The 72089-nt window shown below is 34.2% G+C and overlaps 2 long non-coding RNA genes across 2 annotated transcripts; one reads left to right on the forward strand and one right to left on the reverse strand.

Moving 5' to 3' along the window:
* Positions 1-17050: 17050 nt before the first annotated feature.
* Positions 17051-36055, forward strand: LOC138339530 (uncharacterized). Its single transcript, XR_011212342.1, has 2 exons — positions 17051-17372; positions 35826-36055. It is a non-coding gene; the product is annotated as an uncharacterized lncRNA (long non-coding RNA).
* Positions 28990-30555, reverse strand: LOC138339531 (uncharacterized). Its single transcript, XR_011212343.1, has 2 exons — positions 30059-30555; positions 28990-29479 (listed from the first exon to the last, which is right to left on the reverse strand). It is a non-coding gene; the product is annotated as an uncharacterized lncRNA (long non-coding RNA).
* Positions 36056-72089: the final 36034 nt, after the last annotated feature.

Consider the following 72089-nt stretch of genomic DNA (forward strand, 5'->3'; position numbering starts at 1 on the left):
ATAAAAATAGACAAATACTACCATTCCATGCTTAAAGACATAATCATAATCATACACTTTAGAACACCTTCCTAGAACATCCTATGAAGCTACTTGTGCAATGTCTAGATGGGTTCATTACTTCCACCTATCCTATGTAACCTCCCTTAAGTAATCCTAGTTAGGGTCCTAGTCATTTACTTCTATTTTCCATAGTACATTAGGGAAACTATAGCCTTAACCGACACTAAGACCATGGGTGCTAAGCATGGAATTTGGTGTTATAGAGCCTTAAATAAATGGAAGGTGTTCTTACCTAGCCAAGTTAGAACATTAACACTTGCTAGAATTTTAGTTGATATCACATAACTAGATCCTATGTGGCAAGAATTGTTTATGGAACTTGGGGGAATCATGGAAAAATCACTCTAACACCCTTTTTGGATCATGACTCTATCCACCCCCGTGAGGACTATGGTGACCTACCTTTCTACAATAGGAAGGGACACCCCTCTTTTTCAAGTTCATTCGGTGCAAAGCTAAGTTCCCTTTATTAAAAGTCTCTAATTACATTACTTCATAAAATTAGGCTTTAGGTTATTGACTCTCCATATGCTTAGCTTATAGGTCATAGTTGAGAGTTCATCAACCTAAGTCATGAAGAAAACCCTTTCACATGGACATATAATATATCATTAGCACTATCTATTTTAGGATACACTTCGCACACCTTTCAAGTATCATCTATTAATTAGAACATATATTCATGTGTATATATACTTATATGTGATAAAACCTTTCACATAACACATTAAGGTCTCACATGTTCATACATCAATGCATAAGTCTATAGGTATAACTACATTATCAATCCTTTCATATAAGCCCAATAAGACACTATACACATTCATATTTCACCATATCATATCAGTCATATTCATAAAATGCCGATACTTTCATTTCATGTACATAGAAACCAATAATAGAAACTATCCTATCAAGGAACACATATGCAATGCATAGGCAAGGTCCCATACCCTTGCCCATAGTAGTAAACCTATAAAGTCATCCTAGTTAAGCAAGCACATATCATTCTTTCATAGACACCATCTTAACATGCATAGTAGTAGACACTAGCGAATATGAGAACTACCTTTCATTTAGACACTATGACCTATACTACTTGTAAACATGCATAATGTGCGAGTGTGTGTAGATTGGTCAATATGATCTCGTAATGGCTATCCATAACATCTTTAGGAAGACACCCTCTTAATACCATAATGCAAACAAAGCATAAACCACCCTACACCATTTATTAAAGGAGGCAAGACAATCTTCACATTATATTCAAGACTCCTAACCTTAGCTATTCAGACATTCACATAGGGATACATGGGTAGGGGTTATCAATCCTTAATACTTCATTAATGGAAGCACATACACATGATATTAACATAAAATTCACATGATCATGACAGTAGTAACATAACCTAGATTCATAACTAAAGTAGAAGACTAGGTACAAGTTCACATGCTCATGACAATAGTAACAAAACCATTCATTAATCTATTCATCAATTTTCCTTCAAGGCCATGGTCAACACATATATAATGATAATAAATTAAACAGCGCCACCATAAGTGGACCATACACTCAATTCCATACAAGTCTTCATCAACATTACTAAAAAGAAGTAGAGAAGTAGAACAGTAGAGCAATTCTTGTCAATCCTTTAGCCTTTGGTCATCATTGACCATTACTAATAATTTATCAATATTTAAGGTATATGACAATAGCTAAAACATAATAATCATATTTCAAGTCACGCATAAGCTACTACAAGGCCATGCTACAAACTAGTATAACACATCATTAACATGCTAGAATGTAGAAGGACATAGACCATTAACGAATTTCACTTAAATGGATTATATGTCATATTTCTTCAATAACATAAATCTAGGGAAGTATCTAATCATACACTTATCATAACGAAATGACGTGTAAATCCCTACAAGATCATGATACAAACATAGGCACTAAAATATCTAATAAAGAGAGAGTAGAGAAAATTGTAACACCCTGTAGTCAAAACAGACCAAAAAATAAGCTTTACAGAAAAAAATCTACAGGTGCAACCAACGGTGGCATCGATGGACCGTAGCCTGACCCGTAGTTTGTGCTACACAACCGTCGATGGGATCACAAACTCCTAAAAATTTCAGCCTAGAAAACTAGGTCAAGTCTTGGATGACAGACGGATATACGGTCCTTAGGTTAGACGACGGTCCGTAGTTTGTGAACGTTGATCAAAACACCCATTCACCCACTCTAAGACAAGAGCCATGAATTACCAGGATGGTCCGCTAGTGGACCTATCTGACCGTAGGTCGAAAATTTACTGACAGTTAATGGGAAATGTAGTTGGGTCAACTTCAAATGATAATAACTCTTAGCAGAAAATGAATTAGGTGTCCCATGACCTACCTATAGATAGATAATTTAATTATCTTTCCATATCCACCAACCTTGCTAAAATCAGACATCCGGGTGAAATATTATGCTCCTTTTAACAATGGCGTGTTGAGCATGCCCTAACGACGGGGAGTAGGGCAGAAGACGGACCATCAGTCCTGGCCGTCGTTTGATCTGATAGCAACCTTCCAGGTCTTTTGGACCTTTACCACTTTGTCTAAACCCTAAGTTACATCATTTTAACCCTAAATCATCACATTTTAGTAAGTTTAAGCCTATAAACATAATTAAAACATATCTAAGTAAAATCATTAAATTAAAACTTAGAAAATTAAAACCAAGAGAGAAGAAAAAAGCTCAAGAAAACTAGTTCAAGAACACCACAAGCTCCAGCAGTTCCAACGTTGAAACATAAGTATATTTCTGTTATTTCATCAACAGGCATGTGGGATTTCACTAGTGGCTTCCTTTCACCCATTGGGTCGCTATTCTTGATTCTCATATCATGCTTAGACCTAGGGTTTCTAGAGCATTGATAGATATTCATGAATTCATTAAATATATGTTCCAAATAAGATTATCAAGTTATTACTCAGATTATCACATGAATTTCAGAACCCTAGTTTTGCATTTCTTTAGTTCTTGAATTACACATGTTAGGTCAGATATTTCAAACACTTCTGATATACATGCCTTAGTTATAACTGCATAATTACCAAATTAATTGTTGCATTCTCAGTTTGCATGTTCAGTTTCAAGCCATCAAGTATTTACATAAATTCAGACATAATCAGTAAATTTACAGAATTCATTGTGAGTAGCATAATACCGAGTTGGAGTAGGGTTGAGCTTACCCAATTCGTCCTAGAACTACTAGCCAAGTAGGTTGTAAGTACCCTCTGTGGGCAATCAGTTTATTGATCACGCCAGCATGCCTTTATACCTTTTGCAGGGTATATTGGGTCCTCTCGATGGGTCATATACATCGGACTCCACATTTAGCTCATGTGGTTTTATTATCGGTTATTAGTAGATCCCACAGTTCAGTTAGCGTCTCTGCATTGACCATTTATCAGTATATTCAGTATTCAGTTTGAGCATGCTATAATGGTCATTGCATTCACTTAGCTTATAATTCAGTTTATAATGTCAGATTATTATACTTGCTTTTATGTTTATTCAGTTATGTTTGATTTCAGCTTTACTTTATCCTACATGCTCAGTACCTTTCAAGTACTGACGCATATGTGCGCTACATCTTCTCGTGATGTAGGCTTAGGTTCTCAGCATCCAGATCACACATAGATCGATATCCGATTTCCAGTTAAGAAAATTCAGTAGTGAGTCCTCCTTTCCAAAAGAAAACTATCAGGAGTGTCATTTCAATCTTTAGTCATTTAGTTTCAGTTTTTGGTAGATTTAGTTAGGGCTTGTCCAAGTATTTCTATTCCAGATTAGAGGCTTATTTCAGACAGAGTTAGATTCAGCTTACTATTGAGTAAATATATCCTTTGTATTAAACTCATTGTTTTCAAATATCTTAGTTATAGAATATGAGTATTCCCCATCTTTTTCAGATTTAATTTTGATTTAGCTTCGCATCAGTTTATTATCTTTAGTATGCTCATGATCATGTTAGCAGGGTTAATTAGGGATCACTTGTGGTTTTAGGTTCCGTGTGCGTGTCTCAGAGGTAGTTCAGGGCGTGACAAAACTTTGTATCAGAGCATTAGGTTAAAGTTTCCTAGGATGTCTGAAAATTCGCACTAAGTAGAGTCCTTTCCATGGGTGTGAAGTACACCACATCTAATTAGAGGGAGGCTATGAAGTGTTTTAGGAAAAACTTCACTTTCTAGTTACTCTTATTGTGCTAAGGTATGATCATATTCCTCTCTAGCTTGACGCTCTACGTTTCATATCAATCCTTCTCTTAGAACTTAGGCATGGACTTCTAATAAAAGCAATGCTAAAGTAGTTCATCTAGTATTAAATAAGGAAGTTATGATATAGAGTTTCAGAACTCCAATTCAGCTTTTGGCTCAGAGTATGACCAACTAGAACAATCAGCATGTTCTAGTTCCTAATAATAGAAATGACTGATTATTGGCAGCTAGAGTTTGTGATTTTGTTAGGATGATTCTGCTAAAGCTTTTAGGGTCGCAGTTGGTAAGGACCCACAAAAGTTCATTGATGAGGTCAAGAAAATATTTGGTGTGATGTAAGTAACTGCTAGTGACACGGGAGATTGGCATCCGACCAACTCAATGATGTTACTCACATATGGTTCACTCAATGTAAAAACAATAGACACGACTTTGTCTTTTGTAACTCAGTATAGTAGTCAAATTCAATATCAGTCCAGCAACTCTCTCAAAACATTTCTCTGTCTCTACTCCAGTCAATGAACCAGTTATAGCTAGACGGGTATATATAAATTTTCTTGTCACAATCTCTAAGAAAATCACCTCAGAAGATCTAGTAGAGTTAGAAATTGTAGACTTCGATTTCATTTGAGGCGTGAATTGGTTACATTCCTGTTATGCCTCAGTTGATTATACAACTAGGATTGTTCGTTTTATGTTCCCAGACGAACCAATCTTAGAATGGAAGGGTAGTAGATTAGAGCCTATTGGTTGATTTATTCTTACCTTAAGTCCAAAAAGATGACCTCTAAGGGTTATATCTATCATTTAGTTCGGGTTGAGGATTCTAGACTTGAAACCCCAACTCTTGAGTCAGTGTCAGTAGCCTGCGAATTTTGAGAAGTGTTTCTAGAAGATCTGCTTGGAGTCCCTCCTGAAACGGAAATTGAATTTGGAATTGATCTCTTTCCAGATACCCAGCTCCAGCAAAGCTTAAGGAATTGAAAGAGTAGTTGTAAGACCTTTTAGATAAGGGCTTCATCTGCCCTTGTATTTCACCATGGGTTGCACTAGTGTTGTTCGTATAGAAGAAAGATGGTTCTCTTAGAATGTGCAGTGACTATAGACAGTTGAACAAGTTCACAATAAAGAATAAGTGTACCATCCCCAGGACTGATGACTTGTTTGACCAACTTCAGGTTGCTAGCCATTTCTCAAAGATAGACCTCAGATCGGGTTACCATCAGCTCAGAGTCAAAGATAGTGACATTCCAAAAACAACCTTCAAATCTCAGTATGGTCATTATGAATTTGTAGTTATGTCATTTGGACTAACTAATGCTCCTGCAGCTTTCATGGAATTGATGAACATTGTTTTCAAACAATACTTGGACTTGTTCGTTATCATCTTTATTGATGATATCCTCATTTACTCAAGGAGTGAGGAAGAACATGCAAGTCATTTGAGAGTCGTTCTGCAGACTCTCAAGGATAGCCACTCATTCCCTAAGTTTATTAAATGTGAGTTCTAGTTGCAATCTATTCCTTTTCTTTGTCATATTGTATCTAGCGAAGGGATTCGAGTGGATTCACAGTAGATGGAAGCAGTGAAATTGTGGCCCAGACCTACCTCTGCTACAGTTATCATAAGCTTCCTAGGTGTAGCTGGTTATTACAGAAAGATTGTGGAAGGATTTTCAATCATAGCCTTACCATTGACTACGTTGACTCAGAAGATGGTAAATTCCAATAGTCTGATGATTGTTATAAAAGCTTTGTAGAATTGAAAACTAGATTGACTATAACTCCTGTCTTGACTCTACCAGAGCGTTTAGATGGTTATGTGATCTACTGTGATGCATCAAGAGTTTGCCTAGGTTTTGTATTAATGCAGTAAGGTAAGATTATAGCTTATGCCTCTAGACAACTTTAGGTTTTTAATAAGAACTGTCAAACTCATGACCTCAAGCTTGTAGCAGTGGCGTGTGCACTCAAGATCTGGAGACACTACTTTTATGGTGTTCACGTAGATGTATTCACTTACCATAAGAGCCTTCAGTATGTGTTCACCTAGAAGGAGTTGAATCTTTGCCAGAGGATATGGCTTGAGTTCCTTAAGTATTATGATATGAGTGTTCATTACCCTCAATGTAAAACGAATATAGTAGCAGATGTTCTTAGTAGATTATCTATGGTAGTGTAGCCCATGTTGAGGAACAAAGGAAGGAGCTAGTGAAGGATGTTTACAAGCTTTGTCGCTTGGGAGTTCACCTAATGAGCATATAAGACAGTGGTGTAACAATTTAGAATCGGGAAGAATCGTCTTTGGTAGTGGAGGTTAAAGAAAAGTAAGACAGTGACTCAATCTTTCTTAAAAGTAAGGGTGCAATTCATAATAAGAGAGTGGAGGTTTTCTCCCAATGGGAAGATGGTGTACTTCGCTACCAGGGTAGATTGTGTGTTCCTGATGTGGGCGAGTTGAGACAACACATTCTTGATAAAGCCCATAACTCTAGGTATTCTATTAATCCAGGTGCAACTAAGATGTACCGCGATCTGCGAGAAGTCTATTAGTGAAATGGCATGAAGAGAAATATAGAAGGTTTTGTGATAAGTGTCCCAATTGACAGCAAGTCAACCTAGAACATCAAAAACTAGAGGTTATGACTCAAGAGATTGATATTCCTACTTGGAAGTGGGATGTGATCAGTATGGACTTCATCATAGGATTACCGGGTACTCGTAGACAGCATGACTCCATTTGAGTGATAGTGTATCAGATGAATAAGTCTTCTCGTTTCTTGGAGGTCAAGACTACATATTCGGTAGAAGACTACGCAAGGCGTTACATTAATGGTATTTTGAGGTTGCATGGGGTTACTTTGTCTATCATCTGAGATAGAGGTCCTTATTTTACTTGTCATTTCTGGAATTCATTTCAGAAAGGTCTTGGTACCCATGTTAACCTTAGTACAACAATTCATCCACAGACAGATGGGCAGGCAGAGCGTACCATTCAGACCTTAGAGGATATGTTAAGATCTTCTGTGATCGATTTCAAGGGTATTTAGGATGATCACCTTCCTCTTATCGAGTTTGCTACAATAATAACTACCATTCCAGCATTCAGATGGCCACTTATGAGGCTTTATATGGGTGTAGATGTCGATCTCCTGTTGGTTTGTTTGAAGTAGGTGATGAAGCTTTGATAGGGGCAGATTAAGTCCTTTATGTTGTGGAGAAAGTGCAACTCATTAGAGATAGACTTAAGACAGCCCAAAGTTGTCAGAAATCCTATGCAGATGTAAGGAGAAGGGAACTAGAGTTCCAAGTTGATGGTTGAGTTTTCTGAAGGTCTCACCTATGAAAGGGGTGATGAGATTTGGAAAGAAAGGGAAGCTCCGTTCTAGATATGTAAGCCCTTACAAGATCTTGAAAAGGTTTGGCAAGGTGGCATATAAGTTAGAGTTGCCAGCAGAATTAGCAGCAGCGCATCCGGTCTTCCACATCTCAATCTTGAAGAAGTGTGTGGGTGATCCAGCCTTTGTAGTGCCATTAGAGAGTTTGGCAGTGAAAGATAGTCTTTATTATGAGGATGTACAAGTCGAGATTCTTGACCATCAGGTCAGCAGGATGAGAAACAAAGAAGTCGCTTCAGTCAAGTTTTTGTGGAGGAGTCAGTCCGTAGAGGGATCTACTTTAGAAGAAGAAGCAGCCATAAAAGCCAAGTATCCTCACCTTTTTCCTTTCGATTTCACTATAGCTTGAGGTAATAGTTCCTCTTCAGTTTTCCAGTGATTCATGCGTAAATTCAGTTTTAGAATCATTTTCCCAAAGTTTGTACTTGCATTTTCAGCGTAATTGCATATACTCGGAACTCAATTTAGTCAAAAACTCAGTTCTAAGTGTTTAGTAGTAGGTTTGCAGCTCTCTCCCTCTACTTGAGCTAGTTTAGTAGTCATTCGAGGACGGATGTTCTCAGGGGGAGATAATGTAACATACCATAGAAAAATAGACCAAAAAAATAAGATTTAATGAAAAAAAATCTTGCAGGTGCAACCAATGGTGGCATCGATGGATTGTATCCTGACCCACAGTCTGTCCGGCGCAACCGTCGATGGGATCAGAAACTATCCCAAAAATTTCAGCCCAGAAAAATTAGTTGTCTTGGACGATGAATTGATTTACTGTCTGTAGGTAAGACGACGTTCTGTAGTCCGTGACCGTCGATCGAAACCCCCATTCACTCTCTCTATGGCAAGATCTACGGATGACCAACACGGTACGTAGGTGGACATGCGGTCCGTAGGTGCAAAATTTTTGCAGAGAGTTAAAGGGAAATGGAGTTGGGTCAACTTAAACGGATCATAACTCTTAGCACAAACTGAATTAGGCGTCCCATGACCTACTCAGATATAGATAATTGAATTATATTTCTATATCCACGAATCTAGCTAAAATAAGACATTCGAGTAAAAAGTTATGCCCATTTTAGTAAAGGCCTACCGAATAGGCCCTAACGATGGACCCAACGTCGGGGCGTCGGGCAGACTACAGACCATTAGCCTGGCCGTCATTTGGTCCGACAGCAACCTTCCCAGGGGTCTTTTGGACCTTTCCCACTTTGTTTACACTCTAAGTTACATCGTTTTGACAATAAATCATCATATTTTAGTAAGTTTAAGCCTAGAAACATAATTAAAACATATCTAAGTCAAATCATTAAATCAAAACATAGAAAAGTAAAAGCAAGAGAGGAGAAAAAATTTCAAGAACTCTAGTTCAAGATCGCCACAAGCTCTAGCAGTTCCAGCCCCAAAACTTAAATATCTTTTCGTGAATTTCATCACTAGATATGTCAGATTTCACTAGTGGGTTCCTTTCACCCGTTGGGTCCCTAGTTTTCGGTCAGATTTTTGATTCTCATATAATGCTTAGACCTAGGGTTACTAGAACTTTGATAAAACTTCATGAATTTATTAAATATATGGTTCAAATAAGATTATCATGTTATTACTCAGATTATCACATGAATTTTGGGACCCTCGTTTTGTGTTTCTTTAGTTCTTGAATTACATATGCTAGGTCACATATTTCAGACACTTCAGATATATATTCCTCAGTTATAAATGAATAATTACAAGATTAATTGTTGCATTCTCAGTTTTCATGTTCAGTTTCGAGCTATCTAGTGTTTAAATAAATTCACACATAATCAGTAAATTTACAAAATTCATTGGGAATAGCATAATACCGGGTTGGACTAGGGTTAAGAGTACCCAATTAGTCCCAGAACTACTAGCCAAGTAGATTGTAAGTCCCCTCTATGGCCAAATCAGTTTAGTGATCATGCCTTTATACCTCTTGGATCCTCTCGATGGGGCATAAACATCGGAATCCATATTTAGCTCATGTGGTTTTATTATCGGTTATTAGTAGCTCCCATAGTACAGTCTGCCTCTCTGCATTGACCATTTATCAGTATATTCAGTATTTAGTTTCAACATGTTATAAATTGGTCATTGCATTCAGTTAGCTCAGAATTAAGTTTATCATGTCAGATTATTATACTATTTTTTATGCTTGTTTAGTTATGTTTTATTTTAGATTTACTCTATCCTACATGCTTACTACCTTTCAAGTACTGATGCATACGTGCACTACAACTTCTCGTTATGTAGGTTCAAGTTCTCAGCATCCAGATCACACATAGATCGATTATTGATCTCCAATTAAGCAAATTTAGTGGTGAGTCCTCATTCTTAGAGGACAACAATCATGAGTGTCATTTAAGTCTTTAGTCATTTAGTTTTAGTTTTTGCTAGATTTAATTGGTGCTTTTCCAAGTATTTTTAGTCAAGTTTAGAGGCTTATTTCAGACATAGTTATATTCAACTTAGTATTAAGTTAATATTTCCTTTGTATTAAACGCATTGTTTTCAAATATCACAGTTATAGAATATGAGTATTCCCCATTTTTAAGATTTAATAATGATTTAGATTTCGCATCAGTTTATTATCTTTAGTATGATTATGATCATGCCAGCAGGATTAGCTTGGGATCACTTGTGGTTCTAGGTTTTGAGTCCGTGTCAACAATACAAGTTCGCTAAGGCCTTGATCTTCAATCATATTTTAAAAATAATGTACATGTTATATATTAGCATAAGAGATCATTAATCAAAAGGAATCAAGTTTCGTCTAACCTAAAATCGAGATCACATCACATATATATAGTATTATCAATTGATAGAGTGGAAGAAACTAGATTAACTCATTCCAATCCTTCTTTACTTTGATCATACGAGATTCCTATCCATAATTAAATCATGATATTAACCCAAAATAGTAAACTTAATTGAATTCAACATTCAACCATTGAAGAGACAATGTAACACTGAAATCCTAGAATTCCAAACTAGGCTAGTTCAATTCCTTATGCAATGATCCACATGGATCCTTCATCATAAATTAATCATTAAATCATATAAATAACAGTATATATAGACAATTCAACGTAAGACAATCACAATCCAACCATTAACAAGTCATGATCACAATGCCCATGAAAGGGCTAAATCGATTTTTTAAAGGGGCATGGGTGCATAATTCAATTGGATTAAAAATCACGTTAAACCCAATATATTAACATCAATTCATAATGATTAAGCAAACCCGTGTCTAGATTGAAGAAGATGAGATTTGATCATGAAACTTCCTTCAAACACATTGAGATTAACTCTTCAAGTGAAATGTTACTTCGAGATGAAGGATCACCATACCTTTATATTCATGACAACCTTTAAAACTTGATGAATAAAAACCATAGGAATCCACGATCCAAGCTGCTCTTCAGGTTCATTAACAATGGAGGTTTCTAGGGAGAAGTGGCTTTGGAGGGAAAGTCTATTTTGTGTGTGTGGGATTGGGAATGGGTTGATCACATTTTTTATCACTTATATACACCAAAAAATTACTACATTAAAACTACTAGGGTCAGGTTAGTACGTGGATTAAATTTTCAATTCACCCCTTTAATGAGGTTGTCATATGGCAGAAGTTGCAGGCCACTATCAACAGACAGCATCGACTGGACGATGGGTCTTCATGCTGCTCCGTCGTTGGTGACTGCAGCGTCCTCTTGGTGGATTCATCTCCTGTGGATAAGTTTAAACCCAAGCCCTAATCGACAGGGCGTCGATGGAATGAGAACGTGTCACTTGGAGCTTGTCAATTGACACTGCCAAGGCAGTGTTTCGACGTCCCTTGGGTCCTTCTTATGGACCCTTTTGTGGGGCCCTTGAAAATTCGCACATGGACATTTCCAACGTAAATATTCACATCAAAAATTCAATGATCTTCCATGCAAGTTTCACGAAAAATACAAACATAAAACACGCCCAAACATGCTAGGCACCATCAAGACATACTTGAACGTCTTAAGGGCTAACTTTTGAACGTCTTAGATGTTCTTGGATGTTTGACCTCCAACTTCATTAAAATACATATACTACCTATAAAAATCATTAGAACTCATTATAAAACTTCACAAGCTCATGACATACAATATATAAGCACATATAGACACATGAGGAACATAGGTGACTAGTCGTGGAACATCGTGTTCGTCCTTTAATGTTTGACTTCCAATTCACCTCAATCTTACACACTGCCTCTAAAACATATTATAAGTCATTTTAGGATATTAGACCCTTATGACGAACATTTTAGCCACTATACAGCGTAACTCATTTTTGGGATCTTATATGTAGCTACGTGATAACACATTTAGAAACCACCTATGAGTGTGAAGTGTAAGCCGCTTCAAGGAGAATATGGTACAACAAAATCTCCAAGCATTTACTAACCTAGATGTGTGTATGGTTGAAACAAAGAAAACAATGAGTGCTAAAAATATTTCAAGGGTTGATTGTGTCACTTATTTTGTCTAGGTATACTCCAAAGCATGACGGTTAAAAGGTATCAAATATACAGATTGACTTAGTATATTCAATATATGTTCACGACATAATGTTTAAAGGGAAACCTACTTATCCAGATGCAATTAACCCTTTCTTAAAAGACAGCCATGTTTTTCATGCATGTGTTTTTATAATAGTCATTCCCCGTGCATATGGGGGATTGTTGGTTTTTTTAGCAAAGTATGAATGGAAAATGAGAAAAGAAAATGAACATGTGAGGAAATCTATTTTTGAGGGAAAATGAAAAGTCATTGCAAAGTGCAAATGAAAAGCAATTTATTCCATATTGTTAGAAGAAAGGAAGTTGTTGTCCTTATATTTGGGAAAACTTTCTTTACTTCTTACAAGGTTAAGAAGAAGATGTCCCCTCGCACCGTCGTCATTCGCTCGCTCCGCCTCGGCCTTAACTTCAGTTTGGGCTTTAGATTTTTATTGGGTAATGATGTGATTGATTGATACTATTTTTAAACAATATTTATTTAATCAATCTTATAATTGATTTCGTTTCCCTTATAAATTGATTTCGAATGTTAGTTAAATAACATAATTAATTTGGCGCAAGAGAATTTATTTGAAATTTGCGTGTAAAGATAATAATGGCCTGAAAGGACTTGTTTCTTTAAAAGAGTCATTACTTTTCCAAAAGTACATAACGATCTGGAAAAAATGGGTTTGAACAAATTTGATTGAACGAACGCGTTCTTTGCTGAAAATGGCTATAAATAAGAGGTTTTTTCTATTTTTTTAAACACCGAATTTTTTTTCATCTCTGCATATATTTTTCTATCAAAAAAAATTATCGATAAATTGAGTTAGTGTGTGCTCTTGTTTGTGTTCTTGCGTTCACTGAAGTTATTGAAGTTTGAGGTACCACTACTTCTCAAAAAGTTAATCCCTTTTATCTTGAAAGAAATTAATCTACAACCTCGTGTATGGTGAGGGGATTAAATTTCATAAGGAAACACAGTGGTTTCTTTGGACTTAGATTATATTTTTCTATTTCATCTTTCTTTTGTTTGTGTTTTATTGACTAACCTGAATATATGAGATAACATTCGAGACCACAGTAATCATGCATAGTAGCAAAATTTGATGATTAGAATCAATGTGGTCATTTATCCCACTATGAACTATCCAAGGGGCTTCCTGTTGGTAAAAGAGATCAACAAAGTTGGTTCAGGACTACAGATGGTAGTGCAAATGAGAAGGACAAACTTTAAATGATTGCCCTAGATGATGAAAAAGATGGAAACAAAGGTTGATATCTTGTTGTTATTTATTTTTGCGTGAATGCCATGGTTGATTACTGGTATCATTATTACTATGACACCCATTGTTGTTATTGGCATTTTTCTGGGAGGAGTTGTATATGCTCGTTGTACTATGGCAGTTATAATTGTAGGTGGTTGTTGTTTCCTAGTTCATGCTTGAGAAAAAAGCTCATGGTCGAGAAAATTTTCATATGATTTTTTTGTATGAGATTATGGAAACTCTTGCATGAATAGCAATAGAAAGTTCACGAAATTCAAATCCAACTCCACTATGAATTTTAACAATCAGTTCTATATTAGATACAAGTGCCCCAATAGTTGCAAGTTCATCACAAAGAGATCTAACTTTATGAAGATAATTAGAAATTGTACAAGTGTATTTGGGTACACGGGGAAACTAAAGATTCTTGTTTGAGGCTTTTTTGCATAAGGATTGTGCACAACGTCCCAAGCAGCTTTGGCGTGGTCAACATCAGCTACAGTGGAAGTAACAATTGGTTCAACAGAGGCAAAGATAGAAGTTTGGATAAACTGATCTCGACGAAACCAAACAAAATATACAGGATTTCTAATATCTTGATCGTTTTTGGATTGCGTGTGAGGAGGGGTAGGAATGGATCTATCGAGATTGTCATGGATATTATGGGCACGCCTATGCATCGATACTTGAGCTTTCCCCAAAGAGAAATTGTGGCCGCAAGCTATTTTATTGGCAATTGCGTGAAATAATTTAATGGGACAATCTTGGCTTTTTTCTCAGAATAAGAATTAACTACTGAAACATTAGCGGCCAGTGCAATTGATTAGAGCATAAAGAATAGGGAAGGTACTCATGAGATTGAATAATAGTGAAAGTACTCATGAGAGTTATAGATGCTCAAATACCATAAAGAATAAGACGATATTATAGAATGAATCGATTTTATTATTGATTTATGTTATGTCATATAGAAAGGGCTATTCCTCGATGATACAAAGTCCTAATATTCGAAGTCTGTGTATGATAAAAATAAGAGATAATGTAGGTTAACTGAAGTGATTGAGATGGACTCTAATTGTAAAAATTTGTAAAACAACTAAGACAAGAACATGCTAAAACGTAGGAAGAATATTTAGTCGTTATTACAATATTCTCTGGTCTGTCAAGCCTCTCCTATCTAGATTTAAGGATAGACAACATATGTATCTTTACATAGTAAGTCAAAGAAATATTTAAACAAGACTATAAAAGTATCCTAAAGATAACCAAGAATTAATTCAAAAACCATTAATATTCAACAATCAAGGCGTAGCCATAGCCTCAAAGATGTTGAACCCCTAATTTCTAGGGAAAAAGAAGATGAAAAGAACCATAAAAAATATTGACAAATTTATACTTGATGCGCTATGATTCATCCCCGAAATAATTATTTATATGGACTATTTACAGATTTAGAAAGCCCTAAATAAATTAATTGAGTCCAACATAAACTAGGAAACCGAAACCAAGTGGAATTTGACTGCCACGTGAACAGTGGTCATCCCAGTTCTAAATTCTCTTTACCGCATTCAGAATCAGTCCCGTAGCAATTATGGAATGTAAACTTTTTTTAGTTTCAAATCTTTGTACGTTTAAATAATTATATATTAATATTCAATTTAATTCATTAAGATACCTACTTTATATCCTTCTTAAATATTCTCTCTTTAATTCGCTTTAAATCCAAATTTCTTTAATATTACACCAATTTACTCCTGCAAATAAAATACATTATTAAGCACAATTAGTAAAATCCATACTGCAAAAGGACAAGTATAAATAACAAATGTGTGGAAAATAATGATTCCAAATATGCTTTTTGGCCTATCATCAATGTCTCCATATCAACAACATAAATATCGTGTCTACAAAATCAAAGCCCTCAACCAACAACATATTCGCAAAAAAACCTATTCGATGTTTTCAAGAATTTGTCGAAATTTATGCTCTTTAAGCAGATTAGATAAACAAAGTATATGAAAGGATTAAAGTAGCTTGATGTGTGAATTCTTTCCCTTCCAAGAATCCTGACACTCAATCCAAATAGTATAACATCAATAAAATTTGTGACAATCATTCATGGAGGAAAGGACATACGACAAACTTTCATAATCTCAACTATTATATTGTGCCCGAAAATTGAATGAACCTGAGAATTGAATTGTGTCTAAGATTTCATTGTGCCTGATGTTTGCGTGTGCCTGAGATTGCATTGTGACTTAGAATCGCAGTGCGTCTGATATTGCACGTGCCTAGATTTCATTTTGTCCGAGAATTACATTGTGCTCGAGAATTTCATGTGCCAGAGATTGCATTGTTCATGAAATTTCATTGTTTCCGAGATTGTATTGTTCCAGGAATTTTTTTTCCTGAGATTGAATTGTTCCAGCGAATTGTATGTGCTCGAGATTGCACTGTGCCAGGAATTGCATTCGCTTGAGACTACATTATTCCCAGTATTCCACTAGGCTTGAGGATTATAGTGAGCTCAAAACATTTGGGAAACACATGGTGCTCAAAGAAATACATCCTTACAAAGTTCAATTCAATTCAAATACATCATAACCCAAGACGTCATCTTCATGGACTTAAATCAACTACCATGATCAATACGATAAATTGCATCATGCTTATATTTCGATGTTTATATGATATATATTTCCTCTCATCACATTATTTTGTAATACTACAAACTACAGATTTGCAGAGAATGATATTGTAGGATAAATCACTCTCCCTCTCACCTACGATTATCAGGCTTACATATTTATTGTAAGAAAGACCCTCTTTAATCTTATCTACTTGTATTTACCCTTTTTCATTTGATCCTTTTCTTAATCTGGACATATGTCTATCATACTCTCTCACTGCTCTAATCTTATTTGTTCAAGCATTATCGTTCCAACTCAAACATCACAACGTTGTTTAACTTTTAGGAGCTTCATTTGTTCCTAAATCTAGAACTACACACGACACGATTCTCATAATAATAGAGATATGTAGGAAACTTAATGTTAATGCCTCGGCCGAAACCCTTTCCAACCCTATAACTTTTCCATCGATCCACTGATATCTCTTACCGGTTGGGAAAAATCGGCTACTAAGTCAACGTTGGTTGCCCGACAATTTATCCCTTAATCTCAAGATACCAAGGTGTAGTTGTTGATACCAAATTTTGACCAGCCTATATGTGGTATTTTATTAATGGAATAGCACTTCCATATTCTTCTAAATCTTAGATTATTCAGTTTTAATTTATTTAATTTGTGATCAATCCTATGAATTTTCTTTTCAATTGTAGCCACATTTCCATTTCAGCTCTAGCAAACATTATTTCAATAATATCCATTCCAAATAAAACTAGTAATCAAATAGATTAATCTTGACCGTTCATCACTTATGTCAGTTCTAATATCCTATCCTAGCTATTTATTTATAGATCCAACGATCAAGATAACCATTCTTTCTTATTTTAACCTAAAATAAGCATACCCTAATTTTATTCTCATTATTCCTCTGTAGCAAGAGAAGAGTCGCAACTCTCTCCTTCCTTCTCTTTGCCACTTACGGGAGGTCACACCCCCTAGGCCAGTAGCCGCCGGCCTCAACCATCGTCCTTCCCCTCTCTCTCTCTCTCTCTCTCATCTCCTCTTCCTTATTCCGGAAAAGCCAGCTAAGGTAGCAGCTGTGTCCAGCCCATTTGTCAGCAGCAGCGAGCTCCGACAGAGTTTTTTAAAGTTTCAAGCTGGTCAAAAGAAGGAACTTTAACAGATCCATCAGGTTTGTCCCTTTTCCTTAAATTATTATTAATCTCCAAATGTGCTTAATTTTTTGTTCTCGATCTTCTCATGATTTCTATGAAAAAAATTTATGCATGTTCAATTTATATGAAAAATTACTAGTTTCTATAAAGTTATTAGAATTAAAAATATGGGTTATTTTTATGATCTTAAGCATGCTTTCTGTTTGATTTTTTAATTTCTTTAAATTTATCAAGAATGTAAAGATATCTCTACGTTATCGTCTGTTAGCATATCTTTGATTTTAGCATCATTGGATTTTCTAATTCTCGGTTTGGCTAAGTTAATTGATATTTGACCGATTTTCCCAATTCTTTTCCTAATTATTTAGTTTGAGAAGTATTCCCTCAATTGATTCATCTTACTGCAAAAATTTCATTGCCTTTGTATGCTTTTTGATCTTATGGTAATAGAATAGAGGTCAAAATCTTGTTACAAATTGAGCTATGAATATATTTTGTGGTTCTTGTTAAATGTAAAATTCAATTAATTATTTTTCCTTTTTTGTTAATTGACACCAGTTTTCTTATTTATATATGAGCTGATACTTACATACTATTTATGTAAAGGTTGTATTTGATTAAGGCAAAATGAAGAATTTTTCTAATTTTATGCTCCTTTGTTAAAGAGGAAAAAATATCCAAATCCTTCCTTTTTCGTTCTATATTTGAAATCTTTGATATCTATCTTCCTATTTATCACTTTATTTTCTAAGAATTAATCGTAAAATTGTATGTACTGACCTTTACTTGGTCAATAAGTATTTGATCCCTTAAATAATCGTATGTTATCTTTGCTACCATTAATTATTACATCCTTGCCTTAATTAATTGAACAAAAATTCTTACTTACATGAATTTTATATAATATTGATACTAAATGGCTTCCTCCTGCCTTATATAAATTTAAAGACTCTTACATGCTCTAAACTAAGTAAATTTCTTCTAATTAAAAAAGTGTCAACTCATTTAGCTTGCTTCTTAATAAGGAAAAAAAAGTATCAGAGGCTTAATTCATTTTTTTTCCTTGTGGTTGTGCCCCGTGCTTATTATTAAACCACTCCTTATTCTCTTTATTTCCACGACTCAACACTCACACATTCTAGCAATAAGCAAAAACACTCTCTAGTATCTAAATAAAATATTTCAGGGATAGTCTAGGGGAAACGAGATGTACGTGCTAATTGTTTTGTTTTATGTTATTTGTTACATTTGATTATTATAAAAATCTGTTTGTATCACTTAGCAATAAAATTGGGTAAATGTATTATAATAATTGACCTAATGACTCTTATATATGTAACAAGGTTAGATAAAATGCATATAAGATTTTATTTTTCCAAACTTTATTGAGTGTTTAATTATCTGTTTCATGTGATCGAAATCATTCATATAGGAACAATCAATTTTCTATGTTATTTAGCGTAGAAACCATGCATATAGGTTAAATAATTTTTATCTTACTTTTCACCTAGAAAATCATGTCCGTAGGATCTAATGAATAAGATTCAACATGTTGATCAATCAAGTCTTGAAATAATTGTAGCATGTGAATAACTAGTGTTATTAATGATATATTTTCACTTAGAAATCATGCTATAGGATTTTCATTAATAAGATTGATAATAGAATTGTGCTATGCCAATAAATCAAGTCTTGAATATAGGTTGGATAATTTTTTTCTTATTCTTCACCTAGAAAATTGTGTGTGTAAGTTGAATAATAGTTATCTTATTCTTTGCCTAGAAAACCATGTATGTAGGATTTAAAGAATAAAATGAACATGTTGATCAATCAAGTCTTCAGTAAATTGTAGAATGTTTATAACCAGTCTTAATAATCACATATTTTTACTAATAAATCATGTCTATTGGAGTTTCATTCATAATATTGATAATATAGTTGTAGCATGTTAATCAATTGGTGCTCTTAATATTTTTTTAATTTTTATCTATCTTAAAATTGATCTGCCTCTGTTAAATATTCTCATTTATTTATTTCTGCATGTTTCATTCTAATTTTCCACTAAATGCAATTAATTATTGAATGATAATCAGAACCTTTTTAAAATTAAGGTTTACTGTCTAATTAAATCCTCCCTGATATATTTTAGTTTTTGCATTATAAATATAAAAGGGATTCTGGCTTGTCGTAGTATACCGTCATGGGCATTTGTTTATTCATTTTTTCCAATTTTAATAAATAAGTTTGTGAAGTAAATTAAGTTTTCCCAATTGATCCATCACAAAAACATGTAGATATAAAGTTATCAAAAAGAGTCCTTACTATACATAGTTAAAAGCTTGAAAATTGAGCAAGTAAACAAATCTTCGAAGTAAATGTGTGCCTCGATTTTATTCTCTCTGTAGTGTTAGGATTGAATTCACGCACACACACTTGATGAATGAAGAACACAAGGACTTTCAAGAAAAAGAGATGAGAGATATAGAGAGATAAAGAGAAAACCTAATATTTCGTGGTAACACCCCGTGAGTAAACTTCTACGGCGGTGGGGTATATTTATATTAATAAATCAGAGTATTTTTGGTTAAAGTTAATAAATGGAGAATAAATAGTAAAGCCTAAAAGGTTATACCGCGTAAACAATTATATATATTAATCAGGCTGCACAACCTAACAATTCTTCCACTTGGAGACTAATTCAGTCATCCAAAAAATACATTTTCAAAAAAGAAATCTCTTCATCATCAACATCTTTACCACACCTCAACACTTGTAGCAACAACTACAGAAGACCAACCGAGGTTTTGCATAACCCCAGTTTCCCAACATCAACATATATCGTCAACATGTCTGTCGGGCTCTTTGCACCCTCTATCTTCTCCAAGCACATATAACCATCCTCCACTGCCATGTGAGTGAAATGGTATCGCCTTCTGATGTGCTTTGTCTTCGACTGATAGACTGGATTTTTTACCAATTGTATGGCACTCTGGCTATCTGAGTAGAGAATCTTCTCGCTCTGCTTCTTGCCCAATTCCTCAAGATATTTTGTCAGCCATATCATGTCTTTCCCAGCTTCAGCTTTTGCCACATACTCAGCTTCAGTAGATGAGAGAGAAACACACTTTTGAAGCCTGGACATTCGACTCACTGCATTTCCACCTATTGTGTAAATGTATACGGATGTACACTTGCTCGAGTCAACATCCCCACTGAGATCAGCATTCACAAAACCTGGTAGAGTCACCTTGCCTTTGCCAAAACAAAGTGAAGTACTGGATGTACCTCTCAGATATCGTAGAAGCCACTTCATAGCTTCCCAATGCTCTTTCCTAGGGTTCGGCATGTACCTGCTAATAACTCTCACTGTATGTGCTATATCAGGTGTAGTGTAGACCATAACATACATCAAACTACCAACTTCTAAAGCATATGGAAGAAGTGACATGTGATCACGCTCCTTGGCAGTCTTGGGTGACTGCTCCTTTGACAATGTAAAGTGATTTTCCGATAGAGTAGTCATGTGTTTAGGAGCATTAACCCTAAATCTGCTCATCACCTTCTTAATGAACAACTCCTGATATAGATTTAATGTGCCAACAGATCTATCCGGAGAATCATCCCCAAAATCTGCTTCGCTGGGCCCAAATCTTTCATCTCAAATGTTGCAGACAACCTTGTCTTCAGATTGTTAATCTCCCTTATACTATATCCCGCAATCAATATATCATCCACATACAAGAGTAGAAAGACATATGAATTAGTGTATTTCTTAAAGTTACAACAAGGATCCTTTTCAGCTTTGAAGAATCCACTCTTGGTCATGAAGGAGTCAAATTTCTTGTACCACTGCCTTGGTGCTTGCTTTAGTTTATACAAGCTCCTGGTGAGCTTGCACATCATATGTTCCTTGCCTTGAACCACAAATCCTTCCGGTTTCTGCGTATAGATCTCTTTGTCTAGATAACCATGTAAAAACACTGTTTTTACATCCATTTGCTCTAGATGCAAATTCTCCGATGCAACAATACTCAACAAAATTTGAATAGAGGTTAACTTCACAACAGGAGAAAATATTTCAGCATAATCAATACCTTTCCTTTGTGAATATCCTTTAACCACTAAACGAGCCTTGAAACTTCTTTTGCCATCTGGTTCTGCCTTGATTATGAACACCCACTTGTTCAGCAAAGCTCTCTTTCTTGCAAGTAACTCAGTCAACACCCATGTGCCGTTCTTCTCAAGTTACCTCATCTCATCACCCATGGCTTGCTCCCACTTGATCGAATCCTCCACCTATAGGGCCTCATCAAAAGACTCTGGTTTCCCCTCATCAGTCAGCAATAGATAGTGTAATGAAGGTGAATATCTATCTGGTTCCCTGATGGTTCTAAATGATCTCCTTCACACCTGCTCAGGTGTAACTTTCTCCACTTCAGATTCTTTAGTAGTAGTTGGTTCAGTATCTGCTTTGACATATCTGGGGGTTACTCTTCTCCAACTCAACCTCAACTCTCACTTGCTTGGTAATCTCTAGAAACTTCTGCTCTCTGTCCTTGTACAGGACAGACTCATCAAATATCACATCACAATGTCTCAGGATCTTTCTGTTCTTGTCATCCCAAAACCTGTAACCAAACAAATCAGAACCATAGCCTATGAAGTAACACTTCACAGCCTTGGCATCAAGCTTGTCTCTCTTTTCTAGATCAACATGAACATAAGCAGTGCAACTAGAAGTCCTTAAGTGTGAGTACTTGAGTTCTTTTCTTGTCCACACCTCCTCTAGAATCTTGAACCCTAAAAAAACCGATGGTCCCCTGTTGATCAAGTATGCAGGTGTGCTCACAACACCGCCCAAAATGTTTTGGGCAGCCCATAGTGTATCCTCATACTCCTTGCACGCTCATTCAATGTTCTGTTCATCCACTCAGCAATTCCATTCTGCCTTGCCTTACAAGGAACTGTTCTCATCAATTTGATTCCCTCAGCTGCACAAGATGCCTTGAACTCTGATTTGTCATCCTCTCCTCCATTGTAAGACCTTAGGCATTTGACTTTCAAACCGGTTTGATTCTCAACTTCAGCTTTCCACTTCTTGAAAGTTGCAAACACATCTGACTTATGCTTCAAGAAGTAAACTCATACCTTCCTGCTGAAATCATCAATGAAGGTATTATAGAATCTGGATCCTCCAAGTGATGATACTGGAGATGGTCCCCAAACATTTGTATGGACCATTTCAGACTGCACTTTCTTTGGCTCTCTAAGAGTCTTTGTGAAGATTACTCTTTTCTGTTTGCCCATAGCACAGCTCTCGCAAAGACCCATATCAACAGACTTCAGACCCTCTAATGCTCCTTTTGCAACCAGCATCTTCATTTCTTTAGCACTCATGTGTCCAACTCTTTTGTGCCACAGACATGAACCGGAAGCATCTTCAACAACAGCGGCCATATTAATACACCATGCAGTGGTGTACAAGGTTCAAGATTTGGTGCCACAAGCTACTACCATAGCACCTTTCACAATCTTCCACGAACCTTTCCCAAACTCTGTTGCATATCCCGTTCTATCCAACTGACCAACAGAGATTATATATTTCTTGAGCCCAGGAATATATATGACATCCTCCAATGTCCAATGGTTTCCTGAGGTGGTCTTTATGCAAACATCCCCCTTTCCTTCAATCTCCAAGGCTTTATTGTCAACAAGATACACCTTTTCAAAATTTCCAAATTTGAAATTTTGGAACAACTCCTTGCTTGGAGACGAATGGAAAGATGTACCAGAATCCAAAATCCATGATTCAACCGGGTTGTTTACACTAAGGATTAGAGCATCCCCAATGGCCTCTGCTGAATTTATAAAATGATTGTCATCTCCAAATTTCTGATTTTGTTTCTTCTTTGGTTTTGTACAGTTCTTCTGAAAGTGCCCTTTTTCTCCACAGTTCCAAGAAGTCGCGTTTGATCTGTTTAGGGATTTTCCTTGATTCTTTGATTTTGATCGACCATGTTGATTTGGCCTTTCGTCTTACTTCTCCCCCTTCGGTCAATGCTGAGAGCACTACTCGATGAAACTCCCACTTCTCGTTTGCGAATACTTTCGCTAAGAACAACATCACGGATTTCATCAAACTCTAGTTTCTCAGATCCACGGGAACTGCTAATCGCAGCAACAACAGTATCTCAAGACTCGGGCAGAATGAAATCAAAATTAACGCCTTAATTTCATCTTCCAAATTAATATTCACAGAATTGAATTGACTCACAATCATATTGAACTCGTTTATATGATCAGAAATGGATCCATTCTCAGACATTTGTAAATTGAAAAATCTACGCATAGAATATACCTTGTTCATTGCTGATGGTTTTTCATACATGTTTGACAGTGCCTTCAACAGACCGGATATAGTCTTCTCCTTCACAATGTTGAACTCTACGTTTCTTGACAAAAACAACCGGATCAACCCTAGAGACTGGCGATCCTTAAGGTTCCACTTCTCGTCCTTCATGGTTTTCGGCTTCACCCCGGCAAACGGTTCATGAAGATTTTTCTAGTACAAATAATCTTTGATCTGCATCTTCGAGAAACTGAAATTGGATCCATCAAACTTCTCGATTCCAAGCTTTGAACTATCCATCTTCAGTGATCGTGTTGAATCTCCTTTGCTCTGATACCAGTTGTTAGGATCGAATTCATGCACACACACTTGATGAATGAAAAACACAAGAACTTTTAAGAGAAAGAGATGAGAGATCTAGAGAGAGAAAGAGAAAATCCAATATTTCGTGGTAACACCCCGTGATAAACTTCCACGGCGGTGGGGTATATTTATATTAATAAATCAGAGTATTTTTGGTTACAGAGAATAAATGGAGAATAAATAGTTATATATATTAATCAGGCTCCACAACCTAACATGTAATCCATGTGATCAAGAACTTTCGAAGATCAAATATGTGAACTCAACTAGTTTGGAAAATTTCATTGGTAATATATGGTCCCTGCTTAGAGATATGTAGCCCCTTGTTTATAGAAATGTATCAACAAAATTTAAAAGTTATATTTATAGAGTCATTGTTAAATTGTCTTATTTGTATATAGTGGAGTGTTATCCAGTCAAGAACTCCAATGTTAATAAGTATGTTGTAGTAGTGAGCTAGGACGTTGTAGTAATGAGGATGTTGAGATGGATATGTGGGTATACAAAGAGTGATAAAATTATCAATGAGGATATTTTGATAATTAGGATAATGAAAGAGTGGCATCCATAGTCGACAAGATGAGTGAAGTAAGGTGGAGATAATATGTACATGTTAAAAGAAGATGCACAAATGCCCTAGTTAGAATATGCACAAATGTCTAAGTTAGGATATTTTAATGGTTTGATTATCTTAGATATCAGGAGAAGTAAAGGTAGATTGAAAGAGTATATGGGTGTGGTATTACAAGTCCGAGAAGTATTCATTACATGGATGAATTTCTATTTTGCATGAAGAGCATATAGTTTTTAAAGAGATTATAAACATCAAAGAACCAATACAAAACATTGTGATGTTTTAGTTACACAATATAGGAAAAGATTATCATTATGTTTTAGGATTTTTAAATCATAGTACCAATGTATGATGTCCATGTTATTATGTGTAGTTACGTATTTTCTTAATTTAGTCAACCATAGTAGTATATAATAGGATTAGTACTATTGTGGTATATAATATTTTTTGGTGACTTCTCTAGTAGGTGAGTTTTATTTGTTGTATCTTTTTCTCTCTATTGGATATTTCTTGAAAATAATTTGGTAACATTATATATGTATTGGTTGAATTAAATAATGTAATAAGTTGTTCATATTAGGAAGTTACTCTTCAATTACTTCGAAAAAGGAATTATTTTCTTTCTTCTTTAATAATTTAAAAATATCTATAATGTCTGAAGGATTTCAAATATGAAATTTTGGTTCATTTGGTGTAGCTTTAAACTTTTTTTGAGTGAACAGATTCAGACCTGATTCGAGGAAGAAAATGATGATTTTTAGAAACAGCCAAATTCATGAAAATTATGAAGCAGATGTATTAAATTCGTCTTCTTATCGTTGAAATTTTGAGGACATTTATGGATTTTATAGGGGACTTCAAATTGGATTTTGTCTAATAAATTGCGGAAAAAATGTGAGAATCTTGAAGAACAATGCTTAAATTCCAGAAATTTCAGAAATAACCAAATTTTTGTTATGACTACTTTATTGTCTAGGTTTTACACTTTCTCTTCTAGTTCATGTTTTTCTCTTGTGTTCTATAATTAGGTTATAATTAATATTATTTCATGCTAGCGTTATGTAGTTTTTATGTTTATATTTCATTTCGTTGTATTTTGTTTCATGTTTTTTTGTTTAAGTCGTGCTATGCGTTTATTTTATTCAATGTTCGATACTATTTTTTTCCTTTGTTTGTGACATTAATTCTATTATGTACCAATATTCGTAAGCTTACATTGACCTTATTTAAGATGGTAGAACTATGAATTGACAAAGGGATACCCTTTGGTGATTAAATCATTGTAGTCCGAGTCTAAAGCCTTTGACTTTGAGTGTGTACTCCAGTGCAAATCTAATTTGAGTGATACGAGTGAGAGAGTGACTTGTGCAGTTTATTGTTTTTAGTAATAATTTTTTGGTGTTAATTATGTATTACACTATTCCACTTCTTAGAGATTATTGTGTAGTATTCTATAATAATTATAGTTGTGCTTTTACAAGAAAAGAAAGCATAAACCTATAGAAAATTTGACTAAATTCGAAGTTATTGTCGAGGGATATAAGACTGGTTGCACTTTTTGTTGAACCTTAGGTGTAGATAAATTGTGTTATATTAAATTAGTGGATCTATCTTTGCTTCAATTATTGGAGTTACCTTGTAATATAAAATTGAGAACACGGTAAAATAAAAGAGTCCAAAATAGAGAAAGAAGGAGAAAATCATACATTTCGTGAGGACAAATTTGGGTGGGTAGAAGGTCATAATCAATCAAAAAAATGAATTCCTAGTAATGGGCAGTATATATGTGAATCCAGTGGTCTGTCTTGAACTCATAGGGTTTTCAGTTTTGATACTTCTGAGAGACAACCTGTCACGATCAAAAATGATTCGTGAGTGGCACCCACACTTACCTCCTTTGATGGACGAACCAACACATCTAAACCCCAACATATACAAATAGTTCAACTATAAATAATATAAATAATGTGAAAGCTCCACATGATACTAAGCAACAAATTTAAATAAGTTTCTATAGTTTATATCATCCAAAAATCTTATAATCATCACGTCAGGGATACCTATTTTCAAATTACCAAGTCTAAGAGTGTTTAAGAAAACAAAAATAAGCAAAAAGATGGTCCATGTCCGGAATCGAAAGACATTAAGACGTGAATGAGAGAATCCAGTACGAGCTAGAATTAATAGCTCACCCTGAACTCTTATGTGCTGGAGACTGGCTAGAGGTGAGGGCGAGTCGAAGTCGATGGTACACTTGCTACACTCCACAAAAGAACACAGAAGAAAATATAGTTAGGGGTTATTACAAGGAACACGTACTAAGTAGGTATCTTCGATCAACTCAAAATAGAAATCAATATACATTGAGTAATAATATAAAATCAACTACAATACTGAATAGGTGGAAAGCAACAAACACATGAACCATTGACAACAACATCATAATAGGTACACCATCAATCACAACATCAAGAACACCTGCGAGAACACATTCCTCCACACCATACTCATTTGAAAAACAGGTTCTTTGAGAATAAGTATATTTAGTTACATCAAGATTCCTTTCCTTTAATGTTACTGTGTCGGAACATGACACTCCGATCCCATATATCGTGTCGGAATGTAACACTCCGATCCCAAAATACCTTGTCAGAATGTGACACTCCGATCCAATAATACCTTGTCGGAACGTGACACTCCGATCCAATTATCTCATTATTTTATTTCATCAAGCCTTATTTATTCAAGGCGTCATTTTAATAGAGAGGGTTCAATATTAGAAATTCAACAGTCTCATAATTTTTGGCCAACCAGAAACCACACAATCAAAACATACAACCACACAATCAAGTACATAGGAGACTTTATAATATCACTCAATACATATTGATCGCTATTCTGAGTTTATCTATTACATAGAAATAAATCATTACCTACCTCCACCAAAGAACTGAAGTCAAGAAAGATACTTCTCCAATACTTTTCATTTCCTCAATGCCTCCGACTTTTCCAATCTATCAACCATATATGCATAATTTATTAGTTTACAAGTATATTATTTTATGTCTAGTCCAGACTCAAAACTCACTTAATTCTATCATTAATTTCCTAAAGTTCAGACCTATGGGTAAGTCTTAATTCCTCTTATTAGCATATCTTTAATGGAATTCAAATAATTAAATACATTTAATATTGATTACTTATCTCAATATATCAAAACATAATTTATTATATAATATCTCACTATCAAGCTTCAACTCATCACACATGCCATACACATATAGCAAATGATGGATAACTAAACCAATCCAACACACAGATTGTACCTACATGTTAACTTACGATAGCTTACTTCAATTTGCTACCACACCTTCTTTATACGTTTCCCATCTTCCAAATACCCAACACCATAACGTTATAATAACTTCAGAGCCATCAATCCAATTTCTACCCCCACTAAAACATTAATCATAACCATATTATATTCCCTCTAATCCAATTGGTCTTTGGTGATACATAATTCATATTAACACACTTCTAACCTTATTCTATTTATTTATGTATTCTAATTTAACTGTTAATCTTTTCCTCCCCTATTTAACAATTGACACCACCAATAATAAATTAGTATCTTAATCCTTTAATACATACTACTAATTTATTCATTAATATATATATATTGGTCAATACTTACCCACCATTATCCAGTAACTTGTTAACATTCACATTGTCAAGATAAGTTTCCAATCAATCTTTTTCCAACCAAGTACCTATCCACTTTCAATTCTAATGTCACTTGTTAATAAAATAGTTTAAATCCTCACTTTTTTTAAAAAATTTATGTTGCACCATTTAGTTTCTTTAATAATCATTAGGAAGTCAAAAGTTAATCAAAAATTAATTAATAACCAAGACCTTATCCCCCAATCTCAGAAACACTAACATTAAATATTTCTCCCAATTTCTTTATATACTTCCTATAATCCAATTAATAAAACCCTTTAACACAATAATAAAGAAATTAATGGCAACCAACAATAAATACTTATAACATAAATTTTGAATTAGATTGGATTTTACCTATAGTCTTGTTATCGAACTGGTGGGCGGCGCTAAGAACAAGAAGAAGAGGGCATGCCGACTGTCTTTAATATTAAAATAATAACAACCATTATTTCTTTAACTAATTAATTAATTTTCTTTATTAATTATATATATGGGTATAAATTATATGGGGATAAATTATGGGTTAATAAATATTAAATCCTTCTAATTTTAATGTTATATTCTTTAACCACCAACTAAATAAGTTATTAAAACTATCACATTATTTCTATAATTGTAGTTATGAATGATCAAAAATATCTATTTAAATTATATTGAAAGAGTATATTATGAAATAAAAATCTCTAATATTTAAAACAACTAAATGGGTCATTACACAACCCTACTCTCTTATTCAAAATTTTGGAGAAGCTTTCCTAGTATCAATGAATGATGCTCTAACACTTTGAAGCATATAGAAGGGTTATCTCCAAAATGTAACCAAATTGAAAACCCTATGAGTGAAAGTAGACTGAATTTAGGATCTGATTGGAAATCCACATGCACAATTTTATAGAAGTAGCCTGAATGTTTCTACAATGAAATACTTTGTTGTTATGCTACTAACAGACTAACTATCCAATGATCCATTCATTGGATACTGCGTGAAACTTCAACTTCATCAATCATTTACCAGGAAGGAAAGTCAATATGTGTTTCAGTGCCACATCTTTGATCTACATGTCTTTTCTCCTAGTGTAGTTTGCATGTAGTTTAGATTCCTCATTCCATTCCTGAATATAAACAACAGCAGTAAAATCATCATTTTGAACCTCCGATCCATGTAAAAATAGGTATTGTCATTAAATGAAAGAGATATATACCTATCAATTAGAAATTACAAGTCAAACTCATACTAGTTGGTATCAGTCTCATGAAACATTTATTTCTACTCCTCTCTATTTAGGTTGGGTATTTTCAACATGTTCATTTACAAAGGCTCATCTAAATAGTGTATTCCTTTTTTTTTAGATGTTGATGAATACACTATTTAAATGTGCCTTTGAATGTGAACATGTTTAAAGTGCCCGCCCTAAATAGGGAGGAGTAGAAATAAATGTTTCCTGGGAACGACTATGTGTTTGAGCTTTAATTAATTACTTGATATATATATATATATATATATATATATATATATATATATATCGTTCATCTGATAACAATACCTCTTTTTCTTGGATTGAAGGTTCCAAAGGAAGACTTTAAGGTTGTTTCTTATAAGTGGGAATGGAATCAGAAATCTAAATTACCTACAGAATTTATTAGGAGAGAAGACATGAAGTTCAAAGATGTAGTTATGAAACATGTATTACCTTTCTTTCCTGGTAAATCATCAATGAAATTTATGTAGTGTCCAACGAATGGAATCATTGGATAGTTAGTCCATTATTACCATACCAGTAAAGTATTTCAATGCAGAAACTTTCAGACTATTCTCAAATTGTGGATGTGATTTCCATTCAGATCTTACTTTCTTCTGTCTGGACCATTTTGCGGATGGAATCCTCCATGCATCCCTTGGTTTCTTGCCTTAAAGGAGTCAAAGAAAATCATGATTATTTGTTTTGTACATATTATTGAAGAGAAGAGGGTCATAAAAAGGACAACCTAGAAAGGAAGAAATTCATGAATCAATGAAGCAAATAAAGATGAGACTACTTTTTCAAGTAGAAAGAAATCTTTATTTTATAAAATAAAGATAAAGACTGTTCATTATGTACTTATAAAGTTAAGAAAAACTTATCCCAACCATTTAGTTATTTCAAATAACTTGTCAGAGAGTTGAGTATTAAATTTAAACAATCTCTTTGTGAGGTTGCTTTGTATTATTATGCAAATAGAGTGTCACCACATACTTGTTGCTTATGGTTATGGAGCTAAAATTGTCATTGATTGTAATCTTAAAATTTTTTAAATAATTTTTATATGAAGTATGGATAAATGTGGTACAAAGTATTTCCTTATATTCTTGTGATAAAGGTGAATTTATTTCTTCTTTTGCTACTAAGAGTACTAAAAATGTGATTAGCAGTAAATGTCTCTTTCCTAGTGAAATTTTTTCTTATAAATATTTATCTTCTAAGGACATGAATGTTTTTTGTGATTGGTCTTTTAAAATTCAGCATAAAATTGTAACGATATGATGCGTTTTAGCCTAAATAATTTCAAAATATATATAAAAAAATTACAATCATTTATTTTTTTAAAAAAAAATTCAAGAAGGTTCGAAAAGTGATCTTTTTGTGAATAATGTGAGTCTTTCTTTGGGTTGTCCTAATGTTTATAGTGTTATTCTCATATATCGCAATTTAAAAATTGAATCTAGAGATGTAAACACTTTGATCAACTCCATTTGAAATAATTCATTCCCTTTTTATTAGTGCACTTCATAAAAGTAATCAGAATACAATGCATGCAATTGACGCGATGTCGATATTTTACACTCTCAAGATGGTATTTTAATTGAATTATATTTTTGTTTAAAAACAACTTTTAAAATGTAATAGAAAAGAATTATACTGTAAATCAGATGGTGAGCCCACTATATTTACTAATTATGAATACTTACTATTAGTTATTTTTTTATAATAAGCTTTATTATAAACTATTTAAGATTTGTATAGCAAGTTTTCACTATGTAAAACAGTTCACACAGTTTCATGAGAGAATTTCTTCATTTATTGTTAATAATATGACATCTAAGAAAAAAATATAGAAAACATTTCATGTAACTCATGTTGACCAAAAAATGTCGTTCCTTTCGCATCATTCTTAAGGATATATTCATTTTTAAATAAAATATTAGTATGCTTTCATTTTTTAATGAGTGGAAACTTCAAATTATGTCATTCTACTACGATGAAATTGTTTCTTTCTAATATGCTTCAAAGAAATTGTTTCTTTTTTGTTTTCTTATTCCTAAGTTTCTGTTTATTTTTAATTATCTCAAATACAGTTCAGGTCAAGATATGATTATATTCTGATATGGGTATCAAATGTTTGTTATCTTTTCATTTTGTTATGTTAATATTATTTTTCTAGGTATTGTTTAGAATTATTTATTAATATTTGTGATGTTTCCATTACTTTTTGTATTCTCATTTTAAATTTGTTTTGATATGCGTTCTTAAATTGAGAGTTTTATTAATTTATTTTACCTATACAAAAGGTGGATGGAGGATTTCAACTATTGATATTGTTAATGAATATATTATTACTAGTAAATGGGTAAGCACTTCGCGCGGTTAGATTATTGTTGTTCAAAATTTATTAGAATACAACTTTTTTTGTATTTTAATGTTATAGTATTTTTAGATAAATCTTTTTTTAAGACAATAGATAGTTATTCAATTTTAGTTTACAATTTTTAATATTAAAAGAATAAGAAAAAATACATATCATAATATTAGTTTCTCCTCATTTAAATGATTGAATAATAGCACTATCTCACACACACACACCCGCTCGCCCTCTTGCACGCCCGCCCGCACAGAGACAGAGAGAGAGAGAGCGAGAGAGAGAGAGAGAGAGCAAAGGTCCCATAATCATAGGATATACCAATGAGTAATATTTAGCCATTACATGTTTTCAAATTGACATGCAATCTTCTAAAATCCAAATTTCATGTGTAAAATAGTTATGATACTGTTCTGGAACTGGAGTTTTGCACAAACAAAATATTGAGGATCCTTGGAAAGAATAAAACAGAAGTAAGTGATAAAGGGGAAAAATTTGAAAAAAAAAGAAGTACATTTGTGTGAGAGAATAGTCATCATTTTCTATCATATAATTATAATTAATTCCTAGTTTTAATTCTTATCATTTGACTTTCTACTCTTTTACTCATATTAATATTAAAATTATAATGACAATAACAAAAATTCATATGAATTATTAGGCTTGATCTCCGGAGAGGAAAAGACTTCTTTGAAGACTGTCGTATATAAATATATTTTGTAAGATGTTATTTGTGTATCTGCATAGTTAGATTTATATGTCGTATGTACTAAAAAATACTTATATCAATAATTTATAGAAATTTAAACAACAAAGTTTAAAATATATAGTCAAAAATAACAATTCATATCATAAGCATAAATTAATGGCTTTAAAAATATACCATGATCTGTAATAATAAATTAAAATAATAAGGAAAAATCAAGCGTATTGAGTGTGGAGTTTCTCCTTGTCAGTGAGCTATTCAACAGGAGGAAAGTACACAAATATTTAATTATGCAGAAGATGAAAAAGAATAGGAAGAAGAAGAAGTTTTGAATCCAATATTTAATTGGGCACAAGAAGAAGTAGAGAATTTTTCATTATTTTGAGAGGAGAGGAAACCCCTCTATTTATAGACAACAAAGTGTAACACCCTAAAATGAATTAAGGTGAACTAGAGCTTCGTAAATATTTCGTGAGTTAGTTTTTTTTAAAAAAAAAATGAGTTACATTGATATTATTAGGCAGTGTGTGAACTTTGGTAATGCTTGGAGGTCATATGTCCAAGAACGTCCATGACGTTTGGAAGATATGCTTTAGAAAGTACTTGTTTGTCTTGATGTGTTTTAGTGAATTTTACGTGTTCGTTTTGTTTGAAATTGGTGTAGAATTTTCCTAAGACATAGAAGTCTATGTTTAGGGGTTTAACATCCAGGTATGACCCCATCTAGGACCAAAGAGCTACCCTAGAGGACTCCATTTATGTGTTAAGAGGCTACCAAACAGTGCCCAACGACGGCCACAATGGAGGGTCTTTTGGTCAAGAAACGGTCCGTCGACTGGCCATGCAAGGATATCAAGCCACCATGTGAAGGATTCTCTGTCCCAATTGATAGACCTCCACCAATAGGGCGTTGATTGGGAGACAGTCCATTTGTGGGGAGACGTTGGTGCAAAAAACTGCCTTGGCTTGGGGTATTTGGTAAATTCACCCCAAGTCTTTTAGGAACATTTTATGATACTTTTAGGGTCCTTTGGGTATATTAAGGAGTTTCGAACACTTAGACCAAATTTTAAACTTCATTTCCTCAAATCCAAAACCTTCTCTCTAGAAAGACACTCTCTAAAACCAAATAGAAGTTTGGACTCAAGAAGGGCTTAGAGGGCTGGTGGTGGACGTGTTTTTTCATTAAAATCATTGGGTTTCCTTCTATTTGAGGTATGGTAGTCATCCTTTAACTCTCTTCTATTCAAGGATCCACTTCTAAGGAATTTCAAAAGAGGTTTTCCAACTCTAACTTCTTCTATCTTTGACTAAGTATGGGTCTTCCATGAAAATGTTTCAAAGGATTCAAATATCATGTTTCTAATGTTATTTGGTGATTTTAATGCTAAAACTTCAATTAAAACATATTAAATATTTCAATCAATTTTTTGCTTAAGGAATGGGTTGAATGAACATGGTTTTGTAATCTTTGATCTTTGGTGTCCTTGTGTTGAAATGTTAAGTGTTATAGGTAATGGAAGTTTGGATAAAGGGTAAGTTGGTTATGTGTTTTAGCTTCTTCTATGAAATGCTCTTGAGTTGTATGGTCCACCTTTGGTGGCGGTGTTCGCTTAAATTATATGAATGTGTAGTTAATTGTGTATTGTGAATGAGTCCATGAGGGCATATTATGGAAGAAATATGGAAATGAAGTTATTCTTGTTAATGCGTTTTATGATGCTTGTTATGAAAAGTATGCTAAGGATTATGTCTAAATGATTTATATGAATATGTAAAGTATGTTAAAGTGTGTGATGTGATGAATGAATGTCTGAGCATGTATAGATTGAATGTGAATGAAATGATGCCAATGTCCAAGGTGTGCTCACATGTACACACACTCACACTTTGAATGAATGAATGAATGAAGTTAAGGAATGAGAATCAGAAGGGGAGTTTTTGGGATGAACACTCTTCGTGAGTTGAGATGAAGTGTTTAGTAGCAATCCCACTACCTCCAAAGATCTTTCTAAGATAGGTTAAAAGGATAATTGCCCTTCGTGAGTTGAGATGTGGTGTTCACTAGTTATCCTTAACCTATAGTATATAATGTAGAGAATTCGTGGGATTTATGCTTAGCATCGAGAGGATATGATGAGGGGTGGTTACACTTTCTAAGTTGAGAAGTTGTATTTCAAGTTACCTCTTGAGATGAGTACTACTCGTTAGTAGAGAATAAGTTACTTAGTAGCGGGATGTCCTTATCCCTTAACTATGTAAAAGCTAAAAGAAACACCTAACTCTAGGCAAGTGGAGGGACCCTCCTCTGATAAGGGAAGTATCGGGATTCCATGTCTAGCTCTCATTGTCTATATAGGTTAAGCTAACCCCCACAAAATAAATTAAATTACGAAGTCTTCTAAAACAGTGTACTACTTATGGTAGGTTGTGGAATGAGATGCTATCGATCCATTTCACTAGGTAGTCATTTCGAAAGGGGAGTCTTGGGGTGTCTTATATGAATTGAATGAACTATGTTTTCTCAAAGAGTGTACTAGTTAAGGTAGGTGGTAGAATGGGACGTCATCAATTCATTACACTAAGTAGGCTTTTTGGAAGGGAAGTCTTGTTATTTTATGTGAAGTGTTTTGAGTGTTCTTCCAATATCTTATTATTGAAGAGTCGGCTTGTTATCCCGAGGTGAGTAAGACTTTAATAGATGGTCTTGAGGATCATTTAGGTGTGCATGAAGGGATTGTATGGGTGGTCCCCAATTTTCTTACCTTGGTGAGTCTTAGGATAACCTATTTTTTAGGGAAACTCCTATGGAAATGAATTCACTTGCTCTTGGCTTGACTTTGTGAGTTCACTGTTTTGGGTTTAAAAAAGGGTTCACTTTAATGCTAAAATGATTTCAATGTAACTTTTGGGTAGTTCACTGTAAAATGGTCTTTTTTGCTAAAATTATGAAAATCCTTCTCTAAGTGTTAAATGATGATTCTTATGTTGTTTTACTTCTATATTCATAAAGGTTTTACTTATTTGGCATGAGATTTTATTTATAATAAAATATCCATTTTTGCATGGTTTTGCATATGTCATATTTAGTATATTGTTTCTACTAACCCAATACTTTTCATACTCTATAAGTATAGGTTTGGAAGCGAGAATGAAGTTAGAAGGCAAGCTTGGAAAAGACTCTCTCAATACTAAGTATGTCCTTATATATTTGAGGACATAGTCTATGTTTCCTAGTTTATTTAAGACTTATTATCTATTTCTTTTAATGTAAAGGGCCTTTTCCTAAGATATTATGTCGTGTCTTTAAGTTTGACTTGTGAAAATGAGACTTTTCTTGGTATTTATGAAAGAATTCCTTTTTTTTTTATATTAAATGTCATAAAAAATTTTTATTACCGCAATACATTTCATGTCTTATGCAATGAATGATAGTTAAAGGGCTTGTACAGACCCCAAGGGGTCAAGTACGCTTTGTGAAGATCCAAGGGTGCTCCCTAACTTCTAGGGGGTACTTGCGGGTCGTTACACAAAGGGTAGTGCGAATAAATCTTAATTGTGACTTACTGCAAATCTCACAAGTCTATGGAAAAGTCACAACTTTTTGTATAGGCAAAAAAAAAATTCATAAATGTTACAACTTTTTTTAAAAGTGACAACTCTTCATTAATGTCAGAACTTATCATAAAAGTCACAAATTTTCATAAAAGTCACAACTTTTCATCAAAGGTTAATCAATTCTAGTTTAGAATTTTTTATATAAAAATAAAAGCCACAATTATAAATCATAACTCTATTTTCTCCTAGTTTTTATAATTTTATTTTACCATGTGTAGATAGTGTCTTTAGTTAGAGATTCAAATAAATTTTTTCTCAATTTTCTTCTTTGAAATCTTCATTAGTATAACATTGTCAATTTCTTTCAACATATTAATATATAACTAATGTGGTTTATCAAAATCAAAGGTTCATTATCATATGATATAATAATAATTAATACGTAGTTACTATGTGTTATAAAATTAAAATATAATCTTCCAAAATCCAAATTTGATACGCAATATAGTTATGATAGTGATTTGGAATTGAAGTTACGCACAAACAAAACATTACAGGTTTTGAAAAGAATGAAAGAAAAGTAAGGGATAATGGGAAAAAAGTTCAAAAAAAGTACTTCGGTGTGAGAGAATACTCATCATTGTGTATCATATTTATAATTATAATTAATTAGCTAATATTCGAATTTTCGATATATACACTACATTGTCAAAATCATTTTATTTTAAGGCAATCCAAAACCTTAAAAGTGTTGTGTATTATCTATTTTTGATTTTTCTATAAGAAAAAAATATGAGCTGTACATATATTTTTTAAGTATAAGAAAGAAGTTTAAGAAGTCTCCATGGAAATAGTTTGTCACAAGTGATGAAATTTACTAAATTTCAAGAACCTATAAAGAACAACATCAGACGTTAAAGAATAGACCAAAGAGCCTTGGACAAATCTCAAGTAAAGTGGAACATTACATCCATACAAGAACGTAATTAACTATTTCAAATGGAGGATCTTCGACTCCTTTCTCATGACCCTAAAATTATTAGTATCATAAATGGTTTTCCTCATCGTCTCAGAATAGTCAATATTATTGCTTAGGTTTCAGATCACAAGCCCAACTTATTTGGAAATGAACCATAGTTATTATTATGGTTATATTATGCAGTTTCAAAGAATAAATGCAATTATCAACCAAGCAGTAGGAGACATCATTCATAACTATATTCTAAACAAAAGATTTTTACACATAACATATTAAAATCTCAAATCATAAATTTCTGAGTGCTTGAACTCACAAATATCTAAAAAATAATAATAAAGACAACCTTACCATCCTAACAATCAAGAAGAAAAACACATGTTGCTTAACATATTTTTTTGAAAGATAATTTGACAATCTCTATCCAAGTTTACACCTCACAAATTTAATTGAAATAAGACAAAAGAAAGAGTTATTACTTCTTTATAAAAAATAAACAAAACAAAAATTATCAAAAGAAAAAGTAATCACTACGGCAAAATGATATTAAGCTACAACAATCGATGTCCCTGGAAATATTCCATAACAACATTGAATCTAATGATAATTAATAAATGTAAGTAAAGGCTCTAGCACTCTTCGTTACTGTGAATATTCATTACGGATAAAAAATATTTTTATTGTATTTTGGATATTTATTAGTTTCAAGAAAACTTGATCACTTATTATGTCTAACTTTTCATAAAGTCACAACTTTTCATAGATAAATCTCAAGGGGAATCTTTTTTTGTGATTGTGCACGTAGGTGGGTCTAGGGTTCTTCTTTTTTTACTCCTATTAATATTAACACTATTAAGACAAAAAAAATAACAAATATATTTTTAGGCTTGATCTGTTGGAGAAGAAAAGATTTCTACGGAGAGTGTTGCAAAGAAATGTATTATGTAAAAAGTTATTTGTGAATCGGCATAGATGGATTTACATATAGTCTGTACTAACAAATATTTATAACAGTTAATATACAGAAACATAACAAACAATGTTTAAAACATTTAGTCAAAAACAATATTAATATGATAAATTGTAAAAAGAATATTCCAGAATCTGTAATAATAAAATGAAACAAAAACGAAAAGTCGTGCCCACACAATGCAGAGCGTCTCCTTTTCGGTGAGCAACTGAACATGAGTAAACTACACATATATTTATTATGTAGATGTAGAAGAAGGTTTTCCGAATCAAATATTTAACTTTTCGGATGAAGAAGATGAGAGGAAACCCCTCTATTTATAGACAACAAAGGATAGTGTGAACAAATGTTAATTGTGTATGTGTGTGTGTGTCTATATATATATATATATATATATATATATATATATATATATATATATATATATATATATATATATATATATATATATATATATATATATATACTGTAAATGTCACATCTCTTTGGAAAAGTCAAAACTTTTTTGAACGATCACAACCTTTAATAAATGCTAGAACCTTTTATAAAAGCCATAACTTTTTATAAAAGTTATAAATTAGTAATAAAAGTCATAATTTTTCATAAAAGTCGAATGTTTTCATGAAAGGGAAAGAAAATTTTTGGAAATAAATTAATTAAAAGGAAATGGTTTGTTTGTGGTGGTACCACGGAGGCGGACCTAGGGTGTTTATATATATATATATATATATATATATATATATATATATATATATATATATATATATATATAGTCATATATATAGTCATAATTTTTTTCTATTTTATTAATTAATATACCGTTGTGCCGCCTGCTTAACTGATTGTATGATACACACTTCACATGAGACCTTTAACTATTATTTTGTTTGCAAGCATGCTAAATAACCTAATGTAGAGGTCAATGAGAGATATGTGTGTTAACTGCTCCTCTAAACTGTTTCACCTGATGTTTGGCGGGCCTAATTAACAACCTGTATTTGCTTTGAGTCTAAAACCTCGCTATTAATAATCCAGTGTCTCTTGAACATTAAGCAGAGACGTCACACACCTTCTAGAACGCTATGGGTGTGGAAGGTAAGGTAGGGGTAGTTAGGGCCTTTAACAAAGATGATGAAAGTTGACTCGAGCATAAAAAGATAAAACATTGATTTTTACTTTAACAAATAATAAGTCGTGCATTGATCCATAGAAGAGTGTTAGTTAAGGTTTTGAACTCTCCATTTCTGTTTTTCATTTTATTTTTTTTTCTAATTATTATTATTTTGGGTAGTAAATACATTAAAATTGTTTCTTGCCTATGTACTTTTGTAGAACTTTGTCTTCTCAGTTATCTTCTTTAATTGTCTCATTTTTAATATTTGCTTGTTGTTTATCTAGTCATATAGTTCACATGATTGACCAAATAGTAAATAAATGAAGTGACCTTAATTGATACTTGTAACCCCCACATAAATTGCATGAGATACAGTTAGGGCACACAACTTTGGACGTCGAGAGATATTTAACACCTTTTCCTCGAGGAAGTATGAACTATTAGTTGATCTCTGGTTTGTTGACCCTTTAGTTATATTAGTTAGGTTAGATAGGTGTTGTAACAAACCATAATTTGTTAGTCTACGACTATTTATTTAAAAGAATTCCAAAAGAGTTGATAGATCGTGCACCGAAATTTGTTTTTCAGAAAAACGTGGTGCGACAGATGCGTAAGTATTCATAATGGTTTAAAATAAAACCATCAAACACTATCTTAATCATCAGAATCCTATTATTGATCTCCTAACCTCTACCTTGGATCTTGAAGATCTCCATCAACTAAAATACCTCCTCCATTTCTATTTCTTGATATCATGCCTTGGTACCTTCCCATCTGTTATCCAGTCCACAAATTATGTTTATCGTCCTTTTCTTCATTATCTTTACAAACACTATAGACTTTCTCGTTAATAGCCCTACTATTAGCTTAAGATAACTCTTAACCCATGTACCACCATATCCTCTACTGAAGAAATGACCCTAGTCTACAATTATTTCCAAAAGACATTAAACAGATTAACTAGACAAGACTTAAATAGAATAGGAAGGTACTTAAACTACTCAATCAAGTGGGAAGTCTATGATTGATTAGAAAAACTACCAACTAGATAAAGACAACAAATAATCAGGGTATACACTAAATTAATATGCATACAACAAAATAATCATGAATTAATATTAATACTAAAATGACAAGGAGCAATGAATAGACAAAATTATTAAACAAAGAGAGTAGATGTTTACAGTGAAATCACGAACAATGATAGAAATAAACAGTAAACCAATACTATAGACATTGAGAAAATATCAAATACAAAATAATGTAGGGAAGAGTTTATGAACAAATAGAATTACAGGAATTTCAGTAAAGGCAAACTTCAAAGAATATAGAAAAATGATACAAAATTTCAAGAATGTAGTAGAAAATACAAGACGAAATACAACATACAAAATTTAAACGATGTATTAGAAAATCAAATACACAAATTAAATTTTCATAATAGGAAATAAATGCTATAAATTTGACATGGACAAGAAAGAAATTAAATACAGTCTGAACAATGGCTGAAGAAATAGAAAGCAAAGAAAAAAATAGAAGAAATTCAATGCTCGAACAACTACAAAGCTATGCACACCAGCAATCTCAAGACAATTTGAGTCAACAATGACATAGTTTCAAAATGTAAATTTGTGAGAATTTTTTTTTAAATCAATAGTAGGTATGTGGTTAAGTACGCAAAATAAACTATAATATACTAGGGAAGACAAACACCAATACCCACAAAATATTATTCATTCTTCTAAAACATCATTGACAATGTATGTACAAATAACTTAATCACATATGTAGTAACATGTAATGCAAGAGTTATTGACCATTCAAGACTCCAATACACCTAAAACGGGTAAACACCTCATTCCATACACCTATATGACAAGAGTTGTGTCCTCAAAACCCTTCCCTTTTCCGTTAATTAGAAAAATATATGAATGAACATTATAGAAAGAAAACTTTCTATATATATATATATATGACATATCGTTAAGTCTTAACCGTTTGTTATTTTTCATCACATATACGATATTATAATAATGTCTATTAAAGTCAAGTATAGACCATGGCTTAATGGTATTAACATTTTTTTGTCATGTTTGGAGGGTTCGAGTCAAAGCGCCAACATTATTATTTAGCAAAAGAAACGAAAAATGCATTAAAAAGAAGCAATATGAGAGTCGAACTTACGACCTGAAAGCTGAAAATTAGATCTTTAACCATGGGCACAATCTGCCTACTTGTGTCTAGGGGTGGCAGATTAGTTTTTCGTAAGCTTTTTACGCAGATATATTCACGTGTATATATAAAATTTCATCCGAGATCAATGAGAGAAAATATATGCTTTAACAAAGAACATGAAATAGGTTTTTTACTTGACAAGAATTGAAAATATCATCAAGGTCCCTAATTCTACAATTCTTGTACATATCGAGATTGTTTTTGAAGATTTGAATCTTCTCTATGAATATCATTATCATGTACTCATGAGAATCCCAACCTTATGATCCCAGAAGAAATAAGGACATATCCTTTAGAAATGTTTATAACCATAATGTCTTTAAAAGATTAGTACAATGTAGTACGCAATATGACGCAATATGTCTGTTAACAAAGAAAAGTTTCTCAAGGATTTTATGTCTAAGATTTACGTACAAGGTGCTGGTACATATTCTCATTCTTTCATACATATCTAATAAACATAAGAAAATGTCCCCATTTTCATTATATAGAGTTAAATAGCTTAACTTATATCCTATTGTGATCTCATTTTTCACATTAGATGATAATACCATCGTTTGATGTTGTATTTCAGTACACGATCAACCTCATATAATATCTCTCACCAATAACAATTGAATCTTCTACATAAGACAAATATGGGAGAGAACTTTCAAGAATTTGATTGAGATGAGTAAACCTCAAATAATTAAATTGGCTGATCAATAGGAGTGACTGAAGTGACAATGAGATAATACGATTAAATATTATCTAGAGGATTGAATGCAAGAACAATAACTTCCAAAAATCCATGAAAATATTGATGAAGAGGAATAAGTTTCCAATCTTCAATTATATTATTACAATCTGAATAATTCTCGCACCCTTGACAAACGAATAACCCCTCGATAGAACTTAGAACTTTTACATTTTCAATAATGATATAAAGTAAATAACATAAGGGTCTATTCATGTAACAATGAAGAAATGAAAGAAAATAGGATTAGATTTAAATCCTCAGTCGATATTTGTTGAAAGTAGAGTGAATATTTATTACATGTAGTTCTTTGCTAGTATGATAATAATGAACTAATATCAATGATACCCTTCTTTGGATATTCCCCGAAATATCATTACTAATTTAGTGGGAAGGAAAGACACTACATGTTTTTGACACATTTGATTTCATGTCCTTTCTTTAAATGTAGTATGGTGTAATTTAGATTGTTCATAGCATTTGTTTTGATAAGCAACAATCTTAAACTCAACCTCTAAAAACATGTAATTCCACTATCTTTTTTGGTAGCCTGCATATTTTCATTCATAACTAAAATTGTAATTTTACAAATAGTGTCGTTATCAAATTCCTCATTGCTATTAGTCATGTCGTACTTCTGACGTTTCATTTTATTTTTATAGTTCACATGAAAATGAGTTATTTAAAATATGAAAAAAATGGGGAATTGAATGCAAAACCCTATTGAAGAGAAAATGGTGCACGTTCCAAGCCACTGTAATACTACTTTCCTTATAAACTATGTACCATGCAAAATAGATTTCTTACCCCAATATTAAATAGTTCTAATGAACACAGTGGGCAAAATAGTCACACTTAATTGTGTATACACAGATTTGTGGTCTACATATTAAGTAATGAAATACCTCTGAGCATGAGTTTAAAAAATGTTAAAAGTTCCCATTGTCCTTCTTTAACTACATTGATGCTGTCAACAAATTAGTATACTTTTGGCAGTGTTTTAGTGTCAATATTTGAGTGTCATTGCAAAATCTTAGTGAAAATAAGCTAAGTTTGAGTTCATAAGTAATCAAACACATTAAGCTAAGTTTCAGTTTCGATATAAACTGTAGTAGTTATTTATAAAACTTAATGACATTTAAAATTCAATTATTATTGTGATTTTGTAGAAAAGATTTAAATACTAACAAGGAAATAAATCTATTTTCACTATAAATAAAGAGGCTTTCTTCATTGAAAATTAACCATTCAATAGAAATAAAATTACTTCTTTCTTCTCTCTCTACTTTATTCTTCTTCAGTGTTTTCCATCATGTTGAAGAAAGTTTCTTTGGTGGATTATTTCTATTTGGTAAGATTTAAAATTACAATACTTATTTTCATCAATTTTTTATTGTGAAAATGTAATACCTCAAAAACATTACCTAGAAAAGAATTGAAGAAAACCTACCTGAAGTTGTTAACCATAACAGGGTTGACGGACCGTTATAGGGTCTACGATTTGTTGACCTCTCAGTGATCCTGAGTTCAACTCCATTAGGACCACACCTTAGATCACCGGACCCTTCACTTGCAATGAGCTGAACGATGGACCATAGTAATGTCCAAAAGGACTTAGCCTTTAGCCCTGTCACGACCCAAATCCGGGCCGTGACTGGCACCCACACTTACCCTCCTATGTGAGCGAACCAACCAATCTAACCTTAACATTTCAGTATAATATTAACAGAAAGTAATGTGGAAGACTTAAACTCATTAATAAAATCAATAACTATTATTATCCCCAAAAACTGGAAGTCATCATCACAAGAACATCTATGATCAAATTACTAAACTAAGAGTATTCTAAGAAGCTAAAACAAATAAAAGCTAGTCCATGCCGGAAGTTCAAGGCATCAAGACTTGAAGAAGAAGATCCAGTCCAAGCTAGAAGCGTTAGCTCACCCTGAAGATCCGGTGTGACGAAGACTGGCTAGAATTACTGTTGAGTTGAAGACGATGGCACGTTTGCTGCACTCCACAAATAACAAAGAAGAAAACAATAAAAGTAGGGGTCAGTACAAAACACGGCAACTGAGTAGATATAATCGGCCAACTCAAAATAGAAATCAATATATACCAAGTAATATCATAAAATCAACTATGATACTCAACATGTAGCAACAACAAGCACTATATCATTAACAATTACCGTCAAGTTCACACATGAGGACTCAAGCCTCAATACCATACTCATTTGGGAATCATGTTCATTAGATTGAGTATATTAACCTCTTTCAAGATTCATTATCTTTATTTCTCTTGTGTCGGTACGTGACACTCCACTCCCTCATATTCATTAATCCTCTTGTGTCGGTACGTGACACTCTGATCCCCTAAATCTACGTGTCGTTTTGTGACACCCGATCCCCTAATTCTACGTGTCGGTTCGTGACACCCGATCCCCTAAATCTACGTGTCGGTTCGTGACACCCGATCCCCTAAATCTACGTGTCAGTTTGTGACACCCGATCCCCTAATTCTACGTGTCGGTTCGTGACACCCGATCCCCTAATCTCATTCTATCAACTCATCAAGCCTTCTCCCTTACCACGGCATCATCAATCTCATTACTTTAGTTCATCAAGCCTTCTCCCTTACCAAGGCATCATCATTAAAAAGAGATTAGATTTTTATCAAGATTTGGGATTCAATAACTTCATCATGCTTAATATAATCACAATTATATAATCACGTTCATGCATGCATACAATTAAGCACATAGCAGGGTTTACAATACTATCAATACATATCATTCTCTATTAAGAGTTTACTATGAAAGCATGAAAACCATAACCTACCTCTACCGAAGATTAGTGATCAAGCAAGCAAATCTTCTCCAAAGCTTTGTGTTTCCCCTTCTCGATCGACCCTCTCTCTCTCTTCTTGTTCTTTCTATTTTCTTTATTCAAACCCTCTTTCTTTTACCCTAATTAGTATATTAAGAATAAAAGATGGCAATAATAACCCACTAATTAACTTAAGGTTAACTCTTTTAACCCCCAAGTAATTAGACTTATTAACATTAACCCACTAACTTTATAATTAAGGCAGGAATAGTCAAAAACGTCCTTTAAAATGTATAAAGAAATCTGACCCAAACTGGGATTTCGCAGTCTGTGACGGCCCGTCGCGCCTGCGACGGTCCGTCCTGCTGTCCGTCACAGAGTTCAGAGACTCAATTTCTCTGAAGAGTCTGTGACGGTCCGTCACACCTGTGACGTCCGTCCTGCCATTCCGTTACGAAGTTCAGAGAGTCGATTTTCAGTACCCAATTTCAGATTTTCTAAGTGTTTTGAAACGAGACCCTGCAACGGTCCGTCGTGCCCATGACGCTCCGTCGTGGGGTCCGTTGCTTCTGCCAGTTTTTCCAGAATTGAAATCTGCTGCTCAAAACGACTAAACAGGTCGTTACAAGCCCTCCTTGCATGTCTTGTAAATCTTCATGCCTAAGTGAGGACCATGAGGACCTACACAGTCCATCGTCATTCACACGGATCCTAGCGTGGTCCATTGAGGCTTAACCACTATACCCCATGACCCGAGCCTCCAATCCTCAGACTAAGTGAAGACAACAGGGACCTTCAAAATTCTATGGTTTTCCACATGGACAAGACCCCATACCCTCAGACCTCCGAACCGAGAGAGGACAACATGGACATTCGTGGTCTATGGTCCCTCACACAGTCCATGGTCCATCATACGGTCTGTAAATATTGTTGTGGTTGGCATGTCATATTTTTTAGTAGGGTTATTTCAGTCATTTCCCCTATTTGTTAGTCACCTAAACAACATTGTTTAACCCATAAACGATGTGGTTTTAGTCGGTTTAAGCCAAGAAACATAACTAGAACTTACCTAGTCAAATCATTAATAAAAAATTAGAAAAATTGAAGCGAAAGTGGATAAAGAGGTGAGCAACCCTAGTCCTGAAAGAAACAAGGTTTCATCAGTTCTAGACCTAAAAGCGAAAGATTTCTCTGTGGAATTGATCACCATGTATGTGGGATTTCACTAGTGGGTTCCTTTCACTCATTAGGTCCCTAGTTTTCAGTTAGATTCTTGACTCCCTCAGTATCTTCTAGACCTAGGGTATATTGAATGATAGAATTCTTGGATTTTTATCTAATAGAATGATTCAATTCAAATTATTATGTTATTACTCAATTTATTGCATGTGTTTTAGAACCCTATCTAAGTGTTTCTTTAGTTCTTGAATTACGCATGCTAAGACATATCTTTTCGTTATTTCATATATACATGCCATAGTTTTGAATGTGTCATTATTAGTTTATTAATGTGCATTATTATTTTGCATGTCATTTTGATCTATCCTATATATCAAAAAAATTCATTCATATTATGTTAATCACTAAATCTATTGAGCATAACATATAGTGAGTTGGACTAGGGTAAGCCACCCATTAGTTTAGTCAGTATTCAGTCTTAGCATGTCATGAATTGGTCATTAAATTAAGTTCGCTTAGTATTCAATATCTATATAATGTTCACATTATGCTCTTTCTCTCTTGTTTGTTCATATTCTATTTTAGGTTTCCTCTATCATGAATACTCAAAACTTTTCAAGTATTGATGCATGGTCGGTGCTACATCTTCTCGTATTGTAGGTTTAGGTCCCCAAAAGTCACATCATGCATATATGAGCGGGTTCCAGATCATGATAACGCTAATGTTTTGTCATATATAGGTAGGGTGTGGTATTTTGTGAGAATGAATTTGCAACAGTCTTAGGAGTACATTTTGATTAGGATCCCAAATGTTCATTGATAATGTGAAGAAAATCTTTCAAGTGATGATAGTAACTTGGAAGGATCAGGTTTAGTAAGCATCGTATCAACTTCAGGATGTAGCTCATATCTGGTATACTCAATGGAAGGAGAACAGGTGTATAGATCTTGCTCCTATTACTTGGGATTGAATTATTGAGACCTTTGTGGATAGGTTTTTCCCAAGAGAGATAAGGGAGGAAAAAGTTGAGGAATATATGAAGTTGAGGCAAGGTATCATGACAGTCCAAGAGTATGGTCTCAACTTTACCTAAATCTCTAGGTATGCTCCTGATAGGGTTGATGATTCCAAGGATCATATGAATAAGTTTCTGTATGGAGTGTCAGGATTAAGTGAAAGCATATCGCATGAATCTTATGTTGCATGAAGATATGAACATCTCTAGATAGATGAGTCATGCTCAGCACTTTGAGGGTGATAAGCTTAGGGATCGGGCTAAGAAGAATAAGAAAGCTAGGATAGGCAACTATGACAATTCTCAATAGAAATTGGGTGGTGTAATTTCTTGTAGTTTTAGCAAAATTCGTCGACTCCAGCATCTTCATCATCTAGTGTTCCATCTTCCAAGTTTCGTAACAATAAAAAAGTTAGGGAATCATCCTATTAGACTCAATATAGTGTTTTAGGCACGAGAACATACCAACTTCCCAAAATATAGTAAGAACCATCCGAGCAATTGTCTCGCAGAAAAGGAAAGATACTTCGGTTATGGTCAGTCTAGTCATACGTCAAAGGATTGTACTTTTAGATAGGGTCAATACGGCAATAATGTTAGAGGTTATTCCAGAACATCATCAGCACTAGCAGGTCACCTGACTCAACACGATAAGACATCTTATACATGTGGTGGTTAGTGCTAAAATAGGTTGTATGCTCTCTAGGCTCCCTAGGATTAGGAAGATTCTCGTGATATGGTCATCGGTACGTTACGAGTCTTTAATTTTTATGTTCATGCATTGCCAGATTTAAGGGCTAATTTTTACTTTTTAACCCCTTATATAGCAACCAAATTCACTATTTGTGAGGAAACTCTCTCAGAACCTTTCTCAGTCTTTACTCTACTCTGTGTTCCATTCATATCTAGATGGGTATAATTAAATCATTTTGTTGTAGAGTCTCTCAGAAAGTCACATCAGTAAATCTTGTCGAGTTAGAAATGTTAGACTTAAATGTAATTCTAAGAATGTTTTGGTTGCATTCTTGTTATACTTCCGTCATTGTAGAATTACGATTGTTTGTTTTCGGATTCCAGATGCACCAATCTTAGAATGGAAATGTAGTATTTTAGAGCCTATAGGTCGATTCATTTTCTTACCCTAATGCCAAAAAGACGTTCTCTAAGGGTTATAGTTATCATCTAGTTCGGGTTAAGGATTAAAGCTCCAAAACCTCAACTTTTTGAGTCAGTTACTATAGTCAATGAGTTCCCAGAAGTGTTTCCAAAAGATCTTCCTAGAGAATCAACTTTGGAATTGATCTCCTTCCAAATACCCAACATATCTGAATTCCTCATCACTCCAGTAGAGCATAAGAAACATATAGAGAAATTGAATGACCTTCTAGATGAGGGCTTCATCAGACCTAGTATTTCACCATGGGGTGCACTAGTCTTATTCGTAATGAAGAACGATTGTTCTCTAAGAATGAGAATTAACTGTAGGAAGTTGAACAAGGTTACAATCAAGAATAAGTATCCTATTCTAGAAATGATGACTTGTTCGACAATCTTTAGGGTGCTAGTAATTTCTCAAAGATAGAATTCACCTTAGAGTCATGAATAGTGCCATCCTGAATACAACCTTCAGAAGTCGGTATGGTCATTATGAATTCATACTAAGGTCATTTGGAATAACCAATACTCCTGCAATTGTCATGAAGTTGATGAGGAAAGCGTTAAAGAAATATCTGCACTTTTTTATTTGTCTTTATTGATGATATACTCAAATATTCTAGGAATGAGGAATAACATGTGAGTCATTTGAGGGTTGTTCTGCAAACTCTCAAGAATTGCCAGTTATTCGTTAAATTTATCAAATGTGAGTTTTGGTTTCTCTAAGTTTCCTTCCTTGGACATATAGACTCGAGCAACGGGATTATAGTTGATTTAGATAAAATAGATGCAGTGAAACAATGTCATAGACCTACCTCTCCTTGAGATATTAGATGTTTTCTTGGTCTAATGGGTTATTACAGAAGGTTCGTGGAAGTATTTTCACCCATAGACTCTCTGTTGATTGAGTTGACTGAGAAAAAGATCAAGGATTAGTAGTCAGATGATTGTGGGAAAAGATTTGTTGAATTAAAAACTAGTTTGACTAGAGCTTCTATTTTGAGTATGCGAGAAGGGTCAAATGGTTATGTTATACATTTTTCATAATTCCACATTCGTCCTAGGTTGTGTGTTGATACAATGAGGTAAGGTTATAGATTATGCTTCTAGGCAATTTAAGGTGAATGAGAACAACTATCAGACCGATGACCTTGAGCTGGAAGCATTTGCGTTACCAATTATCTTCTTTACTTTCACTTTGGTAGATCTAGTTGGGACATGTATTAACATTTCTAGTTAACTTCAGAGGCTTATTTCAGACATAGTTATATTTTTCTTAGTATTTGAGTTTTATATTTCTCTTGTATTAAACTTTTAGATTTGATATATTTACATTTACTATACGCGTATACCAGTCATTTTAGATTTATTTATTATTAGTTTCTGCATCAATTATTATTATTCTTTGTATGCTCCTGTCATGCTAGTAGGGTTATCTTGGGGTTACTTGTGATCCTAGGTCCCGTGTCCGCATCATGGGGTCTGTTCTGGTCGTGATAAAAAATATCGATGCTTTCACAAAGAATTGGAACTAAGCTTTTACTGATCAAAATAAATTTCTGACCATGATTTTTTGTAGTAAATGCATTATATGTTTGATTTGAAGAATATATTGTTATCTCACCTATGCAATGATACCTACATTAATGAAATACATCATTCTAGGATAGTACAATCTTACTCACCTGTGCAAAGATACCTATACCCATGGTATCAACGGACCACTCAAATAGTAAAGTACTCTTCCAATAGTAGATTTAATTTTAGAAGATACAAAAATTGGTTCTTTTAAAATAAGAGGAAATCCCTCTATTTGGTGAAAACAAAGGTTAGTGAAAAAAGGTGCATATTGTTCCTTACAAGAAGTGCCACAACATTTTGGGAAAGTCACAGTCCTTCGGAAAGGTCACAACCTTCCATAAAAGTCACAACTCTTCTTTATCATTCATCTTTTTAAAACCTCAACTATCCCTCGCATGAATGGGGAATGAATCTAGGACATGGAAACGAAAAGTATTATATTTTACAAGCAAGAATTAATTGCATCGACATATATAATAAGCTTTCCCTTCTAAATTTTTGTTGTGACAATATGTCGAATATATATACTCGGTAATTTTGTAGGCGTGACATCCTCAAAAATGTCTAGCATTGGTGTATACATAAAGAACCGTATGTCAAAAATTACACCCTTTACCAATTATGGTTCTTAAAGTTGTGTATGTTTTAGCTGGAAACAATCCTAGGTTCATGAGTGTATAGATAATACGCTTTTTATAATGGTTTTCTTTGAAGATGTATCCTCTCACACTCATATAGGTGATTTCTAACAAATGTTATCCCATAAATACATGATTTGTTCATATCTTCCAAACATAGCAAATCATTAAAAACTTCAGGCTTTATTAAGTTGTTGAGAAGCAGTATTGTTTTATCCTTATTCTTTAACATTGTATTGAACATGAGAATGTATTGAGTTTGTTGTTAATACTAAACCATCATTCAAAAATTTTTTTCATCATTGAGCTTAGCTTCTCTGATCTGCTAGGTTGAGTAACCACCATAATGACATGTAAACCGATTCCATTAGATGATATTTATACTTTGTCACTAATAAGGCCTTTTTGTAAGTGGATCCGACACATTATCCTTTGACTTTATAAAGTAAAATATGATAATAAGACTAAAAAGTAGTTTTCTAAAGGTATTGATATGGGTGATTCTTACCTGATCTTACATCATTAAATAATGTAGCCCAAAGTATGCATCATTACATGGAATGCACTAAGCAAGCAGGATATATTTACATAGGTGAATAAAGTATAAAGGATGAACTATACATAACTAAGAAGTATAATCTAACAAGGATATATTGCCTTCTCGCATAGAACCTCTTCAAGTCTATGTCAAACAAAATTCGTTAATTTTTATTAGGCTATACATGTTGCATAAGCTTTAGGTGGTTTTACCCTTTGTGTCAATTTGCACGATTAGTAGCGACCCTATAGGGTAAAGGGCCCCAACACCCTTTATACAAATTTCATATTTTTTGTTAATATGGTTACGATAATTATATTAAGTCAAATTATGCCAAAAATGGAGTTTTTGAATTTTTTTTGTTGTTTATTTGTAGAATCATGACATTTCCATATTCCTTTACCCCGCAAAAGATCCTTGAAATAAGCTACAAGTAAGAGAGCGGTGGAATGATTCAAAGGAGCACCATGAAAGAGAGAGCATTGGAATGATTCAAAGGATCACCATGAAAGAGTGATTTACATCTGAGGGGCGGTTTTACATACCTCATTTTGGTCATCCATGAGTTTCACTTCATTTGGGCCTTGTTGGAATTTTGGGACCCTGTGAGGATGGTCTTCAAATTTGTTAATTGCAATTTGGTGCATACGATTGTAAACATAAGCGGATTTATCAAGTTGTCATACCACGAGTGCGAAAGGATATCCTATAATCCTTCATTACAATAGTAACATGTTTGGATCTGGAGTGGATTTCTTTAGAATTTTTGTATTCACATTTTGGCCAAGAAGACAGTTATTACTCTTTAATAGATGAATTTGAGTTATTCATCAAGAGACGGGAAACATATCGCTCGAATGCCTTTTCCATCACACTATTAGGTTCATTTGTTTTTTTCCTAAAGAGACGGGAAAGATCGAAAAATGTTTAAGTTACGTTTTTCAAATTTATCTAAACGAGAGGTTGAACCTAGGAAAACTATAGTTCATGTGATACATACAGAAATAATGAGAAGTTTGTTTTCATGCATAAAAGGTAAAATATGCATTGAACGATGCAACCTCTTTCTTCAATTGTAGGTTGGCATGCGTAAGTAGAGAATATTTATTGACGTATGGAACCTCTTGCTTCAATTTTAGGCAGTCGAACACTTCTATAGACAACCTGATATAATAGATACTCTCGATGGTACATGAAACAAAACAGATAGTCATACAATAAGAATGGTAGGTTTCACCGCCCCTATGTGTCACGACCAGATAGTATTCCCTAGACGTAATCAGCCTGTTCATCCTCGAAGAGACTTTAGACTAGACCTTATCATACATCATCGCATCATAGGTAAAATAAAAGTGGACAAACTAATAACTTTCTTTGAACTTTAATTTCATTTTAATATATATCGAAAATAGACTACCATTATCTCACACGACCAACTAAACATAAGAGTTCAAGATTTGGTACATAGCCCTTACATCATTAATATAGATTTCATTATACGAATTACAATAAAGTCTTTGAAATAGGATATACGAAACTAGAGTTATGCATCTTCCTCTTTGGACTTTAGGACTCACCAACTTGGTGTTATCAATCCATGCTCTTCAAGGAAATAGTGGAATATCTTCAATGACATGAACCTACACTTTGTGTAGAAAATAGAAGAGAATATAGGTTAGTACAAACTACAAGTACTATGTATGGAAACATATGCTAGTAAATCACTTGAAAGTATGCACAAAGGGAAATTTTTTATAAGCATGCCAAGTTTTCTTTAAAAGCTTTCATGCACATTCCAATAAATATACAAGTCCATGACATAACAAAAATAAGACATTTTCATATTACATGTTCAGGAGTAACATCATAATAAAGTCATAAGCAACATTTCATCAATACAACACAAGACTTTATTCGTTATCAAAATTCAAGACAACGAGTGCAATGCATATGTAAAGCCCCACAACCCCCACATAAATCAAGTAAACTAGCAAAGAGACCTTAAGCATTTGCTTTACATCATAAAGCATCAAAAGAAGAATATTCAACCTCATACATAACAATTTAGACCAACCTTATGCATATCAATTGAAACCAAAATCATATAAAACCAACATTATATAGGATTTACATTATGCATTTATATCATAATATGTGTACATAAGTAAATCACCCTTTGACTCCCCTCAAGGTCAACTTGTGCAATGAATAGGTAAAGTCCAATAATTACACCACTTAACTAATCCTAGTTAATATTCATCTTTTACGTTCATTTATTTATTTTACATCGGGGAAACTTTGCCATGACCTACATTAGACCATGTGAGCTGAACAAGCATTCCAGTGTCAACTCTTCACACTGAAAGAAGGGCATTCTACCTGCCAAGGTAGGACATATACATGATAATATCATGTAGGTGGATCCACTAGTTAGGTTTCCTATAGGGGCACATAGTTAAGGAACTAGGATATAGTTACTAGAAACTCTCTTATCCTAATTTTCATTGTAGTTTCCACCTCATGAGAACATTCTGTGAACCTACCTTCTTTTTAGGAAGGGACACCTCTCATTGTCATGTTCACTCGGTGCTAAAGATAAATTCATTTTTTGAATTATGATTTAAATCTTCCTTAGAATAAATTTATGAAATAGGTCTTAGGAGTTTAGCTCCTCATATAAAATGTTCATAGGTCCTTTCGTCACAATCCAACATTATGTGAGAAGATTACATAATGACATAGTTATAAGATCCACATGGAAATCACCTCCAATAACTCATAATAAAATACAAATCATCAAGTCACACCCATAATGTTTATAACCTATTCACCCATTCATACTTCAATTGAACAACATTACCAAGAATACACCAACATTATTAATTACAATAAAGTGTTCATGACCTTGTAAGTCTCACCAATGGCCTTCAAGAAATACATCAAAGACATCAACCCCAAATCCATGATAGTCCAAAAATAATTCAATCATCATCATATAATAGTAAATTATGCAAGAACACATGGAATTACATCTCCTGTAATCATACACAAACCTAATTCACAAGTTAGGGTTAGAAGAAAAGGGGTATTCATGGGCCTTTCTAGAGAATTGGGTCAAAGGCTAAAGTAATACATCAATCAACCCATATCCATACATAAATCATCCCTAATAATCTAATAAAGACTAAATAAATCAAGTTAGAAAGAAGACCCATGAAATAGGATGAAAACTAGTTTTTTAAAGAATATTGAAATCAAAATTTTGAAGAACCTCTTGGGTAAAAGATTCCCAAGATTGAATAGTATCCTTACCTTAAAAATAGTTTTATATTTATGGAGGAAAGTCTTGATCATTAATCCCTAGAGAAATCTTGACCTTCTTCTTCAATGAGGTCTTTGAGGTAGTGAGAGAAACTAGAGAGAGATGAGAGCTTTTGGGGTTTTGAGAGTTATGGGGTGTTATTCTAGTTTAATTACTGAGGATACTATAATACCCCAAAATTAATTAATTATAACCATTTATGAGTTTTTATTAACAAATTACTTAACTACCAGCACTTAAGCCGTGTGGAGGCAGTGAAGTTTGGGCCAAACGACAAGACCCATTGACGCCTCGTTAGCCAGTCCACCGACCATCCTAGTCAAACGTGAGTTGGGACTAAGGACCCATTTTGGGTACAAAGGGGGAGGATTCCATGTATGTACTCACGACCAACATCGACGGGGCGTGAGTCCATCAACGGCTCGTCGATCCCCTTCGTGGTTCAAAGCTGTTTTTTGACATCCTTTAGGGTCAATGGTTGGGTCCTCCACAAGGTTCCTTAGGGAGGTACTTGGGGAGTCATACGAAGACGTTGTGGCCCTAAATGCGGACTAAGGTGTACCCTATGCATTTTCACAAAGTTTTACCTTCATATGAGTCTTCAAACCCCTTACCAAACCTAAAGACACACTAGATCACTTTCACTTTCTCCATAAGTCATGGTCGTTTCTTCACTTTTAGGCTCTAATACTTCCTAAACAAGTTAATTAACTTTGTTTAGGCCTGGAAACACTATTTTTACACATTACACATTAGGTGAGACACTAGACTAGGTCCTCGGACTTCCTAGGTATAACAATATATCCCCCCCCCCTTGGGGAACATTTTTCTCGTATAACACTTTACTCACTTTTTGGAAACTATGAGTCAAGACTAGCAACCCAACAAACCATTAAGACATAAGGATTCAATAACAAAGGAGGAAACATTCACTCCCTTCTCAACACTCTCAACACAACAAATCACCATTTAAGAGATAGAAACTATGCCAACTACCAATTATGCACTCCTTTCACAATTTCACATTTGCAAGGAGGAATATCCTTTTCCTTCCCATATGGATCCCATATTCAACAAGAAGAAATACATGATTTCATCATATAAAACTAGAGAAAATTCACAAGAAACATCATATAACTCACTATTCCAAACATGTAATCAACTTTCATCAAGTATGAAGAACATATAATTCAATACACACGAAACATTGATTCTTCACAAGAAAAATCATAATAATGGGAAATTATAGGATTTGAAAAATCACTTAAGACCCTTTAAAAAACAAAACTAGGAGAAGCTACTAACCTTAACTTGACTAGAAGAGGAAGGAAAAACATGAGGATATAGGGACATCAAGTTGGACTCAGCCTCCTAAGTAGCATTTTCCACTAGATGGTTCTTCCAAAGAACCTTTATAGAAGATAATTTTTTAGTCCTAAACTTCTTCACTTGTCATTGTAAGATATAAACTAGGAAATCTAATAGGAAAGCTAAGCATCGACATCTAAACAATGTAGAGGAAGGATAGACGCCGGATCACCTATGCATTTTTGTAGCATTGACACATGGAAAACCGGATGAACAAGAGCCAACTCAATAGGTAATTTCAAATCATAGGAAACACTTTTGATGCTTTTTAGAATCTCGTATGGCCCCAAATATCGGGGACTACGTTTCCCATTTTTACAAAACTTCATCACCCCTTTTATGGGTTATATTGAAAAATAGATGAATTAACCTACCAAAAACTCAAGATCCCTCTTTTTGTTGTTGGCATAAGATATTTGCCGACTTTGGACCACCTTCAAACATCCCTTATGAGTCGAAGTTTCTCCACAACCCCATAAATTGCTTTGGGACCTATTAGAGAAACTCATCTACCTCAAACCACATGATTGGAGATCTACATCTCCTCCCATAAAGGACCTCAAACGGTGCCATGGAAATACTTGAACGATAACTATTATATTACGAAAATTCAATCAATGGTAGATGGTAATCTTTATTACCCTTGAAGTCAATGACACATGCCCTCAACATATCTTCTAAGGTTTGGATGGTTCGTTCCTCCAAACCATCCGTTTGAGGATGAAATGCGGTACTTAGTTTCACCTTGGTACCAACTTTACTTTGTAATGTTTTCCAAAAATGAGAATTGAATTGATTGCCCCTATCAGAAACGATAGACAAGGGAATTCCGTGAATTCTGAAAGTATCCTTAAGATAGAAGTTAGAGGATTCCTTTGAATAATAAGTAGCTTTGACGTAAATAAAATGGGAAAATTTTGTAAGCATACCAACAATAACCCATATCGAATCGGTTTACCTTCGTGTACAAGGAAAACCCAATACGAAATCCATATTGATATCGTCCCATTTCCAAGCAGGGATAGGTAAATTTTGATTTAATCCTTTTGGTCTTTAATGTTCAGCCTTGACTTATTGACAATTAGAAAATTTAGCCAAATACTCCACTATATCCTTCTTCAAGCATTTCCAACAATAGACCTCCTATAGATCACGAGACATTTTGGTGTCATTCGGATGAATGATATATCAGGAACCATGAACCTCTTCCATAATTTGTCTTTTTAAGTCATCCACATACGACACACACAACTTTCTTTTGTACCTGAGTACACCATCAACTCCTTTGTAGAATTACTCATTGAACTTGCTAAGAACGGATTCCTTCAACTCCAAACCTCATCACCCATTTCATGGGTGATATCTTCAAATAAACCAATTAAGCTGCCATAAACTCAAGGTCCCTCTTGTTATGTCCCTAAAGTATCAAATAAAATTAAAACATGGTATTGGAAAACTCCTTAAGGACTTTTGGCTTAGCTAGTAGCATGTTCTCTTAATTTTTATCAATGGTCATCACCCCAATTTTAAACTCAAACATGCTCATAATCTAAAATTTTCGTATACACAAACTACTTCAAAAATCGTAAAAACAACAACAAAATAAAAAAGGGATACTGATAAAAAATTAAAATAAAATAAGAAATTACACTACTTATTGTGTTACCTACAATAAGAGCCTGATTTAACATCCCACACGGCACAAGTAAGTTCACCACTTCTCTTTCTACTTTGAACTTATGAGTTTTATCCCTAACTATGCATCAATTATTGTGCACCTCTCTAGGGATGGTGATATAAAGTAAAAGGAACCAAATGATATATATGGCATCTTGCACTTGTTGGCCCTTAGGTGAGAAATGTAATTTTTTCTATGTGGACTAAAACACTATAGGATATAGGGGCCTTTTACCTTATCTATACACTCATTCATTAGTTCATATGATATAGAAAAGTATTTTAAATGAGATTCAAGTTGGTTCAAATCCAAAGCATTCAACAACATTCTCACTTTTATACGCTATAACACCCCGTATCCAAAACAGACCAAAAACAAGATTTTCAGAAAATCTATTGGTGAAACAGATGGTAGCCATCGACGAACCGTAGATGACCCACGGTCCATCCTGCACATCCATCGATAGAGTCAAAAACCCTGAAATTCAGCCCATGAAAATTTGACTAAGTGTCGAACGACGGACGGGCCTACTGTCCGTAGGTCAGACTACGTTCCATTTATCAACACCCCATTTACCCATTCTCTGATAAGAATTATGATTGAGAAGCACGCCTCCTTTCAACATACGGTCCATAGGTCTGACTGTTGGTGGGAATCAGCAGTTAGTTAGGGGGGATGTAGTTAGGTCAACTTCAAATGATCATAACTCTTACCACAAAAGTAACTAGGAGTCCCATTACTTACCAAAAGATACATAATTTAATAGCTTTGCATATGAACCGACCTTGGTAAAACCAGACCTTCGAGTAAAAAGTTATGCCCATTTTAGTAAAGGTTTGTCGAACAGACCCAACCTACGGATCCAAATGATGGACCTTTTATTAAACTACGGCCCGTCAGTCCAGGTCATTATTTTGTCTGATAGCTTGTTAAGATTGATTAATTGTTCGCCTAATGAGTCTTATATATGTAACAAGTCTACATACAATGCCTATTGGATTTTATTTTTCCAAACATGATTAAGTATTTAATAATCTGTTTCATGAGATCAAACCATTCAAATCTGAACAATAATTCATATGTTATTTGGCGTAGAAACCGTGCATATAGGTTAATTAATTTTTATCTTATTCTTCAGATAGATAATTATGTATGTACTGTTTAATGAATAACATTCAACATGTTAATCAATCAAGTCTTTAATTAATCGTAGCATGTGAATAACTTGTAACACCCCTTATCCAAAAAAGACAAAAACTTACATTTTTAAAAATCTGCAGGTGCAGCTAACGGTTACCATCAACGGACCGTAGCCTGACCCAAGGCCCGTTCTGCACATCCATGGATTGTGACTCAAACTCCCCAAAAATGCAGCCTAGAAAATTTGACTAAGTGTCGAACGACGGATGGACCTACGATGCGTAAGCGAGATTACGATCCGTAGTATGTGTCCGCTGATGAAGACACCATTTATCCACTCTCTGACAAGAACCACGATTGACTATAATGGTCCGTAGATAGACCTGCGGACCATAGGTATGACCCTAGATGGATATTAGTAGACAATAAGGGAGGAAATTGCAGTTGGGTCAACTTCAATTGATCATAACTCTTATAACAAAATTAAAAAGGTGTCCCATGACATACCAAAAGATAGATAATTGAATTAGATTTCCATATCCACCGACCTTGCTAAAATTAGACCCTCAAGTAAAACGTTATACCCATTTTAGTAAAGGCCTATCGATCCAACCTACGGACGCAAATGATAGACCATCAATTGAACGACGGCCCGTTAGTCCAGGTCATCATTTGGTCCGACATCAATTAGCTCAGGGGTCTTTTTGTCTTTTTCCACTTCATTTAAACACTAAGCTACATCGTTTTAACCCCAAATCCTTAAATTTTAATCAATTTAAGCCTAGAAACATAACTAAAACTTACCTAAGTCAAATCATTAATTAAAAACTTAGAAAATTAGAAGCAAGAAAGTAGAAAAAGGTCAAGAACCCTAGTTCAAGAATGCAACAAGGTTCCAGAAGTTCAAGCCCCAAAATCTGAATATTTTTCCGTTAATTTCATCACTTGGTATGTGGTATTTCACTAGTGGGTTCCTTCCATTCATTGGGTTCCTAGTTTTCAGTCAGATTCTTAATTTCCATATCACAATTAGACCTAGGGTTTCTAGAACTTCATGAATTAATAAGTTATATGTTTGACATTATATTACAATGTTATTACTCAGATTATTGCATGAATTCAGAACTTTAGCTATGTATTTCTTTAGTTCTTGAATTATACATGTAAGGTCAGATATTCGAGTTGCTTAAAATAGACATGCCTCAATTATAAATTTATAATTACTAGATTAATTGTTGCATTCTCAGTTTACATGTTCAATTTTGAGCTATCCAGTATTTACAGAAACTTAGTCATAATCAGTTAATTACATAATTCATTGGAAGTAGAATTAATACCAAGTTGGTCTAGGGTTCAACGTACCAAATTAATCAAAGAACTATTAGCCAATAAGGTTGTAAGTTCTTATGTGTGCATCAGTTTAGTGAATACACCAACAATGCCTTTATATCTCTGGTACGGTATATTGGGTCCTCTCGATGGGGCGTATACATCGGACTCCATAATTGTATCATTTGGTTTTATTATTAGTTATTAGTAGCTACCATACATCAGTCATATTCCACTGTATTGACCATTTATCAGTATATTCAATATTCAGTTTCAGTATGTTATAAATTTGTCATTGCATTAAGTTATCTCAGTATTAAAGATCTATTTCCTGTTAAGATTATACACTTGCTTAGTGTTTGTTCAGCTATATATTATTTCAGTTATTTCTCGTGATGTAGGTTAAGGTTCTCAGCATCTAGATCGCGCTTATATCAAATTCTGATCTCCAGTTCAACAGAGATAGTGCTGAGTCCTCATTTTTATGAGTTCATTTCTGCCTTTTAGTCATTTACTTTAAGTTTTTTCTAGACTTAGTTGGGGCTTGTCCCTGCATTTCTAGTCAGTTAGAGGATTATTTGAGACATAGTTAGTTTCAACTTAGTATTGAGTTAATAAATTCTTTGTATTAAACTCATCAGTACTTCATTTATCTAAATTATAGTATATTGGTATTTCCCATCTTTTTATATTAATTATGATTTAGCTTTTGCATTCAGTTTATTATTTTTAGTATGCTCATGATCCTGCCAGTAGGGATAGCTTTGGTTCACTTATGGTCCTAGGTTTCGTGTCCGCGTCTAGGGAGTAGCCCGGGGCGTGACAAAACATGGTGTCAGAGACTAGGTTCAAGAGTCCTAGCATGTATAAAAAGCAGCATTATGCAGAGCCTTTTTCATGGGTGTGAAGTGCACCACATCAAATGAAAGGGAGACTACAAAGTGTTTTTGGAAAACTTCACTTTCTTTTTAATCTTATCGTGCGTAAAGTATGATCTTATTTCACTCTAACTTTATCTTCTACATTTCATATTATGCCTCCTCAAATAGCTAATGCTAGGATTGCGAATGCCAGGAATGCAAACGTAGCTCCTCTGGGCCTACACCTCCTACCATACAAGACTTTATAGCGAGCCATGGAAATGGATGAATAAAAACTATTGTTGTGAGCAAACTCCACCAAAGGAAAATGCTTATCCCAATTTTCTTTAAATAAATAATGCAAGGCCTAAGCATATAATAAATAGTTTGAATAGTACGTCACACTTGACCATCCGTTTGGGGATGAAAAATGGTACTCAACTTCAGCTTGATAGCCATCAGTTTTTGGAATGACCTCCAAAACCTAGATGTGAATTGTCCACCCCGATTCGATATGATGGATAACAGAATACCATGGCAACACAATCTCTTCGATGAATATCATAGTATAATCTTCCACCAAATAAGTAGATTTGACGAGAATAAATCGAGCGGACATGGTCAACTTATCCACAACCACCCATATTGAGTCATATGACTTGTGAGTCCAAGGTAAAATCACTACAAAATACATATTAATGTCTTCCCTCATCCAAATAGGAACTTCAATTTCTTGTAGTAAGCCACCCGACTTTTGATGTTCGGACTTTATTTGTTGGCAATTTGGACATATAACTACAAACTGCGTTATGTCCTTCTTCATTCCTTCCCACCAATATCTCTCTCTAAGGTCATGGTACATTTTTGTCGAACCCGGATGAATTGAGTAGAAGGACCCATGGGCTTCTTCTAGGATCTGGTCCCTCAATCCATCTACATCTAGAACACACAATCTCCTATGGTACCTTAACACACCACCCCCCCCAAGGAGAATGATTCAATTTACTTGCCGAGAACCGATTCTTTCAACTCCATAAAAGGTTCATCAAGGTGTTGCTTTTATACTTTACTTCCACCACTAAAGATGACTTGGAGTTATGATGGACAATGACTCCACCAATTGAGGAATCTTCTAATCCTACCCCCAACCTAGACAACCCATGAACATCTCTCACTAGGTCTTTCTTGGCATCTGCAACATCATTAGCCTTGTCAGGGTGATAGCGGACACTCATGTTATAGTCTTTCAACAATTCTAACAACCTTCTTTGTCTGAGATTCAACTCCTTTTGGGTAAACACATATTGGAGACTCTTATGGTCGGTGAAAACATCAATATTAACACCATACAAGTAATGCCTCCATATTTTCATACAAAACACCACGACCGCTAACTCAAGGTCATGAGTCAGATAGTTTCACTAATCTACCTTAAGTTTCCTAGAAGTTTAGGATATCACTTTCCCATGTTACATAAGCACACACCCTAGACCCATACGGGGTGCGTCACAATGCACAACAAAACCCTTTGTACCCTCCGGTAAGGTCAACACCGGAGCAGAAGTAAGCCTATCTTTTTACATTTGAAAACTTCTCTCACATGCCTCCAACCACTTAAATTTCTTACACTTTTGTGTCAAAGCAGTCAAGGGAGATGTAATGGATGCAAAACCATCAACGAACCTCAAATAATAGCCCTCTAAGCCCAAGAAACTGCTAATATCGGTTGGAGTCAAAGGTCTAGTCCAATTTTTCAGAGCCTCTGTTTTCTTTGGGTCAAACTCAACTCCTTCACTAGATATGATATGACCAAGAAAAGTCACCGACCTTAACCAAAACTTAGAGTTGCTATATTTGGCAAATAATTGATGTTCCTTAATGGTTTACAATACCACCCTCAAATGACCAATATGATCACCCTCATTCTTTGAATATACTAAGATATCATCAATGAACGACAAATAAATCTAGGTATTTTTGAAACACTCTATTCGTTAGGTCCATAAATGTCGACGGAGCATTGGTGAGTCTGAAATACATTATTAAGAAATCAAATGACCATATCTAGTCTGGAATGCAATCTTTTGTATATCATCACCTCTCATCCTATGTTGGTGATACCACGACTGTCACGAACGAAGTCTAGACACCAGACAAGACCGGCGTTGTTGACCTCTCAGAGGTCCCATACAAGCCTACATACGTCATTCTTACTTCGTCTAGGTTAATTTTAGCGGAAAATTTGAATTTTTTTGTTTCATAACATACATACAAATCACTCTATTCGATTCATAATTGTTCACCAGTAACCATCTAACATTAAGATCATCAAATCAAAGAAATAGTTTAATATAGAATTAAATGTATACTTGCCAAAATGGCACCAATACAATGTCAAACAAAAGCAGAAAGAAACGCTAGTGTAACATACTCCACTAGCTCAATCCTATAACTAAGCTACAATATAATTGGCAATCATCCTCGAGAGCATGAGGGACTCCCAACGCCGGATGAATACTCCACGTCTAGATAGTTTCAGCATCAACCTGTGCCTTCACCTAAAATTGTAGAGTTGTATAGGATTAGTACACTTGTACTAAGTATGAGTATATGCAAGCACATACCAAGGACATGCATGACTAAGAACAACTCTTTTCTAACAACATGATTATGAAAAGTCTAGTTAGTGGACTTGCCAAATTGGGATTAGGAAAGTTAGTGAGCTTTTTAAATTTTGATTAGGAAAGTGATTGAACTTTCCTAATTTGTATTAGCAAATTCATGCCATGAGAGTAAAACGGATCATCATACTTATCATATTGCACACAAAACATAACATCTTGCACATAACACATAACATATTGCATATAGCACATAACATTTTTCTTATCATTCGTTAATATTCCATGAGACCTTGTAATCATGGACTAGACATAAAGACTTCCAAAAAATGAGGGCTCAACATATGGGACCTCTATTAGGGATCCTTATTAAGCACACACAGAGTCCGCTTCATTCATTCGTATATACTTCATTTTATTTCATTTATAGGCTAGTGCAAAAAACCAGCTATACATAGAATGTAGTTTAAGACTTTCATTGAGTTCGCTGTGCTTGATCAAGAATGACCTGGTTTCATTACTTAAGTCTTGCTCACCTCTTGATTATCCTATCCTAACACCTTTGGTATCATTCATTTCGTTATGTGCATCATTTGAGGATGACCTCATACATTCATGGGGAACTTTAACTTTAACCAATATGAATCATGTGAGAATCATGAACTCCAGTGTAATTAAACCCCACACTGAAAAGAGGTTGAATACCGGACGAAGTGACCCACAACATGCTAGAGTATATTGGGATTGAACCCCACCAAATACCTATATTGGAAGTTTAGGTTCGAAGAATACGAGATATAAGGAGACCCATACCCGGAATGCCGAATAGTCTCATCTCATGAGAGTTACGTGAACTTCCGCCCTTCCTGAAAGAAGGCATCACCGCTCATAGATAGTCTATCGGTGTTCTGTATAAAGTTCTATTACATTCAACTCATATGTCGTGGAAGTTGGCTTCTAGTATGAGGAAATCATAGCTCAATAGATGATTTAACATCTCATCATTAGTATTTTGTGTGTTAATATCAATACTTTCATTAGAGTGTTCATAGAGACTGGTCTCTTCATTAACTTTAACTCTCATTGGTGAGTACATTTTGGTAACATTTAGTTAGGCTCATTTGATATTGCTCTCATCTTTTACACTAGCCTCATATCATGCTGTCACCACATTCATTAAAATTATCACATTTGCTCTTCATAATTACTCACCCCATTTTACGTGAATGTCATTATATGCCAATGCACTTGGCCATTTAGTGGGTTTCACACTCTTAATTAACCCTTCTAGGGTTTCATCATTTCATTGTTCATTTCATCATTTCATTGTTCATTTCATCATACGTCAATGCACTTTCCCATTTAGTGTGTTTCACACTCTTACTTAACCCTTTTAGGGTTACATCATTTCATCACATACATCTTAGGTTCACTTAATTTTAAACATATGTTGGACTTATGAATCTATACATACAATCCATGGGGTTTCATTCATAGTTTGTCTAGTTGATTCATATATACCCAAGATTATGTGGTACAAGACTTATTCATCTTGTAGATATGCCAAGATATTGATTTCAATCATTAGAGGCAGCATTCAATAAATATTTACTTACGTATGACTTATATGTCAATACGGAATAGGGCAAGGGAACCCAGTTTCCAATCCCTTGGACAAAACTTAACCTTATTTTAAACTTCATAATCACATTTTTTAGATTTGGGGGACCCTTGTTCGATCCCCATCAATCCCGTAATATTTTCTCTTTTTTTCTCCTCTCCTTTTTTTGTTTAAGTTAAGGAGATTGTTGGTTCAATCCCCCACAAGCTCATTATTTTTCGTTTAATTTATATATTATCTTTACCACCTATCCAAGAGGTTGTGGGTTCAATCCCCACTCTCGACATTTATTTTCTCCTTTATTTTTCTCCTAACTCTCTCATTCATTCAAGAGGTTTTGGGTTCAATCCCCACTCACCACATCTATTTTTCCTTGCATTTTTCTCACGAATTGTTTATGAAATTTTCATTTAGTGATGTCATGGGTTCAATCCCCAATGACCTCACATTTTAAAAAAAATTAAACGAAGCTCATTTTTTTAAAAGTGAGCCGAGACTACTATTTCCAGTAGGCTGTAAATTAAGTCTCTTCCAATCCATTTTTGTCTTAATTTTTTGTTGATTCTATTTGTATATTTACTGTAATGATGTCTTTGATTCAATCCTTAGTGATATCACATATTTTACATTTATTTTTAATTGCATTTTGTACCATTTATTTGGACGAACCCAACCTACCAAATGCTGTAAATTTGTTCACTATTTTCAACTTCTTTTTATCATCATTCATACGCTAATTTTTAAGGCATTTCGTGGATCATTTTGTGCATTTTAAGTGTAATATTTTTATGATTATATTCAGCCAAGAATTACCATTTCATCCAGCAACATTACACCACTTTTAAACCTCATGATTTACACAAACATTCGCACATTAAATTCCACCATAAAATGTATCATTTTTCACATACTTTCGGTTGACATAACTAAACATGCTTACAATTCTAAACACATAATCAAGAACACATTATGACGAAAATCAAACTTCATTCTTAAACTACCAGAAAACATACAAAAAACATGATCTCTAACCTATTTCACATTGACATCAAAGAGATACTAGGGACAAAGAGTTCGAGAAGAACGGGAACAACCCTAGTTTTCGAGTAGATTCATTTGAGCCTTAAGGGTCTATTGCGAAATGGACCAAGAGTAATAAAACCCACACCTTTTATTACGTTCAAACCATGACTTTCTGCCCAAAATCTTCTCCAAAAATCACGTCCAAATCCCCTCAATGTCAACACCAACTCGATGGACAGACTTTTCTATGCTTACGTGATTGATTTCGTTTGTTTTCTTATATTTTCGTTGTGAGTTCTTCAAGTGTGAAGAACTTTGGTTTTCCTACTATTTTTTGATGTTATTTGGCAGATAGAATCATGAGTGAGAGTGATAGAGACGTGATAGAGAGAGATGAGTGTGGGAGAGAACGATTTTCTTAGGATTAGGAGTCTAGTTTAGGATTTAGTGAAATAAGTTTTTTATTTAATTATTAAAAATATGATTTAATTGTATTTTAAATCATTTAATAAATAATAAATTTAAATTAATTACATCAATTTACCAACTTAAATAAAAAAAAATTTAATTCATTGCTTCCACCTAGGTTCGAACCCGGGGGGAGCAAGACTTCACTTCAAGAGCCCAATTTTGGCCCTCTCTCCTTAAAATGCCCCTCAATATTATTAATTAAATAAGTAATTATATATTCAGATTAATTATGATAATACCCTTATCCTGGAAAAAGACCATTTTACCCCTCGAACCTCCAAACCTAAGATTTTCCCTTTTTAAGTCCAGTAAAGACTCCTTCAAGTAAATCTTAATATTAGAGAACCCTAAATGGTTGGATCCAACCTTTCCTAGCTAAACTAACTCCCTAAGTTAGTTGGCATTGATGTAGAAAGGGTTTCGAGTTCTGGTTCTACGCGCATCAATCCTTGTGAACCCGGTCTAATAGTTGGTATTCTAGACACATTAAGCATTACTTAGCATATCCATTTTTAGGGTTGTTACACTGACCTCAAGTCAATTGTAGAAACGTAGGTTACCCCTTGGAGTTGATTAAACCAGTCGTCAATACGAGGGAGAGGACACTTGTTCTTGATTGTGATCTTATTGAGTTGGTGGTAATCAATACACATTCTTAAGGACCCATCATTCTTCTACACAAACAAAACTGGAGCACCCGATGGAGAAATACTCGGTCTAATGAAACCCTTATCTAGTAAATCTTTGAGTTGAGCCTTCAACTCTTTCAATTCGGTCGGAGACATCCGATAAGGAGTAATTGAAACTGGATTCATTTCCGATAGCAAATTGATACCAAAATAAATTTCCAATTCAGGAGGAATACCAGGAAGGTCATTAAGAAAGACCTCGGAAAAGTCACTAAGGGGACCGAATCAATGGGAGGAATTTCGGAGTCTAGATCTTGGACTCCTACAATATGGTATAGACAACCTTTGGAGATCATTTTGCATGCTTTTAGATAAGAGATAATATGACCTCTAGGAATACAATTTCCTCTCTTTCGCTCTACAACACGTTCATTTGGAAAGCTAAACTTAAGCACCCTTGACCTACACTCAATTGAAGCAAAGAAAGTGTGAAACCAATACATACCCAATATAATATCATAATCTAGCATATATAGTTCTACTATATCAACATAAGAAACTCTATCGGGCAACATTATTGGACAATTTCTATACACCCCTTTTGCAACAACCAACTCACTAACCGAAGTAGACACTATAAAAGGTTCATGCAAAATATCAAGTAAAATATCAAATTTTTTATCTACAAGAGGGGTAACAAATTACAAGGTAACACCCGGATCAAGTAAAGCATATGCATTTATGGTAAAGACTTTTAACATACCGTTACCACGCCGGGAGAAGTATCTTGTTCACTCCTAGAGAGGAGAGCATATAAGCGGTTCTTCTTAGGAGCATCACTAGAACCACTTGATTGAGCTTGACCACCCCTATCTTGACCCTTCATGTTTCGAAAAAATCTCATCTTCTTACCACATTTGACACACCTAAAGCAATTTCCCGTTCCTACTAAGCACTCACCAAGAGGACACATGGAACATGTGGGATTCTCATTTGGTGAGTTTCCACTCCTTCCCTTTTGAGCTCTTGGATTATTTCCCTTGTCATCAGAAGCATTAGAAAACTTGGATAGAACTTGATTAGAAAACCACTTCTTAAATTTGGGCTTGTCTTGTATTTCAAGCCTATTCTTTATAGAACATTCATCAAATGATCTTGCCCTCTTAGCATCTCTACTCTTTCTCTTAGCCCTTAAATCCTCAACCCTTGTAGCATGCACCATAAGACGGGGAATGTTCATGTTGTCATATATCATGGCCGAATGACACTCCTATTGTAAGTCCTCCGACACCCCCGTCACAAAGCGGATCATTTGGTCTCTAGGATTGGAAACCAAAGAAGGAGCTTATTTGGACAATTTAATGAATTCCAAGGAGTATTCGTGAACACTCCTTCCTCCTTGGTAAAGGTTGATGAACTCCCCCATTATTTTCTCCCTCATATCCTTAGGGAAAAACCGATCAAGAAAAGTCTTCTTAAAGATCTCCCAAGTCAACGTACCAACCCTCAATGGCCTATTATCCATCCATTGCACATAAATGCTTGTGCCATGTGCTTGAGTTTGTAGGTGGACTATTCGGCCTTCTCACTTGTGGTCAACCCCATAGCTAAAAGTATTTTAGAGAATTCATCGATGAATTCTTAGGGGTCTTCATCAACCTTAGATCCGTAGAAAGTAGGAGGGTTCATTCGAGTGAAGTCCCTTTGACGGGAAGCCATAGTAGTGACTTGTTGATGAGGACGGGGTACAATCTCACGGTTGGCTCTGGCTGTCATAGCTTAGGCTTGGACAATGGTTGCTTGATCCAATTGAACGAGGTCAGACCTTCTATCTCCATCGGTCAAGGGTGGAGGATTGACCGGAGCTTGGTCAACAGTAGCATCTTCTTCCAGTGGAGGAACTTGCTCACCACGTGGACAAGCTCGCCCATTGAAAATTTCCTCTTCAAGTCTTCGTGCCGCATTTCTTCGAGTTTTCATTCTCCCTATAAGAACAACTATAGGAGTAGATGAAAAATCACACCATAAGTATACTATAATGGCACGATATAAGATTTAGAAGAAAGAGAGCAGTTCCTAAGCACCACATAGATTTCTATACATAAGTGTGGTGTGCTTCACAAATATGAATACAAACCTACATAGGCGTGGAAAGAGAGAGAGGCATAACTCAACGATATTCAACCTCGTTCTCTGATAAGTTTATCACATCTGGTTTTCCCCAAGATGTAACCGGCATCGTCTCCCTCTTTGATGAGTAGGACTAGCCTCTTAGCTTACATCATCACATTCATAAGTCAAATTTAGCAGAAAATTTAAAACTTTTACCACTTCTATTTTGAGGTTTACATAGACCTCTACATACACGTAATATATATATCGAGTATATATAGACCCTTCGTATAAGAAGGTTACATAGTCTTCTACTTTTATTGCACATAAATATATATATAAGATAAAAGATAGTCTTAAGGATTGTCTCAAGTCATACCATCTAAAGATCATAGAAATTTTGGCATATTCCTACATCAATGTAACGAATCCACACATAGGCTTATAAAAATTATACTCAAATGAAAGTGGAATGAACATAAAAGTCTTTTAAAAACATAGAAACATCATAAGCAAGATATTTGGATCGCCATGAGAAATTGAGGACTTACCTACTTGGATGATAGAGAATATCCAAGCCTTCTTCAAGTCGTCTCGAATGAGCCTTCAATGACCAAAACCTAAAATGTTTGGGAAGGAAGACGAAAATGGGGTTAGTACGCCACTTGTACTGAGTATGACACCATATGCTCATATAATAGTGAAACATGCTAAAAATGGGACACTTAGTTTACACCATTCTCATTTACCCTTTTTGGAAAGTCATATGCACAATCAAGCAAGTCATACCAAACAACAACACATGTTTACTAACTCAACCAAGTAATATTCATATCGACATACTTGAGCCCATAATTTAATACACCTCTATCATCAAGGAATTAACATCACAAACATGAGTAAGAGTTAATCATATCATAATAAGCAAGTAAACTACTCATGAATCCTCATCGAGTCAACAAACACAATGACGAAGCAAATACCCATAACCTTACTCAACCAAGTAACCAACAAGAAACCATGACAAATGTCCAACTTCACATAACATAACCTTTAAAGGACACATAACATCATACATTAATAGTTCAACCCAATTACATGTTCAAGAGAATAATGGTCATCATATAATATCATTTATATTATAACATCAACATGTTATCATCCTATACATCATTATCATATGCATACATATATCAACTTTCTAAAGCTTTCATCAAGGTCAACTAGTACAAGGCATAAGTAGATTCCCATACCCCTACCTTGGATAAGTTAATCCTCTCAAGTCACCTTAGCTTGTTTAGAATTCATCACTTTATTTTAATTTAGGGAACACTTGCCTTAACCGACATAGACCACAAGAGCTTAGTGTGGAATCTGATGTTGTAAACCTTACACCGAAGGAAGGTGGGCCACCGGCTAAAGTAAAACCAATCATTAGCATAGCTTTCTAGGTGGATCCACTAGCTAGTCTTAGTATGGGGGCAACATAGTTCAAGAACTAAGAATAGTATATTCCCTCTTGATATCACTTGGTAATAAGGGTCTCCTCTCATGGGAATCTATTAGATGAGTATTCCTCTTCGGGAAGTCAACATCTCATGTACAACTATAGAAAGAATCTTCCTTTACGGGAAGTCATCACCTCACATTGTCAAGTTCACTCAGTTCTAAGCTAATTCCCTTTGTTGAAATTTCTTTAAGCCTTTAATTATCGCTGATATCTTAGTTTAGGTCATAGGTTCTACTCCTTGTATAATCATCTTCATCAATATCTCAATAAAAAATGCATGAGTATAGTCCTTTCATCATAATTCATATAAGTGAGGTTAACACATTAACATTTCATAGTATAACAAGGCACACTGATAGTTATCACCATCCTTATATCACATACACCTTAATCAACCTCAAAACAAAGTCAAGACATTTCAATTCACTCTCATACCACCCTATTAATCCTAATAGAAGGCATATTGCAATAACATCACGACTTAACTACAATTAATCACGATTGGAATTAACATTAGATATTTCAAGACTTGCCAAGTCTTCTTCATAGTTCATCATTTAGGCCTTACCATAAACCCTCAATTTAATCCAATTTTGATTTTCCAAATCATAATTCAAAAATGAACAAGATAATAATACTAGAAGAGTCACTACACCATAATTTCATACCAAACCAATGCTTAAAACAATTCTCAAGATTAGCATGAAAGATAATAATTCATTCTAATTTGTTAATGATTTGTGTAAAAATATCATCTAATAGTGATTTAACCCATAATTAAGACAGTTGAATCAATCACAATCCAATTTACGTCAAGACCAACCTATGGTTAAGGGTTAAGGATCATGCTCTTCAATTTATGTCAAATAATCATAAATTACTATAATCAAGTTAAATTTAATGTAAATATATGCATAATATCCTAAATAAACCATTAATAACTCAGTTCATAACATGGAATTCGTAATTTAGTGAAACCCACTTTAAAATCCAACTTTTGAAATCCATTTTGAAGGAACCCTTTGAGGAAAGAGTCTCAAAGGTGAATTCAATCACATACCTTGTTAATTGATGAAGAATTTATAGTGAATTCATACCTTTCCAGCCCCCAAAATCTCCCCCTAGCTTGTTTTCAATGGAATCTTCCAATAGAGAGAGAAAGAAGAGAGAAGGAAGATGATTTATTTTTAGAG

This window comes from Solanum lycopersicum, chromosome 11 (assembly GCF_036512215.1).
Source record: "Solanum lycopersicum chromosome 11, SLM_r2.1".
Classification (NCBI taxonomy): domain Eukaryota; kingdom Viridiplantae; phylum Streptophyta; class Magnoliopsida; order Solanales; family Solanaceae; genus Solanum; species Solanum lycopersicum.